Source organism: Miscanthus floridulus, chromosome 6, assembly GCF_019320115.1.
Source record: "Miscanthus floridulus cultivar M001 chromosome 6, ASM1932011v1, whole genome shotgun sequence".
Taxonomy (NCBI): Eukaryota; Viridiplantae; Streptophyta; class Magnoliopsida; order Poales; family Poaceae; genus Miscanthus; species Miscanthus floridulus.
Window position 1 is genome coordinate 117,299,256 of NC_089585.1, and position 72,089 is coordinate 117,371,344.

At 44.5% G+C, this 72,089-nt stretch overlaps 1 protein-coding gene, 1 long non-coding RNA gene and 1 pseudogene across 2 annotated transcripts; 1 reads left to right on the forward strand and 2 right to left on the reverse strand.

The window, feature by feature from the left end:
• The first annotated feature begins 7,896 nt into the window (after positions 1 to 7,896).
• Positions 7,897 to 28,621, forward strand: LOC136461082 (uncharacterized; annotated as a pseudogene).
• A 1,220-nt stretch (positions 28,622 to 29,841) lies between these two features.
• Positions 29,842 to 30,216, reverse strand: LOC136460112 (uncharacterized). Its single transcript, XR_010760329.1, has 3 exons — positions 30,093 to 30,216; positions 29,911 to 29,997; positions 29,842 to 29,875 (listed from the first exon to the last, which is right to left on the reverse strand). It is a non-coding gene; the product is annotated as an uncharacterized lncRNA (long non-coding RNA).
• A 31,945-nt stretch (positions 30,217 to 62,161) lies between these two features.
• LOC136459243 (WAT1-related protein At5g07050-like) lies at positions 62,162 to 64,510 on the reverse strand. The gene is made up of 5 exons (XM_066459120.1): positions 64,193 to 64,510; positions 64,042 to 64,104; positions 63,577 to 63,693; positions 63,043 to 63,457; positions 62,162 to 62,933 (listed from the first exon to the last, which is right to left on the reverse strand). The coding sequence occupies exons 1-5, from the start codon at positions 64,384 to 64,386 to the stop codon at positions 62,523 to 62,525; spliced, it is 1,200 nt and encodes a 399-aa protein (XP_066315217.1). The 5' UTR covers positions 64,387 to 64,510; the 3' UTR covers positions 62,162 to 62,522.
• Positions 64,511 to 72,089: the final 7,579 nt, after the last annotated feature.

A 72,089-nucleotide genomic window follows, 5' to 3' on the forward strand; every position in this document is an offset into this window, starting at 1 on the left:
GACAGGTAGGAAGCGAAGGGACGCCTCATATAGGCCATGCCGACTCCAAACCCCGTCACTCAAGTCATCAAGGTAAACACTACCAACCCCTCTATTTCTTTATAATCATTTTCACACATCCATACGCGCATTCATTCCATACACCTGTGCCTCTCGGACAATTCGAGCCCTGAACCGCCCGGGGGCTAGAGAACTAAGCATTGCACGTGCAGCGAAATGCATCACAATGCTTCGTGTTGCATCACGAAGCGGTGGTTGCCTCATTCGATATGAGCAACAACAGAGCTAGGGGAGAAAACACAGATGAGCCCCGTGCGGCCCTCGCCTAGTCTGGCAGACAGGGTCATCTCAACCTTCTCGTTTGATCCTAAACCTCTTCCCAAGCCCACAGAATCTCCATCGAGGGGAGGCTGTTAGGCCACCCAGGTCGGTCTCTGGAACGACCTAGGCATCTACCAGGTTACAGGTAAAGGAGCAGTGGAATGTCATAAGAGGGTTACGCCGACCCCGTCATGAACGATGGACTCGAATTCCACTCGATCATACCCGTTAGGGAACTCACCGAGCGCATCACTCGAGCCTGAGCAATCGGGACAAGCAACAAAACTCAGCCCCTCCGGTTGTGAGGAACTAAGGACAGGGTAACGCACACAACTCACACCAACCTTACTAAGGCCCAATAGGGCTCGAGGGCTCAAGACACAAAACGCCTGGGTCTGTGACCCCGAACTCGCCGCATCCATCTATGCTCCGACTGTGGTCCAAAACTACCTGGGTCTACGACCCCAAACTCGACCCATCCTGCTACGCTCCGACTACGCTCCAAAACTACTCGGGTCTATGACCCTGAACTCACCCAATCCAGCCACGCTCTGACTACGCTCCAAAACTACCTGGGTCTATGACCCCAAACTCGCCCCATCAGGCTACGCTCTTACTGCGCTCCAAAAGACCCAGGTCTATGACCCTGAACTCGCCCCATCAGGATCTACGAGCTTCGGCTCGCCCGATCCCAAAACTAACTAAACTAACTGCCTCAGTTGCACGGACCGCACCGAGGCCAGGATCCATGACTCCGACTCGCCCGATCCCACGACGCGCACCGACGCTAGGATCCGCAAGCTCTGTCTTGTCCGATCCCTAAAAAACTAACTGCCTCACCCGATCCCACGACGTGCATCGACGCCAGGATCCGCGAGTTCCGTCTCACCCGATCCATAAAAACAACTAACCACCTCGGCTGCACAACGATGCCTTGGTTAAACAACTCCATCTTGACTGAAAAACACACGCACACGCCCGCTAACAAACACCGCCAGACGGTTTTGCCCAAACCACCCGGGGGCTCGGGGGCTACACCCGTGGGTGCGCTCGAGCGCACCTGCCGACAAAACAAAAACCTCCCCCGCTGACAACACAGAAAACCCTCCAGACGGTTCTACCCGAACCGCCCGGGGGCTCGGAGGCTACACCCGCGGGTGCGCTCGCGCGCACCCACCATCGAGACAAAAATGCCCCGAACGATTCTGCCCGAAATGCCCGGGGGCTCGGGGGCTCCTGTTGGGTGCATAAACCTAGGGTCCCTTGCAGACCGGCTTCCCCACAAAGGTTTGGCCCAAGCAGACAGCGCGCAACTCATGGGCTAGCCCAAGAGTCTAAAACAATAGGCCAGAAGGGCGGTCGAGTCACCGACCGGAAGGTTTGGCAGAGGAGGAACAATGCCCGCTTGTTGACTCTGGCCCACCTCTCTGACCGGAGCACTCACTTTGGTCTCTAGTCGCCTCTGGATGGTCTCTCTGGTCGGAAGGCCAAGCAAAGCACTATCTCCGACTTCGACCCCATGTCTCCGACCAGGGTATGCAAAGACCCTGCTCACTGTTCTTCTCTGACTGGTGCAACCAGAGCCGACTAGGACCAACCGATCGGGGACGCCCGCCCGAAAAGGACTAGAGAATGAACAGAGAAAGCAAGGTAAGGCGCTCAAGTCAAACCATGATACCAGGGACCGTACCCTATCACCTGCATGAACAGTACTATACAACCGCCCTGACACAAACAGTATAGTATGCGCCGACATTTTCCTCTATAGTATTGTGGGCGCCGTTAACTCCCATACGGTAAGGCCCTCCACGTGCCTCTGGGCATCGATAGTGTTGTGGGCGCCGGGATTTACCGTACCGAGTGAATATGGTGAAACTCCTCACATATCTCTGGGCATCAACAATATATACAGGTGCCGACATCTGCCATACCCAAAATAAGACGACGTAACCTCCCACATACAACCAACATCCAACAGTGTTGTGGATGCCTACCATCCTCCTGTACCCGCTGGCATAGGCAACAAGACTTAGAAGCACACGAACTCTCTCTCTCTCACTTGTAAGGCCATGCCCTTCATCTATGAAAGGGGATGTGCTCTCTCCCAACATTCAAGTTGATTCAAGTTCATATAGATCAATCAAGTTCACTAGCTCACAACCACAGAACCGCCAGGTTCGGACCTCAAGCACACGCTTAAACACTTAGCTCATAGAGGAGCTCTTGTCGCTCTCGACCCTTCCGACCGGAGCCAACCGGACCTCTCGTGCACCCCATCTTTCCCCTTCTCGTTTGTAACCCCACTATAAACTTTAAGCACCTAGGCTTAGGAATAAAGTCACTGATTGACTCAAACTGGACGTAGGGCACATTGCCTAAACCAGTATAAACCCTGTGTCATTGAGTGCTAGGTCACCTCCGATCACAATGTACGGCAAAACTATAAATATTTACTTGTTGGTCACTTTCTGCACCGACAGATAGTATCTAGGAACAGAGACGTCGAGCATGACACATTATTACTTGTATATATAAAAAATCAAGGTACAATCAGAATATATTTATTTGGGTGTGCCAGCGCCTAGACGTCTATGTAGCCCGCTCCGTCTGCCTTCGCCCCGCACCCACGAGTGCACTCCACCGCTGTCTCTGTGCCCGTCGGTCCCATACCCTGAGCCTCCTCTCTCTATCGACTCTCCGCGCGTGCAACACTCAGGTGCCGGGATGAGCAACTAAGGACGAGCATGCCCCCAGCGCGCCTCGACCCGCAACACCACCATTCACCGCCCCAGTGCTCTCGTCCGTCGGCCCTCAGCTCGTCTTCGGTTGAACAACATAAAACACTTGCAACATGAAAGCAACGTAAGACTGAAAACACATAAAACATTAGGAACATGCACTTGCAACATGGGTGTGAAACACATGAAACATCCCAATAAAATAGTTCCAACTTGCAACATGAAACCACTTACTCCAACATAGACTGAAACAAATGAAATATTTGGAACATACTGTTGCAACATATATGTGAAACATCTAGATAAAAAACGATTGCAACATACGTCTAGAACAGATGAAATATTTTGAACAAACGCTTGCAACATGCCTCTGAACCACTTGTAACATATGCAACACGTGCAACATCCTCCCGATCTACTTTTGCAACATCAAGATGAAACAATCGCAACATACTTCTGAAAAGTCTGAAACACTTGAAACATACATATGCAACATATGGGAGGGGAAGGCCGGGCCGGTTGATTCCGGCCGCCAGGGTGGGAGTCGGCAGCGAGCCGCAGCACGCAAGCACCACCAGCACCGGTCGTGCTCGTGGGTGCCCTTGGCTTGGCTTCTCATGATGGCAAACAACAGGATCTTCCTAAAGCTCGGCTCGGCTCACGTTGAAATCACCAACAAGTTCAGCCTGCAGCCCCTGCACCAGTACACACCGGTATGTTCTCTAAGCTGCAATAGATTGATTCTTCATTTGAAAAAAATTCAGGTACCTAATTGTACAATCCAAAACTATTTCAAATATCTACGAATTTATCTCTTTTTTTAATCTTTTGGGCACTACAGTGCAATAATCCTAATTTATTGCTACATGATTTTCATTGCTCTACAGCTCCTTGGCAATTGGTTGGAATGCATCGCGTTGACTATACCACCTAGATTAGGACTCTGCTGTCAAGCCTTCTTGCTAACAAATAACAAAAAGGAATAGCATTATTTGAAAGAGCAGCAAGGCCAGTGCTTTTTATGTCTTTTTTTCATGTGTGATTTGTGGCGCCTATTAGTTAGTGCACATATTTTTATCTCTATCTGGACTGATGGACTACATTTTCTTTGTTACCAATCCATGGTGACCTTCCTCAGGACATATTTACTTGAGCATAGCAGTTCCATATGTTTAGGTGCTTACATATCCCCACGTGGTACTTTAGCAGCTTTATAGGCACATGTGGAAGGAACTAATGTAGCTATTTGTGTTTGATGCCTGCGACATCAGGTTGTGCTTAGGGATGAAATATACCTTGCAGATAGTGTTTGAGAATGGACTGATGTAGCTATTTGTTGGCGACTACTGTTCTGATTTTGGTTTTATTTTTCAGCGCCCCAACAAGCTACGACGAAGCATAACCCCTCCATCATCGTACATTTTCATCCTACTCTTCTTTTTTAGTTATACATTTATTATACCTGCTCAGTTTTGGTGTAATGATTTTCCCTCTTGCTTCCCTGCAGTGACTGCATTATATTTAGTTCTTATTTGGCCACCAGTTGTGGTCCATAACTGATTTTCTACCCTATTGTCTGGGTAAGGTCTTTGCTCCCTTCTTTTTTTAGCTCTCATTTTTTATTGTGTATTCCTCTTATGTTTGATACTGTCACCTCATAATGAATGGTTATGTTTTTGGGCTGCTTTTTATATATTTATTATGTCTATTTTCTTTACTGCAACCTAAATTCATTTCTAAATTCTTATGCAGTGTCTAGGTACTATCTTGTGGAGATTTCGTGCCCCACATATCTCCTCCTTCCCTTGCCTCTTCAGCTCGGCTCATGCTGCTTATGTTTTAGATTCTCCTGCAGTCACTGGGTCCTGTTTTTGGCTGATTTAGAAGCACGTTTCAGGTCAGCAGAGCCTGCTTATCTTGCACATTCTCCTACAGTCACCAGGTCCTATTTTCTGCATTTTTAGAAACTAGCACCAGCTGTTGCTACATCTGTCCATTGAGTACTGAAGTTAGGATCTCTTTTCCCTCATTTTCCTTTTCGTTCCTATTATTATTATAGTTGATCAGTTAATTGCCTATTTTTATGGTTCCTACATTCTGGCTGTATTTATATTCATATACTGTTTCTGCAGTCCTTGGGTGATACTTTATGCTGGTTTTCGAACCATCATCGATTCTTCAGCTATCTGCTTAGTTGTTGTCCAGGTTCTAATCCTTTTTCCCTATTTTTACTTTTTCCGCTCATTCTTGTACCGTATAAAAACCAACTTTTATTTGGTCATTCAGGACTTTGTGTAATTTTTCAATAGGCTGTATAGTATGGCATGCCAAGAAATATAACATTCAGTACAAGAATTGATGGCAGTTTTGTAAGTTAGCCTTCCTAACTCATAATGTCAGGACAGTGATCAGGTTATTGGGAAGTACCTTATGCTCTATAGCAACATGAAAAAGGTTAGCGCTAGGATTATTTTGGTAGATGATATCATTACGTATATGTTATATAAGTGCCTCCAAAAGGAAACAAATTTGATTCTTACTGATGGTTCTATTTCTATGGCACTGACAAGCATTTTTAATCAGGTTAATTTCTTTGCGTTAAAAAAATAGGCTGATTTGTGCAGATAGCCTCATGGTTGTCTGCTGCTTTTGTTTACTGTACATTGACATCCTTAGTATCAGTTCCTATGTTTTCATTTCACATACAATTATTTCTCACCCCATAAAAATCAAATAAGCAAGTGTCATGATCTTAACACATGTATAAAATACATAGTAGTTATCAGCTATAGAATATTTAGCTACTGATAGACTGTAGTTTGAGACAATAAAAGTACCAAAAATAGATCCTTCAAATATTTTGGAGCTTACAAAACAAACTTCAATTTTAGGTGATTATCTAGACATCTGCAATGCAACACTGCGACCATAACTCACTATCCTTAAAAATGACACTTAATTCGTGCTTTAGGTGTCAAGCCATCATATTCAGAACTTTGATATAGTGTGTTGTCTTAACTGTACCAATTTGGTGATAGAACTGAGATTTTGTTATTTCAGGAACACTTGATACAACCTAGAGCGCAGGAACCAACAATGGTCCAGTGGTCTAACTAAAATTTATCCAACAGAGAATACATAGAATATTGCACACTCTCTTTTATTTGTCCAAGTCTGAAACTTTATCTGTAATGCTCACTCTAGATTTCTACTCAGTTTATAGGTTTGTTGGCGAACATTTATTAATCATGCCACTTTGTTTCATGCTTCTATCGTAAAATAAAATAAAATGGTTCATATCCTTATTCATGTGACTGTTGCTGAGCCTAGTGACTGTGATGCATAAATATAGCATCAATTTCATTGATTCGAACACAGTAAACATACCTCTTGCCGCAGTTATGTTTATGTACCTTCCTATTCTAAAAATCTTTGACAGATTTATTTTTTTAGTTCCTAAACTGGTGCTCCAATTTATGTGCACATTTTCTACAGGTTTCAGTATGCCATGAGGGTTTTAGCTTAGCTTTGTAACATTGAAATGATTTCAGGTATCACTACACCATGATCCACTTTTCCCTACAATCATGTGTTGGTAAATCAAGGGTTTTTCCAACGAGTAATGTGTTAGCAATTCTTTACCTTTTTAGCGTCACTTAAAGTGTCGGCAATAGTAATATAAGGCTACAGCTTATATGTCGGCGTTTCTCCTTCCAACACATAAAGTGTCGGCGAAAGTTTTTAGACCAAAAAAGTGTCGTCCTAGCCTACCTAAACAACTGTCGAAGTGTCGGCGAAGGGGTACGTGCTGTGGGCGGGAGACCGCGCGCCAAAACAGTACTGTGCGCGGGAGCTAAAAGGCTAAACATTTTTTTTGATCGAGAAAACGCTTCGTACGTCTCTTGCTCCCTTCCCCTTTCCACTCACGCAGGCACCGCACGCCACCACAGCTCCGCCACCGGGCGCCGCCAGTAGGGCTTCGCTGCCGGGCGCCGCCAGGAGCCGCTGCCTCCCAATCCCGCCTCCCAACCCCTGACGCCCAAATCACCGCCTCCCAATCCCGCCGGCGCCACCTCCCAATCCCGCCACCCAAATCGCTGCCTCCCAATCTCGCCAGCGCCGAAGTCATCCCTGGCCGGAGCCCTGTAACCTACAACAGTAGGCCCCCGCCGCTGAATCCAACGGACGGTGCCGCCCCAGCCCCCCGTCGCCCCAGCCCACCGTCACCCTAGCCCACCGCCAGCCAGCAAGAGCGGTGCCGCCGCTGCATCCCCATTCCCCTCCACATCCAAGTGCGTCATCTCCACATCCCCTTCCTCTCATCCCCATTCCCCTGCGTGCTAGGGTTTCGGCATAGCTTACTTTTTTGTATTTTTTCTTGGTTGCAGAATGGAGTAGACAAAAGTGAGAAAGGCTACAAAGATTCAAGGTTTGGGTTGCTTCTCTTGCCCGCCATCTCTTCCCCTCTTTGGAGAATCAATTTAGATGTGATGTTTACTGCCTTAGTTGATTTTGCAGAGGAACCAGTAGGATTCAAGATCTTGTACACAACACAATCAAGATCTTCTACTATCATTGCTTGATCGGTATGCTTTTCTTTTCTTATGAACTTTGTCTCTGCATTTGGCTTAGAATTGCAGGTTGTGTGTGATCTGTGATGTGATGCTTGTGGTGAGATAATTTTTTAGCATCAAGTGTGGTGAAATTGATTTAATTTGGACAATTGTTTGGCATGATCTTTATTTTTTTGTTGAACAACCCAATCTGAACTAAATGATTTTTTATTTTGGGAGTAATATTTCACTCTTTTGACACTGCATTTTGTAAAAGGTACATCATGGATAAAACATGGATGGATCAACCTAGGTACATAATAAACCTGTGACCATATACTAGAATCTGCATGCATAGGGTGTTTGGTCTGATATCTTGATCATCATTTGTAGGCAAACCCTTGTGTATAGAGAAGGAGTGGATATGTTTTTAGAGTTTGCCTTTAGTAATTCAGCAAAAGGAAATCATATTTTGTGTCCCTGCAAGGCATGCAAGAACACTTGTTGGAGGGTCCATAGTATTGTACTTGAGCACTTGATATGTGAGGGATTTACAGATGGGTATATAACATGGGTGAATCATGGTGAACCTAGTTCCAGTTTTTTCACAAATAGCAACCAACATGAAAGGGTAGAAGTAGGGGACCCAAATGAAGAGGATGACATTTCTGGTTTACTTCAAGACATAGCTGGGGGTTTAGATGTCCAGGGGGACTTAGAAGTAGACAACACGAAGCAGCACGATGAGGATGTGGAAGCTTTTTACAAAATGGTAGAAGATGCTGGCAAGGAGCTATATCCAGGTTGCAAGTACTCGAAGCTATGTTTCATTGTAAGATTACTGCATATCAAATTCGTTGGGCGATGGAGTTACAAAAGCTTCGACATGCTATTAGAGTTACTTAAGGATGTCTTACCTGAAGAGTCATCACTTCCTAAAAACTTTAATGCTGCTAACAAAATGGCAAAAGGTGTAGGACTTGGTTACGTGAAAATTCATGCATGTGAGAATGATTGCATACTGTTTTGGAAGGAGCATGTGAAGAAAGATGTTTGTCCAAAATGTGATACTTCAAGATGGAAATCAGAAAATAGTAGTCCTAGTGGAAAACATGTGCATAGGGTTCCTAGGAAAGTTCTGCGTTACTTCCCTATAAAGAAAAGGCTGCAATGGTATTTTATGTGCTCAAAAACAGCAAGTGACACAAGGTGGCATGATGAAGGACGCACACAAGATGGTTTGTTGAGGCATCCTGCTGATGCTCCTTTCTAGAAAGATTTTGACTCTAAGCATCTAGTATTTTCATCAGAGAGTCGAAATCTTAGACTAGCTGTAGCTAGCGATGGCTTTAATCCTTTTAGGACCATGAAATCAACTTATAGCATTTGGCCTGTTATTTTGATCCCATACAACCTTCCACCTTGGAAGTGTATGAAGCAATCAAATTTCATCCTATCCTTGTTGATCCCTGGACCTAAGGCACCTTGTGGTGATATGGATGTCTTTCTTGAGCCGCTGGTTGATGATATGGTAGAAATGTTTGTTCATGGTGTAAGAACATATGATGCTTCTAAGCGTGAACCCTTCCAACTGCGTGCTGCCATAGTTTGCACCATATCTGATTTTCCAGGTCTAGGTTATTTGGTGGCATGTGTCATTTCTGGCAAAGTTGCATGTCCTGAATGCCACTTAGATACATGTTCTTTCCAACTAAAAAGGGAGGCAAGTGTGTCTACATGGGCCATCGTAGATTCTTAGATGCCGAACACAAGTTTCGGTTTGATGCAGATTCATTTGATGGTACCACAGAACTTAGGCCAGCACCTAGACCTCTTAGTGGAGAGGAAATATTGGAGCTGACAGCCAATATATGCACAACCTTTGGAAAGGACCTAGTAACCAAGAAGCCAACCAAGCGTCAGTGCAATCCAACTACAGAGGAGCCATCCAAGCAAAAACGCAAGAAAGTTAATGAGCCACCAACTGTTTGGAAAAGAAAATCCATTTGGTTTAAGATGCCATATTGGAAAGACCTACTTCTACGTCATAATTTTGATGTTATGCACATAGAAAAGAATGTGTGTCAGAATATTATTGACACACTTTTGGACACCGATGGAAAATCCAAGGATAACTTAAATGCTTGCTTGGACATCCAGAAACTTGGCATTAGAAGTGATCTTCATCCTGTTAGTGTAGAAGATAACTTTTATTTACCTCCAGCACAGTTTACAATGAGTCCTGATGATAGGGAAGCATTTTGCCAAGTATTGAAGGATGTGAAGTTCCCAGACGGTTATGCATCTGATATGCATCGTAATGTGCAAGTTAAGGAGAAGAAGATAATTGGATTAAAGAGACATGACAACCACATATTGTTGCAGCACTTACTTCCCATTTGTTGATGCGGGACCCACAGGATACCCTGCAAGGGAGAGAGAAGATCTAGTCTAACTAGGATTCTTCCCATGTAATCTTAGTAGTAGTACTATTCAGTAATCCTACTAGGAACTCTCATTGTAAACCGACTAGGACTCTGGCCTCCTGACTATATAAAGGAGGGCAGGGCTCCTAGAGAGGACAACAATGGTACGATTTCTACAACACAATTAATCCAACGTAGAGGCAAACGCCGACTGGACGTAGGGCTGTTACTCGATCAACGATCGAGGGTCCAAACTAGGATAAATCGACTATCTCTTGCATTCACCGTCGAGTTCTGCATACGCTGAAGCCCAAACATACTGCCTCGGGGACCCCCGTGGCAGGCTATCGGTGGTCAAACATCGACAGCTGGCGCGCCAGGTAGGGGCTTTTGGTGACTTTGCATCCGAGAGCTCGATGGACCTCGATAACATGATCTTCCCGACGGGATCAACTTTCATCTTCGGCTCATGGATCTGCGAGGTGGACAACTACGGCAAGCTTCAAGGCCATCTCCTCAAAGATCCGGATCATCATGGAGAATTTCCTATTTCAACAACTACGACGGATCAGCTCACCAGAAGATTCGCGCAGCTCATAATATCCGATTCAAATCAGATTTCACGGCTACGCGCATCCGACTCGAATTCAAGTTCCGTGTCCAAGGTGAAGTTTTATCCGAGTTCTTTCAAGAAACTGAGTTCTTTTTCGGCAGGATTCCAGAGCACAACCCAAAACAACTCGGATTACATTCAGAGTTCTTTCAAGAAGTCGAATTCTTTTCCGTTTGGGCTCGACAACATGGCAAAATCCTATCAGGGATAGTTCAAAAGATCCTTCAATCCAATGCTTGGGATACCACTGACAGGAGCCCAGGAGGGTCTCGTGCTAACGATAACATCGCAAGACTGTATCATCCACTGGCCAGGTTCCGTTCCTGAAGATAGCGGAACCCAACTAGTCGGCACAACAACAACAGCTACTCTACCTTACCAAGAAGGAGACTCGATCTGCGACATCGAGGCATCTACTGAAGTCATCCGCAACTCCGACAGTATGAAAACTAACACCAATAACAGAACGGCTCACGCACGGGAAGTACTCATGGTTCGACATCCTCGGTCACCATTAAATCCCCCAGAAGCACCCGATGTCAGGTCATCAGATGAATCAGAATCCAACATATCACCCTTTGCCCAGGGTTACGATGGAGAAACCGAGAGTCAGAAACAAGCTAGAGAAAGAAAAAACAAGTTGAAGCAAGGGCGCCAACACCGTGCTAAGCAGCGCAGGGAAGCCTAGATCAGATATGAGTCAGAGTTGGCTGAATACAACAGAAGAAAATCACAACGAGAAGTCGAAGGAAGACGCATGGCAAATACGCCTTACGATAAGATTCGAGAAGCATTAGAAGAACTCAAGGCAACTTCATATCCCGGTGAGAAGTATGAACAGCTCCAAGACTTGCTCCGGTCGATGATCCCGAGAACGCATGAAGAAAGAGCCCAATCAAGACTACCCGCTAGATCAACAACCCACAGGCAAGAAGATCAAAATCAAAGGAAGTCCGCTTTCGAAAGACTTGGGCCAGGTGGAAGCCATAACGGAGAAAGTAGGAAGGAACATAATCAAGGCCACCAATTTGAACAACCAAGAAAGACCAGGAGTAGGGTGCCTACCCAGACAGCTTCGTAGAATTATTCCCATCAAAACAACAGTTGGCCAGAAGGAGGAGCCGAATCCGAATTCAAAGAAGCCGGAACACACGACAGATTCCCCTGTTTCGCGAACAGGCTTGCATTGGTACGATTACCCCACAAGTTCAAACCGTCTAACCATTCTAAGTATGATGGCAAAACCGAACCAAGGCAATGGCTCAGAATATATTCACAATCAATTGAACTAGCCAGAGGAGACGACGATATCAAGACCCTGTTCTTTCACAGGTATCATCACACACCTGATCACTCATGCAGAACTGAAAGGACTCAAGCAAAAGGGAGGCGAAAGTCTCAGAAATTACTATCGATGATTCGGCGAACTGCGGGCTCAAGTGCATGACATCACCGAACGAGAAGTAATTGAAGCTTTCTCTCACGGAATCATGGCTAGGTGGCAATTTCAAGACTTCTGCAAAGAAAATCCGAGAAACAATGAAGAATTCAGATGAATAGTGGAAAAGATGATTACTGCAGAAGAAAAAACACGAGAGAGGTTCCTGGATAGAAGCAACCAGGACAACCCGGACAAGCAAAATCATCGAAATAGCAGACATCAAGAAAGAAAACGTAGACCAGACAATACCGTGGCAATGGCCGACAAATCAAAGAAGTTTTCCAAACCCGGAAGATATGATGACATTGAAAACATACATTGCCCATTGCACCCTAATGGAAGGCACACCATCGGAAATTGCTACACTTTCAATGATCGATACACGAGAAGAGATAGTAAGGAGAACACCAAAGAGGACAATCAGAAAAAAGATGAAGACAACCACGAGGACAAAGGATTCCAAAAACCTAGGGGAACGGTAGCAGTGATCTTCTCAGGGGCTCCAGATTGCAGAAGCAAACATCAAGAAAAACTAGCACTACGGACTATCATGACAGCAGAACCGGCTACACAAAGATATCTCAATTGGTCACAGTATCCTATCCAATTTACTAGAGAAGACCAATGGACTAGCATGGGAAACACAGGCCATTATCCACTGGTTCTAGATCCAACTATTGCTGGTATGATTGTCACCAAAGTACTAATCGACAGGGGAGCCAGACTCAACATCATCTTTTCAGAAACACTAAGGAAGATGGGACTACAACTCGCTGGGATGATTACACCAACAAGTACACCTTTTTACGGCATAGTACCAGGCAAGGCAGCCATGCCACTCGGACAAATTACTTTACCCATTACTTTTGGAACTCCTTCGAACTACCGAACAGAGTTTATCAAATTTGAGGTCGCAGACTTTGATTCGTCATATCATGCAATCCTCGGACGCCCAGCACTGGCAAAATTCATGGCAATACCACATTATCCGTACTTACTGCTTAAGATGCCAAGACCCAACGGTATCCTTTCTCTTCGAAGTGATTTGAAGCGTGCTTTTGACTGCGACGTTCAGGCAATCCAAATTGCAGCCAAAGCACAAGCCGACAATGGAAGAAAAGAAATAGCCACAATTGCTGCAGAGACGAGCCAAGAAGAATTACAAATACCGGCTAAAAAGCCCAGCATCATCGCACCACCAAAAGAAGCCGACGTCAAGCAAATCGACTTGGGCACTGGCGATACCTCCAAGACAGCAACCATCAGTGCTCACCTCTCGGCAAAATAGGAACTCGCGCTCACCAACTTTCTTCGGGACAACAAAGATATCTTCTCTTGGAAGCCGGCCGACATGCCAGGTGTCCCAAGAGAGTTGGCTGAGCATAGAATTGATGTTAATGAAAGCTCCAAGCCTGTAAAACAACGGCTACGACGATTCTCACCCGACAAAAAGGCAGTGATTAAAAAGGAAATCACAAAACTGATGGCAGCCAGATTCATCAGAGAAATCCTTCATCCAGACTGGCTAGCAAACCCGGTCCTTGTGCAGAAGAAGAACACGGACGAGTGGCGCATGTGCGTCGACTACACAGATCTTAACAAACATTGCCCAAAAGATCCGTTCGGGCTACCACGCATTGACCAGATAGTTGACTCAACAGCAGGGTCTGCACTATTATCCTTTCATGATTGCTATTCAGGGTATCACCAGATCACATTAAAAGAACAAGACCAGAGCAAGACATCTTTCATTACTCCGTTCGGTGCTTACTGTTACAAAACCGTGTCATTTGGACTAAAGAACGCTGGCGCCACATATCAAAGAGCTATCCAAACTTGCCTTGGGGACCAAATCAGCGAAAATGTGGAGGCATACGTGGATGATGTAGTAGTGAAAACAAAGAACCCATACACTCTGATTGAAGATTTAAAGCAAACCTTCAAAAACTTGAAGAGATGGAGATGGAAGTTGAACCCAAATAAATGTGTATTCGGAGTTCCCTCAGGACAACTACTCGGATTTTTGGTCAGTCAGCGCGGGATTGAAGCCAGCACCAAGCAAATTCGAGCTATAACAGAAATGAGCCCACCTAGAAGTATCAAAGATGTGCAGAAACTAACAGGATGCATGGTGGCCCTCAACCATTTCATATCAAGACTCGGCGAAAAAGGGTTACCTTTCTTTAAACTACTAAAGAAGACAGACAAGTTCGAGTGGACAAAAGAGGCCGATGAAGCTTTCAAAAAACTTAAAGAATACCTCACCTCGTCGCCTGTCCTGACACCTCCAAAGAAAGACGAAGATATGATGCTATATATTACGGCGACTTGTACCGTGATCAGCACGGCGATAGTCATAGAAAGAGAAGAACAAGGGCGCGTGTATAAAGTGCAACGCCCCGTATACTACATCAGCGAAGTACTATCAGAATCCAAAATCCGATACCCGCATGTACAAAAACTACTCTACGCTCTACTTATCACCTCACGCAAGCTTCGCCACTATTTCAAAAGCCACAAGATTACCGTGGTGATAGATTTTCCACTCAGAGACATCCTATACAATAAAGATGCCACAGGGCGCATATCTAAGTGGGCAGTCGAGCTTGGTGCTCTCAATATCGATTTTACCCCACGCAAGGCAATCAAATCTCAAGCCCTTGCTGATTTTGTTGCCGAGTGGACAGAGATCCAACAACCTATATCAAATACCATCCTTGACCACTGGAAGATGTACTTTGATGGGTCACTCAAACTAGGCAGAGCCAGTGCAGGCGTTCTCCTCATTTCTCTAGAAGGAAAACAACTCAAGTACGTCCTTCAGATATTATGGCAAGCTACAAATAACGAAGCAGAATATGAAGCCCTCATCCATGGGCTACGAGTGGCAATTACCCTCGGAATAAAGAGATTACTCGTATACGGCGATTCAGCAGTAGTCATCAACCAAGTCAACAAAGATTGGGATTGCACCAAAGAAAACATGGATGCTTACTGTGCCGAAATACGGAAACTTGAAAAACATTTCCAAGGATTAGAAATTCTACACGTCCTGCGCGATTCCAACATTGCAGCAGATGTCCTCGCCAAGCTCGGATCAGACAGAGCGAAGGTTCCACCCGGCGTATTCATAGAAGAGCTATCAGTTCCCTCTATGAAACAACCCGGTGAAACGACCCATGAAATTCAGGCTAAAGGCATTCAGATCTTGGTAATCAACACTTCATGGAGCCAAGTTTTCATCGACTATATCAAAGAAAATAAATTGCCAGCAGATAAAGCAGAAGCCACCCAAGTTGTTCGCAGAAGCAAAAACTACGTTCTAGTAGGAGATAGACTTTACAGAAGAGCAGCATCATCAGGAGTACTCCTAAAATGTGTCTCATTTGAAGAAGGCAAAGAGATCCTAGACAAAATACACTCAGGTTGCTGTGGAAGTCATGCCGCTTCAAGAACACTGGTCGGCAAAGCATTTCGCACCGGATTCTACTGGCCAACCGCTTTGAAAGACGCAGAAGAACTTGTCAGAAAATGCAAAGGTTGCCAAATGTTTGCAAGACAAGCCCATGTGCCAGCTCACAGTCTTATCTGCATCCCACCCGCTTGGCCTTTTTCCTGCTAGGGGCTGGATCAAGTAGGACCTCTAAAGAAAGCAAAAGGCGGCTTCGAATACATCTTTGTAGCAATCGACAAGTTCACCAAGTGGATTGAATACAAACAACTCATGAAATACAGCGTAGCCAAAGCAGTCGAGTTCATCCAAGACATTATGCACCGCTTCGGCATGCCCAATCGAATCATCACAGATCTAGGCTCCCCCTTCATAGCTATAGAATTCAAAAGCTGGGCACAAGACAGTGGTTTTAGTATAGACTACGCATCTGTTGCACATCCAGAAAGCCAATGGACAAGTAGAAAGGGCTAATGGACTCATACTAGCCGGATTAAAACCAACGTTATACGAAGAACTAGTGGACTATGGGTCCAAATGGATTGAAGAATTACCTAAAGTAGTATGGGGGCTATGAACTCAAATAAGCAGAGCAACAGGCTACTCACCATTCTTCCTAGTTTACGGGTCAGAAGCCGTACTGCCTGCCGACTTGATATGGACATCACCAAAGATAGAACAATACGATGAAGGAGAAGCAGAACACACAAGAAGATTAGAACTCGACAGCTCAGAAGAAGTCAGAGTAAACGCTACCCTCCAATCAGCCAGATACCTACAAGGTTTAAGACGACACTACAACAAGAGTACCCATCCTCGATCATTACAAGTCGGAGACTTAGTGCTAAGAAGGATACAAAAAACTGACGGACGACATAAGCTACTCAGTCCATGGGAAGGTCCGTTCATTGTCACAAAAGTCACCGGACCAGGCACATACAAGTTAATAACCGAAGATGGAAGAGAAGTCAACAATACATGGCACATCAGCCAGCTGAGAAGATTCTACGTGTAAAAACAACTCAAGAAAAAACAGATATACGGGCCACAAGGGACCAACGTTCACAATCAACAAAGGACAATATTCCTCGACAACATATGTATCAGTTTATATTCATGATCAATAAAGATGATATTCATCCACAGCATGTCTTGTCATGACTTTCAACGAGTTGTTTTCACGAAACAAAAAGCAAAATGGCTAAAAACATGCCTGAGCATCCCGGCCGAGAGCAAAATAGCTGAAAAGACGCTTGAGCCCGCCGATGAGGGTAGCTAAAAGCTAATACCCGAAACAAAAAGCAAAATGGCTAAAAACATGCCTGAGCATCCCGGCCGAGAGCAAAATAGCTGAAAAGACGCTTGAGCCCGCCGATGAGGGTAGCTAAAAGCTAACACCCAAAACAAAAAGCAAAATGGCTGAAAACATGCCTGAGCATCCCGGCCGAGAGCAAAATAGCTGAAAAGACGCTTGAGCCCGCCGATGAGGGTAGCTAAAAGCTAACACCCGAAACAAAAAGCAAAATGGCTGAAAACATGCCTGAGCATCCCGGCCGAGAGCAAAATAGCTGAAAAGACGCTTGAGCCCGCCGATGAGGGTAGCTAAAAGCTAACACCCAAAACAAAAAGCAAAATGGCTGAAAACATGCCTGAGCATCCCGGCCAAGAGCAAAATAGCTAAAAAGACGCTTGAGCCCGCCGATGAGGGTAGCTAAAAGCTAACACCTAAAACTAGTCGACCGAAATTAAGCTTAAAAAGACCCTCCAGCTCTTCGTTCCGAAAAGCAAGAGGCTCGGGGGCTACATCCAGATAGGAATACTTTTTCCTCAAAAAAGCACAAGCGCCAAGCACAAGCGCCACTCAAGAAAGCACTCGGATGCCGAAGTTTGTCAAGGCAACATTCTATGCCGAGTCATTTTACATAGCGCAGGCGAAAGGTTGTCAACACAAAGATCTACATCTAACAAGTCATAGCGCGGACAAAGCACTCGACGGATCACAAAAGAGGAAGAAAAGAAAAGTACTCGACAAATCGAGGGATTTCGTCAGGATAACGCACGGAGTTGTTTACAGGGCAGAGACGAAAACGGGACAAAGTACTCAGCAAGTCAAGTAACTCCAACCACACCCGGGCAAAGAATACATCAACGAAAATAAAGAATCTTCATTTGAAGAGGAGTGTAATATTATAAGAGGCTGGTCAATTGGATCAGGCATTGTCATCAGGAAGGGAAATATCAATATTAAGACTGTCTACAACCCTACTGGCTAAACCTTTGACCTCAGGCTCCATCCTCTCAACGGCATCAAGGTATTCTTGGCTATCAGCTTCCTCTGCTATCTTGGACAGAGGCGCCTCTGGAGCAAGGACCCGGACCTGGGCCAGCACATTCTTGGTACATACTTGAGCGCACTTCTTCGCGAACTCTTGGAAACGAGTCGGAATCTGAGGAATGAACTGAGCCCAAGATTGCCCGTCATCCGCTGGAGTCCGGAGAACATCAGCTACTAAATGAAAGGATTTCCACAAAATGTTCCAATTTTCAGTAGCCGTCGCCAGCTTCCCAGACAAGTCTTCAATAGTTTTTTGGGCCTGCACAAGATCTTTATCAGCTCCATGCCTGATCAACTTAGCAAGTGCAAGTTCTTCTTCAGCATGAGTAATTACCTCCTCAGCCTTGTTATGACTTGTACGGACAAGAGTCTTCATTTCATCAATGCCCTCCGAGAGCTTTTTTCCTTCAACTCGGAGAGCTGGACAAGACACCAAACAACAAGTCAGCAGGAGGGAAAGGTTTGAATACTGAAAGAAACAAAGAGAACCCAGAATACCTTTACATTCTTTCTTCACGGCTTCCAAGCTCTTCATGGCCTCTGAGTTCTTTGAAGCCTCTGGGATAGCAGCATCTTTCTGTTTCTCCAACTCCTGGGCAACAGTGTCTCTCTATTTCTCTACCTCTACCACCCGGGCACAGAGAGCCTTTTCCTCTTTTTGATGCGACTTACGCTCAGTCTCCAACTCGGCCCGGAGGACGTCAAGGTCAGTCTTCAGAGAACTTACCTCAGAGGACAACTTCTTCTCGATTTCAGACGAAAAGAAGAAGCCGGTATGGTCACGAGAGAAAGTCTAAACAATTAAAGAAAAAGAAAAATAAGGCGTAAGGACGAAGGCAAAACAAATGGCCAAAGAAAGAATCTTAGAAAAACTTACGTAAAGCTTCTCCCCGAAAGAAGTCATAGAGGACGCCAAGCTCCCCCAGGCTGCGGTCAGCTCCGATAGCCGATGGGTGGCATCGAACTGTTGCACCACGTCACCGGTAAAAGAGGGACCGCCGGAAGCAAGAGAAGGGGAAGGAGAGGCCGGCTGGGGCGAAGAAGGAACGACCAAAGCAACCTCCCGGGAAGCCAAAGCCAATCCCTCAGAAGGACCCGACGCGATGGCCACAGTCACCTCTAGGGCAGCCAAGTCCGCAACTTCGCCAGGTAGCTCCGAAGCCCCCGCAGCAACTTCACCAATAGTATGTTGTGAGTCCTGAGGCTTGGAACTCAATGGCACGGCGGAAGGTTGAGAAGAAGTCGATGAAGAAACGAGAGAAGACGAAAGACTGAAAATTGATAAAAGAAAGCACCAATGAGAACCAGAAGAAGGAAGACAAAAGCAAAAGGATGAAGCCAGAATCTACTCACCCAGCCACTTTCTTCTTCGTGAAGCCAAAAGAAGGCCTCGCAGGGGGGATCACGATGGCGAAAACGTCCCCGCCACCCGACGACGGGAGCGGGATAGCAGATACCGGAGCCACGGAAGAAGCCGGGGCTGGAACCATGAAAGAACTCTGCACTGGAGGAGCGGTAGAGCTCGGTACCGGGGCTACCAAAGAACTCGACATCGGAGCTTCAGAAGAAGTCGGCACGGGAGCCTCAGAAGAACTCGTACCCGACGTCTGGTTACTTCAAAAAGTTTAAGACTAAAAGTCAAGACAAAGAAGAAAAATTCAATGCAACAGGAATATGAAAACAACTCATCGCCACATGATGAGGGGTACTTCATCATCCTCCTCTCCCTCAGCCAAGGAAACCTTAGCACCTGCTGAAAAAAGAATAAAAAGTACTCGATTCAAGAGAAAAATAGGAAAACAAAGGAACAAAGAGTATTAAATGTGCTCACCTAAGAGCATGCTAGCAACAACTGGAGTACCTGAGAGAGTACTTGGTTTGTGAGGCTTCTTGGAGACAGGCAGGCCAGATGAAGACCCATCTGTTCGCCCCCTCTTCGGGACACTATGAGGACCGCGAGGGACTAGACGAGGAACATATTCTTCATATACATCAACAAATCCAGAAGAAACTCCAAGAAGCACTATGGAGGATGGGGACTTACTAGTTGCAGAAGTTCCAGCAAGTTTATCCCCAGTCTCCGCCACGGCAGGAAGAACATCAAGAGGGATTGGGTCAACAAAGTTCCACCCAAGCTCCTACGAAAAAGGATAAAATAGCAAGACAAGGAAAAGCTAAGCAAAAATGGATGCAGCAAGAAGTACCCAAACAAAGAGATAAACAACTCACAGCTGGGGGCAGGTTGTTGGCAGAGAACTCGGAGACAGCAGGAGGAATAATGCTCACTCCTTTCAACATCTTCTGGAGATGCTCGAGTACTTCCTCATCGGTCAGCTCAAGAGCTAGGACCATGCGTGAAGGATCCTCGGCTCCAGAATACTCGAAGCCAAGGTGCTCCCGCTCTTTCAAAGGCTGAACTCGGCGACGAAAAAAACTCGAAACAATACCAAAACCAGTTAAACCCTGCTGTTTCAGCATGCTAATCCTATCAAGGAGTGGCTGGATCACTTGAATCTCAGCAGGTGACTCAAGTTTCTTGTCCCATCGATCATTCACCACAGGACCAGATCCAGAGTGGACGACAAGGGAAGGGATCAAATTGGCAGCGTAAAACCAGTCGGCACGCCAATCTTTTACAGAATCAACCAGGTCATAGTCAAAGAACTTGCTCTTAAGACCCTGGCGAAACTGAATCCCGCAACCGCCAAGAACGCTGGTTTCTTCGCGGCGGGGTTGAGGTTTCAGACGAAAGAAGTAGCGAAAAAGAGATAGAGAAGGAGAGATTCCAAGGAAAGCTTCACAGAGATGAACGAAAACGGAAAGATGGAGAACGGCATTAGGGGTTAGATGGTTCAGACTAACCCCGAAATAACCAAGAAAGTGATGAAGGAAGGCAGAAGCAGGAAGGCAAAGTCCGGCGCGGACAAAGGAAATGAAGAGGACAATCTCACCAGGACCCAGAGCAGGAACCCGATGCTCGCCCGGAACTCTCCATTCAGCGATGACTTTGCTTTGGATCAAGCCATCGCTGACGAGCTCGCGCAGCTGATCTTCGCTTGTTGTTGGAGCCGGCCAAACCTTCTGAGCAGCCCTCATGGCCACGAACTCTTGGTTCTCGATCAAAGAAAGGGATCACTCCTCGTCCACGAAGGTCGCCTAGGAGTTGCTCGCGGTTTTCTTCTTACCCATGAACTAGCAGAAGCAAAAAGGTACTGGGGAAGATGAAGCTAGATGGCGCCGCTAAGGATGGCGGCGGCAATGGCGACGACGGATGATTAAGAGCTAGGGTTTGAAGGCAAAAGAAAGGCAGTAAAGAAAAAGAGGACGAAGGGTCTATAAATAAATTTTACAGCATTAGAAATGGCCCACCAGGCCCGTTAAAACACCGTGTGAGAACGCAACGGTCCATTTACCGACGCAGCTAAAACGACGGAGGGCACAAATCCACACAACGGTACAATCCAATGGGCAGATTTCAGACTTATCCGTCCAGCACCACGGCAGGGTTATCAGATCACTACAAGAACAACCCGTCAACCAAGAAGAAACAAAGGGCTACCTCGCAAGGAACAAAAGAACCCGGTTATTTAAGAAAGAACTTGGTAATCTCATGAACGACAGGGATCACAGCAGAGAAGTTAAGGACAACTCAGAAGACAAGATTCATTCCATTACAAGCGACTTCAAAAATAGAAGATTACAAATCTTACAAGATCCAACGAACTCGGTACCACGAAAAGCAAAGTAGCAAAGAGGAACACGGACACGGCTAGGCTTTGGAATGACTACGTGTCCCAAATTGCTACTCGGTAGGACAAACCGCCATCAGCTACACTGTTTTCTTCAAAGGACGGATGCAGTGCATCCAAGGCGGAAATCAGCAGCACGACAGGACAACATGGAGCAGAGAAGGCCGGCGGGCATCTGTCTACCTAAGACCGATGTGATGCTGGATATGGTGTTGATCTACACCGGACAGTCTCAGAATAGGCAACGAAGATTAACCCAGAACTGCCAGATGAAGGAACGAAGCCCACATCACAAGACTTCCTCCAACTACCGCCATGTACATCCTGGTACAATGCTGTCGCGGGATTAGCCTACATCTAATCCCTATCACAAGACTTCCTCCAGCTACGACAAGACACACAGGAACTACAAAATATGCCCGGGGGCTGCTCTACTTCACAAACTACCATGTTCATGACCACGAAGGTTTCAACAGAATGTCCAATGGATAAAAACAAGCACTCCGGGATAGTATTTATAGATCAAAGGAGCGGCGCACATGGACTAGGAGTACCAATGAAATAAGCCTAACAAAGGACACAGTGAAAAGACAGGACTCAATAATGGAAGACTCAGGCGAGAGGGAACAGTACTTGAAGACGAGCATATTCGGAAGGATATACCAGCACAGTACAACCCGTGAACAAAAGACATTTACAATCAACCACCACCATACAACTACATCTGACAACAGCAGACTATCAAAGAATACGCCAAGACCTCGCATCTGAGTTCTTCCTGAACAAAACAACATGGATATACGCTCGGAGGCTGCATGCTGTGAAACTACTCGGATGATGGTTTAATCCAAGACTAAAGGGCTATTTTGAAAAGATGCCGCAAAACTACTCAGATGATGACATAATCCAAGTCTCGGGGACTACTTCAGAACACAAATTTACAAACAACATAAAGATTCAAGACCCTCCAACTTTTTGTTCCAAATAGCAAGAGGCTCGGGGGCTACACTCAGTGAGTGCACTTTTTCTTCGAAAAAGCGCACGTCACCAAAAGACTTCCTCAACGCAGACCACTTCAAGACATTACGACAAAAAGAACCCGGAACGAGCCATATTCTGCACTTTTTCTTCGAAAAAGCGCACGTCACCAAAAGACTTCCTCAACGCAGACCACTTCAAGACATTACGACAAAAAGAACCCGGAACGAGCCATATTCGAGTTCTTTTTGATAAAACTTCAATGAACAATCAAAGCAACTTCAAGACAAGATCCTCCAGCTCCTTGTTTCAAATAGCAAGAGGCTCGGGGGCTACAACCAGATGGATGTACTTTTTCTTCAAAAAAAAAAGCACGCACCACTCGAAGGTCCCAAGAAGCGCTACAAGGTTTCACTCCAGAAAGCACTCGAATGACGTTTGTTCCTACTCAACAAGACTTGAAGGAGCAAAACAAGACTTTCAGAGCTCAACCATGAAGTGCTCGAGGGCTTGTCGATACGGGACCCACAGGATACCCCGCAAGGGAGAGAGAAGATCTAGTCCAACTAGGATTCTTCCCATGTAATCTTAGTAGTAGTACTATTCAGTAATCCTACAAGGAACTCTCATTATAAACCAACTAGGACTCTGACCTCCTGACTATATAAAGGAGGGCTAGGCTCCTGGGGAAAGAGACAATAATTGTACGACACTTCATAATCAATCCAATGTAGAGGCTAACGCCGGCTGGACGTAGGGCTGTTACTCGATCAACGGTCGAGGGTTCGAACCAGGATAAGTCGTTTGTCTCTTGCGTTCACCATCGAGTTCTGCATACGCTGAAGCCCGAACAATACTGCCCTGGGGACCCCCGTGGCAGGCTATCGGTGGTAAAACATCGACACACGTCATCGGTAAAAGAGGGACCGCTGGAAGCGAGAGAAGGGGAAGGAGAGGCTGGCTGGAGCAAAGAAGGAACGACCAAAGCAACCTCCCGGGAAGTCGAAGCCAATTCCTCAGAAGGACCCGACGCGACGGCCACAGTCACCTCCGGGGCAGCCAAGTCCACAACTTCGCCAGATAGCTCCGAAGCCCCCGCAGCAACTTCACCAACAGTATGTTGCGAGTCCTGAGGCTCGGAACTCAATGGCACGACGGAAGGCTGAGAAGAAGTCGATGAAGAAACGAGAGAAGACGAAAGACTGAAATTTGATAAAAGAAATCACCAATGAGAACCAGAAGAAGGAAGACAGAAGTAAAAGGATGAAACCAGAATCTACTCACCCAGCCACTTTCTTCTTCGCGAAACCAAAAGAAGGCCTCGCAGGGGGGACCACGACGGCAAAAACGTCCCCGCCACCTGACGACGGGAGCGGGATAGTAGATACCAGAGCCACGAAAGAAGCCAGGGCTGGAGCTGTGGAAGAACTCTGCACTGGAGGAGCAGTAGAGCTCGGTACTGAGGCTACCAAAGAACTCGACACCGGAGCTTCAGAAGAAGTCGGCGTGGGAGTCTCAAAAGAACTCGTACCCGACGTCCGGTTACTTCAAAAAGTTCAAGACTAAAAGTCAAGACAAAGAAGAGAAATTCAATGCAACAGGAATATGAAAACAACTCACCGCTGCATGATGAGGGGTACTTCGTCATCCTCCTCTCCCTTAGCCAAGGAAACCAGAGCACCTGCTGAAAAAAGAACAAAAAGTACTTGGTTCAAGAGAGAAACAGGAAAACAAAGGAACAAAGAGTATTAAATATGCTCACCTAAGAGCATGCTAGCAACAACTGGAGTACCTGAGAGAGTACTTGGTTTACGAGACTTCTTGGAGACAGGCAGGCCGGATGAAGACCCATCCGTTCGCCCCCTCTTTGGGACACTATGAGGACCGCGAGGGACTAGATGAGGAACATATTCTTCATATACGTCAACAAATCCGGAAGAAACTCTAGGAAGCGCTGTGGAGGTTGGGGACTTACTAGTTGCAGAAGTTCCAGCAGGCTTATCCCCAGTCTCCGCCATAGTAGGGAGAACATCAAGAGGGATCGGGTCAACAAAGTTCCGCCCAAGCTCCTACGAAAAAGGATAAAATAGCAAGACAAGGAAAAGCTAAGCAAAAATGGATGCAGCAAGAAGTACCCAAACAAAGAGATAAACAACTCACAGCTGGGGGCGGGTTGTTGGTAGAGAACTCGGAGACAGCAGGAGGAATAACGCTCACTCCTTTTAGCATCTTCTGGAGACGCTCGAGTACCTCCTCATCGGTCAGCTCAAGAGCTAGGACCATGCGTGAAGGATCCTCGGCCCCAGAATACTCGAAGCCAAGGTGCTCCCGCTCTTTCAAAGGCTAAACTCGGCGACGAAGAAAACTCGAAACAATGCTGAAACTAGTTAAACCCTGCTGTTTCAGCATGCTAATCCTATCAAGGAGTGGCTGGATCACTTGAATCTCAGCAGGTGACTCAAGTTTCTTGTCCCACCGGTCATTCACCACAGGACCAGATCCAGAGTGGACGACAAGGGAAGGGATCAAATTGGCAGCATAAAACTAGTCGGCACGCCAATCTTTTACAGAATCAACTAGGTCATAGTCAAAGAACTTGCTCTTAAGACCTTGGCGAAACTGAATCCCGCAACCACCAAGAACGCTGGTTTCTTCACGGCGGGGTTGAGGTTTTAGACGAAAGAAGTAGCGAAAAAGAGATAGAGAAGGAGGGATTCCAAGGAAAGCTTCACAGAGATGAACGAAAATGGAAAGATAGAGAACGGCATTAGGGGTTAGATGGTTCGGACTAACCCCGAAATAACCAAGAAACTGATGAAGGAAGGCGAAAGCAGGAAGGCAAAGTCCGGCGCGGACAAAGGAAACGAAGAGGACAATCTCACCAGGACTCAGAGCAGGAACCCGATGCTCGCCCGGAATTCTCCATTCAGCGATGACTTTGCTTTGGATCAAGCCATCGCTGACGAGCTCATGCAGCTAATCTTCGCTTGTTGTTGGAGCCGGCCAAACCTTCTGAGCAGCCCTCATGGCCACGAACTCTTGGTTCTCGATCAAAGAAAGGGATGACTCCTCATCCATGAAGGTCACCTGTGACTTGCTTGTGGTTTTCTTCTTACCCATGAACTAGCGGAAGCAAAAAGGTACTGGGGAAGATGAAGCTAGATGGCGACGCTAAGGATGGCGGCGGCAATGGCGACGACGGATGATTAAGAGCTAGGGTTTGAAGGCAAAAGAAAGGCAGTAAAGAAAAAGAGGACGAAGGGTCTATAAATAAATTTTACAGCGTTAGAAACGGCCCACCAGGCCCGTTAAAACACCGTGTGAGAACGCAACGGTCCATTTACCGACGCAGCTAAAATGACAGAGGGCACAAATCCACACAACGGTACAATCCAATGGGCAGATTTCAGACTTATCCATCCAACACTACTGCGGAGCTATCAGATAACTGCAAAGAACAACCCATCCTCAAAGAAGAAAGGGAGGGTAACTTCTGAAGGAACAAAAGAACCCGGTTCTTGATAAAAAGAACTCGGAAGTTCCATAAGCAACACAGCAGGAGAAAGCATGGCAACGAAGAAGGCAAGAATCTTTTTTATTACAAATGAAATCAAGAAGTACAAGATTACACATCTTACAAGACCCGACGAACTCGGTACTACAACAAGCAAGGTAGCAAAGAGGAACCCGGACACAGCTAGGCTCTGGAACGACTACGTGTTCCAATTTGCTGCCAGGTAGAACAAACCGCCCTTGGCTACACTGTTTTGACGAACACAGTGCATCCAAGACGGAAATCAGCAGCACAGCAGGAAAGCATGGACCAAAGGAGGCTGGCAGGCATCTGTCTACCCAAACCCGATGTGATGCAGGATTAGGTGTTGATCTGCACCGGACAGCCGTAGGGCAGACAAAGAGCGCCAGCCAAGAACTATCGGATGAAGGAACGAAGCCCACATCACAAGACTTCCTCCAGCTACGACAAGACACACAGGAACTACAAAATATGCCCGGGGGCTGCTCAACTTCACAAACTACCATATCCATGACTACAAAGACTTCAGGCCACACAACAGAATGCTCAATGATTCAAAAACAAGCACCACAGGAGGGTATTTATAGACCAAAAGAGCGATGCACATGAACCGGGAGCACCAAAGGTAAAGACCTGACAAAGGAAACAGTGAAAAAATAGGACTCAATAATGGAAGACTCAGGCGAGAGGGAACAGTACTCGAAGACGAGCATATTCGGAAGAATATACCAGCACAGTACAACCCGTGAACAAAAGGCATTTACACTCAACCACCACCATACAACTACATCTGACAACAGCAGACTATCAAAGAATACACCAAGACCTCGCATCTGAGTTCTTCCTGAATAAAACAACACGGATATACGCTCGGAGGCTGCATGCTGCAAAACTACTCGGATGATGGTATAATCCAAAACTAAAGGGCCGCTTCGGAAAGATGCCGCAAAATTACTCGGATGATGACATAATCCAAGTCTCGGGGACTACTTCAGAACACAAATTTTCAAAAAACATAAAGGTTCAAGACCCTCCAACTTTTTGTTCCAAATAGCAAGAGGCTCAGGGGCTACACTCAGTGAGTGCACTTTTTCTTCGAAAAAGCGCACGTCACCAAAAGACTTCCTCAACGCAGACCACTTCAAGACATTACGACAAAAAGAACCCGGAACGAGCCATATTCGAGTTCTTTTTGATAAAACTTCGATGAACAATCAGAGCAACTTCAAGACAAGATCCTCTAGCTCCTTGTTCCAAATAGCAAGAGGCTCGGGGGCTACAACCAGATGGATGTACTTTTTCTTCAAAAAGCACTCACCACTCGAAGATCCCAACAAGCGCTACAAGGTTTCACTCCAGAAAGCACTCGGATGACGTTTGTTCCTACTCAACAAGACCTGAAGGAGCAAAACGAGACTTTCAGAGCTCAACCATGAAGTGCTCGGGGGCTTGTCGATGCGGGACCCACAGGATACCCCACAAGGGAGAGAGAAGATCTAGTCTAACTAGGATTCTTTCTATGTAATCTTAGTAGTAGTACTATTCAGTAATCCTACTAGGAACTCTCATTGTAAACCGACTAGGACTCTGGCCTCCTAACTATATAAAGGAGGGTAGGGCTCCTGGAGAGGACAACAATGGTACGATTTCTACAACACAATTAATCCAATGCAGAGGCAAACGCCGACTGGACGTAGGGCTGTTACTCGATCAACGATCGAGGGTCCGAACTAGGATAAATCGATTGTCTCTTGCGTTCACCGTCGAGTTCTGCATACGCTGAAGCCCAAACATACTGCCTCGGGGACCCCCATGGCAGGCTATCGGTGGTCAAACATCGACACCATTGCTGTTCGGAATATACTGCCAGAAAGAGTAAGTGCAGCACTAATTCGTGTGAGCAATTTCTTCAAGAAGATCTACTCACCCACTATTCGTATCAGTGATACGCAAAAACTAGAGGCTGAAATAGCTGAGACACTAAGTGTCCTTGAGACTATATTTCTGCCATCTTTTTTTGATATCATGGTTCATTTGATGGTGCATCTGCCTGCTCAAGCAAGACTTGCTGGTCCTATACACTATCGTAGCATGTGGGCAGTAGAGAGGTACCAAACTATTTTCAATTGCTATTGAACATATTTGTAGTTAGATTCCACGCTAAAACTATTACTTCATAGGTATTTGATGAAGTTGAAGGGCTCTGTTCGTACTAGAAGTCATCCAGAGGGATCAATTTGTGAGGCCTACAAATTTGATGAGAGTCTTACTTTCTGCTCCAAATTTTTGAAAGGCTATGAGACTGGACAAGTAGGAAATGGTGAAAGTATGGACTGTGAAATTTGTACTACACCATTCTTCCAAAGCACAGGGCAAGCTTTGAGTGGCAAGTGCACTGTATCCATAGAATACAAGACTTGGGTTCAAGCACATAGATATGTATTGTTCAACTATGATAAGATAGAACCATACTTGAAGTAAGCAATCCACACAACTTGGCACATTACATTTCTCGTGTTCTTATCTATAAATTTCTCAATGGGTACCACACCTTTGCAGCAAACATGTGGAGTACCTTTCCTCGATTGGTCGCCACAATCAGCGACAAATGACTCGTATCCATCATGAAACGTTTCATGATTGGTTTAGAAAGCATGTAAGTAAAGGCGTGATTAACATGTTCTATTTAGATCTAATACAGTTAAATTAACTAGACATAATGTGATATTTACAGGTGGAAGGGTTAGTTGAAAGTGGTGTAGAAGTACCAGAAGAGATACATATTTTGGCAAATGAACCTTTCATGATTGCAACAACATACAATAGCTATGCAATTAATGGATTTAAATTCCATACGTTCTCCTATGATGAGGGTAGACTAGTTCAAGACAGTGGAGTAGCTTTGGTTTCCCAGACCTCTTGCTTTGAAAATGGAAACAATGTGGACCTAGTTATGAGAAACAAGATATACTATGGCATCATCAAAGAAATCATTGAGTTAAACTATCGCAACAAAGGAAACAATGTTTAAACTATCGCAACAAAGGAAACCTAGTCATTGAGTTAAACTATCGCAACAAAGAAATCATTGAGATGTGATACTATATAATGTAGTAAGGCCCTATGAAGTTGCTGTGGCAAAGGCTACCGTTCAAACAAAGAACCCAAGGGCTATTGTTGGGGGTACTGCTCTTGGCGTGCAGTTCTGTGAAGTGGTTGTTAACCATGTATTTATGAGGAACGTTGTACTGCCCCGTCCATACGAAGGTGTCACCACCATTCTAGAGGCTCGTGGGAGATGCATTGCTTGGCCACATGACAGAGTAATGGTCTAACCTCTTTATATTCTTGAAAAAACGATCATTATATTTTGCTGATTAGTAATATATTTGCAGATGAAGGATGACAAGAAGTCATTGCAGCAGTCAAAAGGTGGTGGCACAACTTGAAGGTATTTTACTTGAACATTTTGATGTATATATTTAGCTAGCAGAGGAAGCCATAACTATTTGTTAATTGCATTGGTTAATTGCAACTGTTCTTGGAAGCTAAACATGGTTCTAGTAATCTGTTTTGTGTTGTATGAACATGGAACACCTTGAGAAATGGCAACTCGTAGTCTCACTGTAGTCTGTTTCATAGTAGTCTCATGCCCTAGACACCTTGAGAAATGGCAACTCGTAGTTTCACTGTAGTCTGTTTCACAGTGTCTGCCTTCACTCCAGCGATCCCTACCTGTATGTTTTCAGAGAGCATGTCGATTGCCTTACCCTGGTATAGAAATCTGGAGGCGAAAACGCATCGAAATGAGTCTTGCTGAAATCCATGTGCCACCCATCTCCCATATATACTTTTACCTGCTAGGACATCACAACAGATTTGATTTAGGTATATGCTGGACTAGCTCGATTGAGAAAACTCAGTTGTCAAAGTCTGGGAAACATACACCTACCTTAAGAGTTTTCTTCACTGGAAAACTACCTTTGGGGTCGAATACTTCCCCGTTTGGACCTATCATTAGCAAGAAGTCAGGTTTTTTTAACATACCCACAACCCCCATTGGCTCTGAGAAATCCTTGCATCAACCGGAGCGCTTTATCATGCCCCTGAAAAATGAAAGCCCAACGTATTATGCTTTACTGCTCTCAGCAGTCACACATATTTATACTATGCGAGTATAAAAACATGAAGAAAGTGGAAATTACTGGCAATCTTATGATTGGTTAATGTTGATAGTGTTAGGGATAAATGATTTTGTATTTTCAACTAACAGATAGCATGTGTTGCCTATCTTTTGTACGGAGCTACGGAATTCATCCTTTTATTGAATTATCATGTGTGTCCTGTAACCTTGGCAACACTGTAGTTCCTTTTTCCCCCATTTTTCACATTAGATACTGTAAGACTACAATATAAACTTGCTGGATCACTATGGACTAAAAGAGAGGAATAGGATTCAATGGCATAAGCAAGACATTGAGATTATAAAACCCACAAAAGCGATCTTATAACAACTCAATACCAAATCTTCTAGTATTCTTGTGCACTGGAATGAATAGGGCCTTTTGGTTTGCCAGCTTGGATGGTGATCAGTTTCCTATACTCACAGGCATTGTCCTGCTGAAATTTGGGATCATCCTCGTCGGAATCTTCCTCATCTTGCTCATCCAGTTCATCCTGTTTATGGAAATAAGTTTATCTCATGGTTAAACAGGAAAAAAATATGTTCCAGTTCAAATTGCATCAGAAAAATAAAAACGGTATCAGTATTCAGTAATTTATTTATTATAAGACTTATCATGATATTACAAAATACGATCCAAAAGAAACAGAAAGGCAAATTGCATATTTTTTTATCGAATACGTATGAGAGCTGCATGTTATTTCACTAGAGAAGAAGAAAGGTTAAATCATACAGCACTTGCCCACATGCTAGGAATAGATTTTTTGAATGAAATGATGCACTAGAACATTGAACATCTGTAGGGAGAGAAAAGAAACAAATGGAAAGGACATAGATGGACCGGTACCTGTTCTGGAACTTCAAATATAAAATGTTCATTCCACTTAGCACAGTGGGGTCAGTAACCCAGTAGTTTCCATAGGTTTTACACATCTTGTCCTGGCACTCTGTGGGAACACTTTGTGCTGGTCAGAAGCATGGCTTCCAATAAGTAAACCTAAAGCACAGAAGTAGCTGTGACCATTGCCGTCATCTATGATAGGCAAGCCCTGACATGGAGAAAAAGAAAAGAAGCTGTAATATTCATACAGAAAAAAATATATGCATTTGCAGAATGAGACAAGTTCAAGTACAACCTTAGACTCAAAGATCTGTACAACAACATAATATCTTGATTCTGTTGAATTGGATAACACATTTAGTTTATCCGAAAATCTGGGAGGCGGCAGCAACAACGAAACTTTGCTCTCATGCTGCAAAAGCTCAATAATGTTTTCACTGTCTTCCAATTTTTTTCTTAAGATAAACATCACATCCTAATTTGTTCTCAAAAACCACTCTCTGGAAATCATCTTCATTCAATGCAGAGTATGAAGAATCATTAGCTTTTTTCATGTTTTCAATAGTGTCCTGTAACAGTGTCCTGCCATTTTGTTTATCCTTAACTTTGAGGAACTCCTTGTACTCTTGTGGGGGTTTAGTCGAGATGATTATCCTTAACCTTTGAGGAACAAAAGTTGATATTGTATTTTTGTAACTCCTTGTCATTTTTCTTAGATTATATACCATATTGCTTTGATGCTTCTGTTTGTGAGTACAAGTTTTAACTAAATCTGCTGTCAACTAGCTTTTTTTCCCAATGGCTTGTTTGATCATGCAATCCATAGCTGATAATACAATGCATATATCATGCCTTGCATGTGGTTATATGGCTCAATGCCAATTCAGCTTCCTTCATACTGGCATCATTAATCTGGAGTGTTTGCACGGTTATTTTATTTTTAAATCATAATGCCATTATTTGGGAATTGGGACAAGGAAACTATATGATAGACTCCAAAAAAAATAAGTTTTTCTATGCACACATAATTTTGGAATTTTGCATACTGTGCATTTCATATTAGGAGTTAATGTACATAGCACATTGCACTGACATTTCATATTTTTTTCATGTTAGGTACTATGTGGTGTTGCAAGTATTTTGGATTGGCAGGCTTTTGAGGTTCGATCAAAGAGCTGTTACATGTTCTGTAGAGTGGCAGCAACCATATGTGCACGAAGCTGGTGTTCAAGTATTTTGGAGTGGCAGCAACCATATGTGCACGAAGCTAGTGTTCAAGTATTTTGGAGTGGCAACAAGTGTCCGAGAATTGCTGCAGGACGACATGAATTACAGTCCTGGTCTATTGATCACCTAGCTTTAGTCATAACCAATTAATATAAGACTTGTACTATGTCTATACTGTCTATAACTTATCACTAATCTATATGGCTCTATGCACTATGATCATCACTTGACCTGCTCTCTCTCTCTCTCTCTCTCTATATATATATATATATATATATATATATATATATATATATCAAGTTGGTGTATGGACAGAAGATCTAATATATTATTTATACAAAAATCAAGTGAATTTGTTCAATGTGATGCCTTCTATATATGAGCAAAAGTGGATTTGTCAAATTATTTTAATTATAATTATATATATGCAGTTTTGCCGATAGTTTTTTTTGGCAGGGTATGGTTTGGAAAATACCTTGGAAATGGTTTGGCCAACATATAAACTGCCGCGTAGGTCTTAACTGTCGGCAAAGGGTGAACTGTCGGCAAAGGTTTCAAATGTCGGCGTAGGTAGACCATTTGCCTACACATAAAGTGTCGAGGATTCTATTAACTGTCGGCAAAAGTTTTGCCGACGGCTTCTAGCGCAACTGTTTGTAAACTGTCGGCAAAACTTTTCGCGGCAGGTTATCTGTCGGCAAAGGTGCTCTTTGCCTACAATAGAAAGTGTCGGTAAAAGTATGTTGTGTTATAGTGTATGTTACGGCTGTCAGGTTTTTAGTAGTGTGGAAGTTCTTAATCACCAATGTTAGCTTACAGTGCTTTGTGTGGCCTTGAGGTTTTAAGACACTGTTCTAAAATTTGCGTTGTAAATTCATGATTACCACGCATAGAAAATGCCATGATTTTAAAAGTATGCAGAGTAGATATGTCCTGCACCATATAAAAAAAGCTCCAATCTTTCAATTTTGTGCATGACATATTAAACTCCTAATATTATTTTCATGCAAAGATTAAACATGTTTTTACCTACGCCTTAGCCAGGTGATTTACCGGCGCGCGCGAGGACACACATAATGGACTAGTTAGTACTACTCGTCTGCAATAGAAATGCAGAGCACACATGTACGTAGCAGCTGTATTACTCCTACATAAACAATGTAGTAGGATATATATAAACGGTACCACTATAGGGTAAACATTTAAAATAACGCATCAGGATTACTAATGGCCACCAGAGAGTTTTTAAGACTGTCCACGAATGATGTTTTTATCTCCAAACGCGAGTGATGCTGGAGCTGGTCAAGCACGATGGTGATGGTGCGGCTTCCACGTAGTGTGAGGAACGAAGTTGTGCGATAATTTATAGATGAAACTTTGCCCAAAATGTAAAGTTTGGGGATTGAAATAATCTCCTTGGTTAGTTTAATAGTTCTAAGATGAATCTGAGCCTAAAAATAAACTGTGTTATGCTAATTTTGTGATCGTGAATCCTCTACTAATTCTGTGATTAGTTTGATTGTTTGCTTTTTTAGTAGGTCACACGTCGATGATTAGATATTGCAAGATTTCCGGATCGATGTCGAGGATGAATGAGGGGTATGGGTTGAGGACTGATGCACACCATGGTGACTAGTATGAGCGGCACCTGTGAGTCCCTGTTGTTTTCGCGTTTGCACTTGCATTGCGCCGCGCCGAGTCGCCGAGAGAGTTCGATCAGGTCCCCATCGGCTGACGCTATGTCCGTTTCAATGGCTGCCACGCAGCCCAAGTGTCAAGTGTGCTTTGTTGTGTACGTGAACGCGCCGCCATGTATTGAGCTTCTGGTACACTAGTGATATGTGGACTGGTATGTGGTATGTGACAAGGTCGCCGTATGTGGGCTCTGGGCATGGATGCTACCTGTTGATGTTGGGCTCTGGGCATGGATGGTGCCTCTCGTGCCTGATGCCTGTGCAGCTGTGCCGCTACCGTCTGCACAACACCGCACACATACAAGCATACAACAGCAAAGAGTAACGGGCAAAAAACTGGCTTAACAGTCATTTTGGTCCATCAACTATGGTTCCAAGTTTAGTTTCATCTCTAAACCTTGAAACGATAAATCCATGGATGAGAGTTGGAGTACTGAAATAGTCAGTTTGATAATTCTAGAATAAAACTAATAAGCGTGAAAATAAATTTAAAATTGAGGCTCAGCGGTGGTTGAGTGTGTGTGTGTGTATATTTATTTCTGCTTAGAAAACTCGATGGTTGTTGGAACCGCGCATGGAAAGCAGCCTTCGGTTGCGTTTGGCATCATATATAGTGTGGTGTATAATGGAGGCCCAGTTGTAAATAAATAAGAAACAGCCCGCGTAAGGCACACGAAAAAGGCCGTTTACTCCCGTAAGCCGGCTCAAGCAACAATGTGCAGCGCCTATTCTCCCAGAAACAAAAATGCAGCGATGGGCTTCGCATCTTCAGGTGTTAGGGGTCCGGTCTCACGAGTCTGTAACAGTTTCTTTTCTTCTTCTCTGATGGAAAAGGACGACTTGCCGCCTTGACAACGATGCCACCGATTGCCAATAATGCGTGGAAGTGGAGCCATTTGAGAAGAGTGGGTGGCAGATGATGGGCCGCGTCATTCTCACCCTGCATGCTGCATGCAGGAACTAGTAGACGTGTGCTGTTCCTGGGTCACACGAGCTAAGCTTACGTGTTCGTCACATAGCCGCATGTGGATCAGATCAGAACACCCAACACCCTACTGTGTTGGCTGGCTCCCTGAGAGAGAGAGAGACTGTGCGCTCCACTGCAGACGACGCTTCAGCAACACTGCAACGACAGCGTCCACCCGGCTGCCCCCACGGAGGCCGACCAATAATTCTCCAGGAGCAGCCCCCCACCACAGTTGCCCTTGCGCCTGGCCCTGGGGCAACGCCTGACGTCGCCGGGCTGGTTAGTCGGGCGCCGGTCCACCGCGCGTTCGACCGGGCTCGCAAATGTGTATACCACGAGAGGAGCACAGCCGCACGCGGGGGCCCGGCCAGGGGCCGACCGGCGGGCGAGCTCGATTGCGTTCGCGTCGGCCCGCGCATCCTGGGGCCGGGGTGCGCAGTTCCAGCCCGGCCGCGGGTGGCCGAGCGGCGCCCCGGATGCTTGGCTGTCCTACGACTACGGGTGCGAGACGCAATCATGCTGCAGCGCACTTTGGCTCGCCGGGTCGGGCTGCATGCCGTGATTGGACTGCGCCGCGTCGCATCGCAGCCGACGACGAGGGTTACTATGCATATATAGCGTATTCGTCCATTCCATACAGTGGAATATATAGTGGATGCACGATGGCTTCTGAGGGGAGCTTCATTAGTTCACCAGGATTAAGCTTTAACGCTATTATATGCAGTATGTAGTACTAGGTTCTGCGCTTGGAAGTTGGAAATGATCATATTCACATATCGTCATTGTAAAGCATACTCTGAAGTGTGATCCAATGATTGAATTCTTACAAGGAATTAAACAGAATGGCTCAGACATTCTCGTATCGGCAGCATATTGCCTCTGGGGTCATATGCCTTTTACTCTCATCATCATATGCAAAATCAGGGGCGGCAGTATACTTTAATCTTCCCTACTAGCCACCAGAGGCCCATATATAATTTTGGTAAGTACTACTATTTGCAAGTTCTTTATCAAAAAATAAAATATGAAAGAGAGCAGCAGACCCAACAACAATATAAATATTAAATAGTGCAACGCAAATCAAACGAATCCGCATGGCTTGCTTAGCCTGATCCCCAGATCTTTCCCTGTTGCATTCTCCATTTCCCTATCTGACGTATACCGACCCAACACCAGATTATTCTATGGACCAAGAAGGGGAGGACTAAATTAAAAAGACCTCCTTTTGATTTGCAGTTGCAGCCTCATTTGATCAGTCAGTGCTATCTGAGTAGGGAAACCTCAAGCAAACGTACACGCACTAGTAGCCATGGTGGATGTGGTGTCGGGGACGCTTCTTGTTCGGCAGCAACAGCAACAGCAAACATGCACAATAAACAGAAAGCGCCCTTTGCCTCCCCCTCCTGCTTTTCTGACGACTCCGTCCCCAACAATGTGGCCTCCATGATTTCCCTCCACGGCTCCACCGACGAGAGCGACGCCGGCCTGCGCCCGTCTGCACTACTACAGAATGGACCTGTTGTCCCGGACGGTAACAGCCTTTAGTCCTGGTTACCGTGCCGGGACAACGATCCCGGGACTAAAGGTGGAACCTTCAGTCCCGGGTCATCGAGCCGGGATTAAAGAGGGACCTTTAGTCCCGGTTGGTAACACCAACCGGGACTAAAGGCCCTCCAGCCGAGCGAACCTGGCGCACCCTTTAGTCCCGGTTGGGGTTACCAACCGGGACTAATGGTTCACCCTTTAGTCCCGGTTGGTAACCCCAACCGGGACTAAAGGTTCCTTTTCTTTTTCTTTTTTTTTTGTTTAATTTGTTTTCAGTTCAGTTACACATATTTGTTTAATATATAATATGTTTTTATGTACGTATTCTACGTTGCTAATATAAATACACGCATGCATATAATTACATCTAATTCTCATCTTGAGCATTATTATATTCGAATAAAGTATGAAACTATATATATTATAGATATATATATATGTATATATACAACACTTTCATAATCTTGTTCTCGAAAATAACGATATCAATAAACATTTAATTTACATCATTTATTCCTTAAGATCAAAGTAGAACTCGCCGTTGGGATTTAGCACTTTTTCCAGAAGATATCCTGCTATTGACTCTTGAACTGCTTTCAAATGGTCTTTTTGCATGACCCTTCGTTTCAACCATTCAGTCTTGCATTTGAAATAAAAGGAAAAGTATTAATACACATATATGTATATATATTCATTTAAAAATAAATAAAAATTGATATATACGTACTCTGAGGATATCTTCAGGAGTTCTTCTTATGTGCGCAGTGATAAATTCACAAACATAGTATCCACACAAGTTATTACCTGGTTCCTGCCGCAAACACCACTGTACGAGAAGAAGATTATTCTCATCATCTCACACGTAAATTGAAGTACGATATAGTAATTAAACACGTGGGGAAGTGTATATAGTACAACTTACTGGTATTTCAACTACATTAAGTGGTGCCTTGCAATCCTTGCGATGTTGCCGAATAAACTCTTTCCAAACCCTGTGCGACCAATAATGTACGATCGTTAATAAATTATGGCAAAGTCTATTCAATAATAGTTGTGCGCGAGAGATCGAAATTACCCCTGGATAATGTCTATCATATCTTGGTATAGTGCATGTTCTTTTCTCAACGAGTCAAAGATTAGTAACCGACTTGAGTTTAACTCAATGACAATGAGTATCCAGTGAAAACTGCATTGGTTTATACACACACGTACATGCATATAAGTTGTATTGATATTACATAAAATGTGTAGACTACATTATTATTAACACTTACTCAAAGTTGTACGGGAAAAGTATTGTTGTCTTGTCGTGCTGCTTCACGAAGAACTTCATGATATTCGTCTGTGCTTCAGATACCCAGTAGTCCTTGACAATAATATCGGTTTTGAATACGATATAAGGATCAATGAAGCCAACACTGGTGTCTTGTATTCTTTGGAGCTCTGACATCTGGAATCTATATATAAATATAAGTTACATGTGAGGATAATTATATACACGTACGCATGGAAGTGAGTTTATTAAATAAAAGTAAGAATCACTTACAAACAAAAGGAGCTCATGATTGATTTGTCCAGAGCGTCCAAGTGGAATAGTTGATGCAATTCTTCGAAACTAATATGTAAGATGTCATCGCCACGGAAGTAATGATGGTCTCTAAATCTGACAAAGATCCACTGCTCACCCCTGCCACACGCCTGCATGTACCACTTGTTGAGCAAGTACATTTGCGTACCCAATTCATTCAGAGCCGCAGGGTTGTACAGACTTTTGCCATATTTATAAGTCTTCCAGGTATCAACTTCCAGGTTCTGGATTGGAGCTTTGCCCGTCAATTGATCCAAGGTTAAACCAGTATCTTTAAAAAAAGCATTAAGGGCTTGAACCGACACTTCTCTAGAGTTGTCTGGTCGATAGACTTCTATGTTGGAACCATATTCATTAGCAACAACAAGATTTTGCATTGGTTGCTTCTGTTGTCCGAGCTGTGGGACATCCTTCCCTGATGCTCTTTTCCTTTTCTTATCTGCATCATGTGACTTCACGAGGGAGCGGTCATAGTCTGATAGTGGCGAAGGCTTACGAAGTTCAATCATCTTTTTCTTGTGAGCATCGACCTTCTGCCTCAGCACATCTCGTGGTATGTAAAAGTACGGCTTCTCCTTAAGCTTTGCTTGACTCTTGTTTTTTATATCTATAAAAAAATCTTTTACTTTTTTGTCTTCTTCAGCTGCTATTTGCTCATCAGTCTTTTCAGGAAGTATTTCTTGAGAAATAACTCTTTTTCTTGGGGTCTTCTTTGCCGCCGGGACCTTAGACGTCTTTGTAGTGCGTCGCTGTGGAGGGGGTGGGGGCGGTGTTGGAGATCGGCGTGGAGGCGATGAGGCCGGTGTTGGTGGAGACCGGCGTGGAGACGTTGGAGATCGTTGTGGAGGCGGTGGGGCCGGTGTAGGAGTTGGAGATCGTTGTGGAGGCGATGGGGCCGGTGTAGGAGTTGGCGATCGCCGTGGGGATGAAGTCGTCTCGCCCCCCGCGACGCTGTGATGAGATGGGGAATGAATGATTAGGCTAGGCTGGGGAGAGACCCTGCTATAAAAACAATTTGTGTGTCAATTATTTTTGAAGCCAATAGAAAATTAATGGAAAATAATACTTCATTCACTTTCATTCGTACCTAGGGTGAGGTAGGGGAAGCGGTGGCGCCCCAGGAATGATGATGAAGCATTTGCGCCATTGAATAAATGTCTTCTCTGTTTCTCCTAGTGTCTTCTCCCCATCACCGCCTTCAATGTCAAGAGGAACATTGCTGTAACCTTTGAGCACTCTATCGACCGAGACGCTAGCATATCCAGGTTGAATAACTGACCCATGGATTCTTGGTGTCTTCGTTCGGTCTATTGGAGATACAACCCCGACAGCTACCATGATTGATGCATTACCATCTGGAATGTGCAGCTCACATTTTGTTAGAGGCTCGGTAATGTCATCAACAGGGAAGCGCAACCCAGCGTCGTCTTGAATAACTGGCAGCTCCGTAGAAGCACAACTGCTTTTCATCTGACCAACGGGGCTAATGGTGACTCCCGGCGTTGATTGCGATTGCATTTGACTCATTGCTAGCTGCACTTGCCTCTTGATCTCCTCCTGCATTCTTGCCTCAAGAGATTTTTCTCGTTCACGTGATTCAAGCAATGCTTGTCGTGACTCATCAACAAATTGCTCCAATGCACGAATTCGTTCTGCCTCCTCATCCTTCTTTCTCTGGCGGCTTCTGTAGGTATCCTTGTCTGCTGGGAATGCGTGTAGCCACGGAACCGCCCCATAGCCTCTTGTTCGACCACCGTGTTCGGGATTCTCTAGGGCATATGTCAATTCATCCTTCTCTCTGTTGGGCTTGAAAACACCACTATCAGCTTCTTCCCTAGCACGAGCTAGTCTCTGTGTTGCTCTCTCAATTTTTTGGCCGAAAATTAGCTTGCCAGTGTCTGGGTCTAGGCTTCCCCCATGAGCGTAGAACCAATTCTTCGCGCGTTGAGGCCAGTTCTTTTCTATTGTTTCAGGTATGATTCCCTTGGCAGTAATCTCTGCTTCTAGGTTCTGCCACTTGGGAATAGCACTCCTATAACCACCTGATCCCATGCGATGATGGTATTGCTTCTGTCGGGCATTCTGCCGATTCCTCATCACACGTTCCTCACTGTCTTGAGATGTCTTGTATTCTACGAAGGCATCCCAATGGGACTCCAACTTGACAAACGCCTTAGCATTGAAATTCGGCGTAGCATTCTTCAAGATAAACTTTTTATACAATGTCTTCTTCCAACTCTGGAACAATGTTGCCATCTTCTTCATTGTCCAATCCCTCACTAGCTCCTTCAAAGCATCATCTGCTTGTAATGTGAAATGCTGAGTGATATCTCTCCAAGCTAGGTTCTTATCACGATCAGATACAAAACTAACATTAGGAGCGGATATCTTCTGCTTCCATTCATGAGCACTAACTGGGATCCTATCCCTTACAATGAACCCACATTGATTGACATATGTCTGAGCATGTGGTCCCAATGGTTTGCCGGTGTCGGTGTCGAATTCTGATATTATGAAACGGCCCTCTAATGGCTTTTTTGGCTCTCGGACTTTCCTACTTTTGTCGGTGGTTGATGTAGATCCAGAGACCGGCTACATGAGTAGAAACACAACGATTAACAACAAATATACGTACGCATGCATCTATAAGAGATGATAGATAATCGAATATACCTCGCCAGTATTTTCTTGCGCGACAATTTGTTGATCTTCAACCACCGGCATATTCAGGATATCCTCATAATCAGCAAAGTACTGACTCGTGTCATCTACATCCACATTGGTGCCGGCGTTGATAATATCCGCCATTATGTCATCACTCAAGTTATCATCCGGAGCAGCCATTTGTATCTTCAAGATAACACATAGATAAAATTATTATGGTACATAACATAAGTACATGTGATAACACATATAGAATTACTAAATCCAATTAAATATAATAACACATAATATTTCATAAGGATAAACAATAATAAGGTATAGGCTTTGGAATCGAATCAAAAACACTTTCGATCCAAAAACATGGAAATAAGTACATGTATATATATACACATAGAATGATACAATATATTTTCTCTCTCTCTCAACACATAGAAATAAGTGCATATGTCTATATCTCTAGATATGCATGTGATAACACATAGAATGTCTCTCTAGATACAATTTTCTCTCTCTCTCAACACATGAAAATAAGTACATGTATATATACATATAGAAATAATTAATTAAGTACCATATGTATACATATAGAATCTCTCTCTAGATATATATATAGAGAGATAGAATATATAATTACTAAATCCAATTAAATAAATCTAACATGAAATTAGATAAACTAGTAATAGATAATACATTTTAATCTAACATATATCAAAAACTATAATAAAAAACTATCTAAAAAAAACTATCTAAATAAGTACTAATTAAAATTTAATACATTTTAATCTAACATATATCAAATACTATAATAAAAAACTATCTAAAAAAACTATCTAAATAAAGTACTAATTAAATTTTAATACATTTAAATCTAACATATATCAAAAACTACTAATTAAATCTAACATTTTAATCTAATATTGGCCGGCCGAGAGCAAGCTAGCTCTAGCAGGCTGGGGATCGAGGCGGATGGCGCGGGCCGGCAGGGCGTGCTGGCCGGCCACGCGCGGGGCCGAGCTGAGCACCTCGATCGCGCGAGGACGACGTACGGCGGAGACGGCGGGGCTCGACGACGAGGCCGCCGGGCGCGCGGGAAGCTGTCGACGGAGGGGGCTCGGGTGCGGGCAGAGACGGGATGCGGCCGGGCGGATGGCGAGGCCGGGCGGGGGTAGAAGACGACGGCGGCGCGGCAGAGACGAGCTCGATGTACGGCCGGGCGGGGCTGGGGCGACGGAGGCGAGATCGAAGATGGCGGTGGCGGCGGCGATGATCGACGTGTAGATCGAAAGGTAGAAGATGAAACCGTTCGATATATATAGGCCGGGACCCTTTAGTCCCGGCTAGTAACACCAACCGGGACTAAAAACCCTTTAGTCCCGGCTGGTATTACCAGCCGGGACTAAAGGCCCAACCCTTTAGTCCCGGCTCGCCTTACAAGCCGGGACTAAAGGGTTTTTAGTCCCGGTTGGTGTTACTAGCCGGGACTAAAAGTATTTTGGGCGGGCACCGAAATTGCCACTCACCCTTTAGTCCCGGTTCTTGGTCTGGGCCGGGACTGAAGGCCTGAAAATTTTGGCAACCTGCCAGCGTAATTGGAAAGACCTGGGATTTTGATTTTGTTTAATACTAGGTTAATCAATTAATTCCATAGCAACTTCAATACTTTGCAATATTTATTTTAAAAAATTCTATTGATTAACTAATTATTTATTGTAAATAGGAAAATTTTGTAACCTATAGTTTTTAATTTCTTTTATGAATATAGAATATAAATGTTACTAATACTAAGTATTTTGTTAATGCAAAAATATATTTGTAACTTAAAATTAATAAAACTAATATTATTCGATAGGAAATTTATTATCACATTATTGTAACGTCAATGTTTCAATTTTTTCTCGGTTTTTGACCAAAATTGACAGGAAATTTTTGTTAAACCTATAAAAATAAACAAAAATATAGTATTTTTTGTTGTACAACTTTTTCAAATGAAAAAATGGCCTATATAAGGATTGTTGTTTTTTCAATTCGACCAAAATTAACAAACTTGGTATTCAAAACTTTTCAATTCGAAGTCATTTAGAGTCCATAATACTAGGGTCAAAGTGTTGTTTTTTCATTTGACCAAATTTGACTTGGTCAAACTTGCTCAAATGAGACACTAAATGACCTCAGATGAAAAAACTCTGAATACCAAGTTTGATCATCTCAGCAAGATCTACAATTGTTACATAGCTCATTTTCCCATTTGAGAAATTTTTATCAAACACTAGTCATAATTTTCCTTATCTCTTATAGACTTTCTAAAACTATGTCACACACTTGTGAAAATTGAACTACATTTTGTTCAAGCTTTCTCAAATGAAAAAATGGTCTATATAAGGATTGTAGATATTGATGATATGAACAAACTTGGTATTCAAAACTTTTCAATTTTAGACAATCTAGGGTTCCGAAAACTAGTTTGTAGGCGTCGAAATTTAAAAATCACAAATTTGAACCGTCCAAACTTTCTCAAATGGAAAGTTGACCAAAACAACAATTGTAGATATTTTTGAGTTTAACAAACTTGGTATTCAAAACTTTTCAATTCGAAGTCATTTAGAGTCCATAATACTAGGGTCAAAGTGTTGTTTTTTCATTTGACCAAATTTGACTTGGTCAAACTTGCTCAAATGAGACACTAAATGACCTCAGATGAAAAAACTCTGAATACCAAGTTTGATCATCTCAGCAAGATCTACAATTGTTACATAGCTCATTTTCCCATTTGAGAAATTTTTATCAAACACTAGTCACAATTTTCCTTATCTCTTATAGACTTTCTAAAACTATGTCACACACTTGTGAAAATTGAACTACATTTTGTTCAAGCTTTCTCAAATGAAAAAATGGTCTATATAAGGATTGTAGATATTGATGATATGAACAAACTTGGTATTCAAAACTTTTCAATTTTAGACAATCTAGGGTTCCGAAAACATATTACATAATATCCGTCTCTAAAACATAATATATTAAACATGCATCGTTGTATCATGCGGGCACAACAGTGAATTTCTTCTTGACGTATGACCCTTGGTTATGATCTTGTCGTAACCATGGAGTGTCTTCATCATTTAACATGATGCTTGGATCTTTCTTCACTATGAAGGGTGGAATTCGGACATTTCTTTCGTAATCTTCTGACATGTCTGACTTGTCTTCAATTCCTACTATATTTATTTTCCCAAAAAGAATTATGTGGCGCTTTGGCTCATTGATCATTGAGTTGATGTCTTCGTTTTTTCCTCTCTTTGATTTTGTAGACATGTCTTTCACATAGAACACCTGACTCACATTGGCAGCAAGGACGAATGGTTCCTCTTTGTATCCAATATTGTTGAGGTCCACTGTTGTCATTCCATACTCTTTGTCGACTGTTACCCCTCCTCCGGTCAGCTTCACCCATTGGCACCGGAACAAAGGGACTTTAAAATTAGGTGCGTAGTCTAGTTCCCATATCTCTTCTATGCGGCCATAATATGTTTGTATATTCCCATTTGGATCTGTGACATCTATGCGAACACCACTATTTTGATTGGTGCTCCTTTTATCTTGGGCAACTGTGTAAAATGTATTCCCATTTATCTCGTACCCTTGGTACGTGAGGATATGCCACGATGGCTGCCTAGCCAACAAATACAGTTGCTCATCAATATTGTCATCGCCTTGACATTCTTTTCGCAACCAACCATTGAAACTTTTCATGTGCTGACGCCTAATCCAAGCTTCAGTCTTCCCTGGAAACTTGGATCGTAAGAACTCCTTATGTATCTCGATGTATGGATGCACCAATGACGAGCTCTGAAGAACTGTGTAGTGTGCTTTATTGAAATAATCGTCTTCCATGCCAATATATGTTTTCTTCCCTAAAGTTCCTTTACCACTGAGTCTCCCCTCATGTCGTGATTCGGGAACGCCAATCGGAGCAATGTCAGGAATAAAGTCAACACAGAACTCAATGACCTCCTCTGTTCCATAGCCCTGGGCGATGCTTCCTTCAGGCTTAGAACGGACTTTCACATATTTCTTCAAGACTCCCATAAACCTCTCGAAGGGGAACATGTTATGTAAGAACACAGGTCCAAGAATACTAATCTCCTTCACCAAATGAACTAGGATGTGTGTCATGATATTAAAGAAGGATGGAGGGAACACCAACTCAAAGCTGACAAGACATTGAACCACATCGTTCTGTAGAGTAGCTAGTTCCACTGGATTGATTGCCTTCTGAGAAATTGCATTGAGAAATGCACATAGCTTCACGGTGGCTAGACGTACATGTGGAGGTAGAATTCCTCTTAAAGCAACTGGAAGCAATTGCGTCATAAGCACGTGGCAGTCGTGGGACTTTAAGTTTAGGAATTTTTTATCTGGCACATTTATTATACCCTTTATATTGGAGGAGAATCCCGATGGGACCTTGATGCTGCTTAGACATTCGAACATGTTGTCCCTCTCTTCTTTGCTAAGCGTGTAGCTAGCAGGACTTAAGTAATGACGTCCATCACCTGTCTTCTCTGGATAAAGGTTGTCTCGTTCTTTCATGCACTGCAAGTCCTGGCGTGCTTCAAGTGAATCCTTTGGCTTCCCGTACACACCCATGAATCCTAACAGGTTCACACAAAGATTCTTTGTCAGGTGCATCACGTCGATTACGTTGCGGACCTCTAGAACTTGCCAATAGGGTAGCTCCCAAAAGATGGACTTCTTCTTCCACATGGGTGCATGTCCATTAGCATCTTTGGGAATAGATTCACTGCCTTGTCCCTTTCCAAATACTACTTTCACATCCTTGACCATTGCGAGTACATCTTCCCCGGTTCGGTTATGAGGCTTCTTCCGGTGGTCTGGCTTACCTTTAAAATGCTTCCCTTTCTTTCTTACTTGGTGGTTCAAAGGAAGGAATCGACGATGGCCAAGGTACACGACCTTTCGACATCTTTTCAAATATATACTGTCAAGGTCATCAAAACAATGTGTGCATGCATTATATCCTTTGTTTGTCTGACCTGAAAGATTACTTAAAGCAGGCCAATCATTGATGGTTACGAACAACATTGCTCGTAGGTCAAAGTGTTCTTGTTTGTACTCATCCCAGACACGTACACCTGGTTTGTTCCATAAAACTAGAAGTTCTTCAACTAATGGCTTCAGATATACATCAATATCGTTGCCAGGTTGCCTCGGACCTTGGATGAGGATCGGCATCATAATGAACTTCCGCTTCATGCATAACCATGGAGGAAGGTTGTAGATACATAGAGTAACTGGCCAAGTGCTATGACTAGTGCTCTGCTGTCCAAAAGGATTCATACCATCTGTACTTAAGGCGAACCTTAAGTTTCTAACCTCATTTGCAAACTCTAAAAATTCTCTATCTATCGCTCTCCACTGGGACCCATCAGCTGGGTGTCTCAGCATATTGTCTACCTTACGGTCTTCTTTATACCACCGCAACAACTTTGCGTGGTCTTTATTTCTGAACAAACGTTTTAAGCGTGGTATTATAGGAGCATACCACATAACCTTGGCAGGGATTTTCTTTCTAGGACGTTGTTCACCCTCGACGTCACCAGGATCATCGCGCCTGATCTTATACCGCGATGCTTTACATACCGGGCATTCATCCAAATTCTCGTATTCATTGCCATGGTAGAGGATACAGTCATTAGGACATGCATGTATCTTCTGGATTTTTAATCCCAAAGGGCAGACAACCTTTTTTGCTTCGTACGTAATGGTGGGCAATTCATTTGGCTTCGGAAGCATCTTCTTTATGAGGTTTAATAAATTCCCAAATGCCTTATCGGATACACCATTCTTTGTCTTCCACTGTAGCAATTCCAGTGTTGTACCCAGCTTTTTTTGCCCCTCTTCGGCCGTCGGGTATAGCAACTTCCTATGATCCTCAAGCATGCGCTCCAACTTAACTTTCTCTTTTTCACTTTCCCATTCTTGTTGTGCATCACGAATGGCATCGCCAAGAGCATCACCGAGATCATCTTCTACCGCTACCTCTTCTTCATCTCCCCCCATTGTAGTATCATCAAAGGCACCATACTGAGCAATAATGTCATCAATGTCTAAATCTTCTCCTTCACCTTCTTCCATCATGACCCCGCTTTCTCCATGCTTAGTCCAACATATATAGTTTGACATGAAACCTGACTTAAGCAAATGTGAATGAAGACTCATTGAGCTTGAATATTCCTTTAAATTCTTACATAGGGCACATGGACAGCATATGAAACCATCCCGCTTATTTGCCTCGGCCACACCTAAGAAATAGTGCAAGCCCTCTATAAAGTCTTGGGAGCGGCGATCGGCATTGTACATCCAATGGCGTGACATAATCTGTATTACATGACAAATTATGAAAACCTTGAACATAATTAAGTATTTTATTACACAACATAAATGACACACACACGGTTGATTAATTAACTAAGCCTGGCTACAACGTAAGCAATCCCAACTATCACTAAACAAACTAAAACTACAATGCACTTCAGTAACATAATTATTTTGTGATCGTACGCAACTAAAACAGACAAATCATTCTTCTGTTGAATATCAATAAGCTTCTCCTGCTGGCTCACTGCCTCATCAGCAGCATCCGCTACCTCAAGCGCACCCAAATTCTGCACGTATGTAGCATAATCTTCCTCCCAGTACCAACCATCGCATCCATTGCCCTCCCACTGAAATTAAAGCCAAAAAATATTTAGTCAAAAATATTCAAGAAAAGCAGGTCAATTAGCCATAATTATAAAATGCGTAAGAAACTCACATCGCGATCCGGGCACTTGTAGAAAACACGACCCTTATTGGGTCCCTGTCTCTTGACTCGGTACTCCATCACAATCTTCTGCTTACACTTGCCGCAGATAATGAGAGGGAGTTCTGGCCTCAGTCGTTTCGCAACCGAACGAGAGGCCGAGGATCCAGTAACAGTTGTCATCTACTTTCTATACTTATTTTTGCAAACTAGTGTAAATTTCATATTTTCAAATATCCATCAAATTATAGCTCAAAAACATGTTTCAATAAATAACCATCCGTACTAGTTGACCTTGCTTACGTGATCATCTCGGCGAGCATTTCTCCACCGGACGGCACCGTACTTGGCCAAGGAAGAGCTCCGATTCTACGAGAAAGGGAACACGGTCTTCCACGACCGTTGCCGCTCTCCCTCGTAGAATCAAAGCTCCTCCTTGACGTCCGTTACCGCTCGGCAGAGAACATGCTCGCCGAGATGAACACGGTCCGCAAGTTCAACTAGTACGGATTTTCTACAATTTTCTAACAATTTTCTAAGTTTTTCATTTCATGGAAAAATTAATTCTAAGATCACGTAAGCCACCGGGGACGAGAATGACGCGTGCTCCAGCGAGGACGAGCGAGGCGTGATTTTAATGAACTAATTTAACTTTTGTTTATCCAAACATATATGCAAATCATCATGTGATTTTGAGCTAAAAATGACATATAAAATCATAATAAAGTCCAACATATAAAGTTACACATGCATCTACATTGCAAAATGAGATAAGCTACTGATAAAACATAAGAGGATTAAGTTTGTTACCTCCAAAATCGAAGAGCAACACCAATAGAGGGGGAGAGTGCAAGAACAACAGCAAGCTGAAGAACAGAGGCAGTGAGTTTGAATAATGGAATGGCTCGGGCTCGGGGAGGAAGAATTGAGCAGAATTATAGGCCGGGATAATTAGTCCCGGTTAGGGGTCCAAACCGGGACTAAATATTAATCTTTATTCCCGGGGAATAACCCAAACCGGGACTAAAAGCTTTAGTCCCGGCTGGTATTACCAACCGGGACTAAAGGTAAACCTTTAGTCCCGGTTGGTAATACCAGCCGGGACTAAAGATCCCTGCCCCGCGGACGACCGTTGGGCAGGGACCTTTAGTCCCGGTTGGTATTACCAACCGGGACTAAAGGGTCCTTTAGTCCCGGGGGCAAAAAATGCCGAGGCTAATGCTAAATTGGGACATCGTTCTAAAGTCTGTTCTCTAGTAGTGAGTTTAGGAGACGGGAAAAAGGATCAATTAATATTTGAAACCTATATATGGAGCAAGCCTTTAAAATTTGAGAAATTTTACACGAGATGTTTTAGTTAACCTTGGATAACTTTTTTGGAGCAAACTTTGGTTAAAAGATGACAATAAGAACAAAAAGTTAACACAAAACAGAAAATGTTAAAAAGGAAAACGGAAGGGTTCAGCCTTAGCGACAAGTATCGAAACAAATGTTCATATGGATCCATACCATCAATCAATCAGCTATAAGACGTTACGCACAAATGTCCTGTCAGTTCAGGCAATATTTTTTTTGTGGGGATTTGCCACCGATCGACCAAGCTAGGTGCTGTATTAGTGGAATCTGAATGCAAGTCCATGACCCCCCACTGATAGAATTTGGGTGACGCAATACGTGCTTTTACTCAATGCATTTCATAAGTACGGGTGCCCAATGATGCATGCATGCTGAAAAGGACACCGGAATACTAGTGTGTGCTTGCTTATATAAGCACCCAACTTTAAATAAATAATAATGTATGTGATATTTGAGGCCTGGATCCCATGATCTAAAGCTCAACTAATAAACTTTAATTTTTAAAACTCCAAATAGGTGGTCTAAACTATTTTCTAAAGCTTAGTCAACCTCATAAAAAGGCTATATTATTTCATTAGACCACACAATTGTGCTAAAATGATCTAAAATTTAGCAGCCAACTAAACATAGAACAATACATTGGTATATGTTTATATTTTCAAAGCAAGAGGCAATAACTGTGTAAATACAAACAATGTATGAGATTCTAAAGCCCTGCTTGGTAGAGCTTCGAACGGCTCTGGCTTTGGCTCCTCCGTGCATTGTAGTGAGCGAGGAGTCTTCTTTCACTTTTTTTTTCAAAATAAACTAGGAGTCAATGATTAAACTATTATTTTTGGCTTTACCAGCTTCAGCTCTACGTGTACTATAGCAAGAAGAAGCTAGAGCCATTTAGAACCATACCAAACAGGACCCAATTAAGGACCTCAACTGATTATGGCTTATTTAGGTATCCAAACAAGCTAGCACTAAAGTTTTCCATTCTTATCCGACAACATATAGAGTGACACTTTTTTTTTGAAAGATGAGTGAAACTTTTTTTTCTAAAATGAGGGGCTCGTATTTTTTAAATAATTTATTCACACTTGCCATGGAAAAAGGTCTCAGTCTTTTTTTTAAGGAACGGTAAGGGCTTTGCCGCAAAATATAGTCTCAATCTACACCGTTTAGTTTTCATGCTCGTATATCGTGCAATCCACACTCGCATAGCGCAATAGTTGAAACTGTTTCTTAATTCCTGATGCATGTGAAGGATCGAAAACGGCGACCAGAGGGGGGGGTGAATGGGAGCCTCAAATTTCTCGTGAAATATTTAGCCGTTGTCCCAACTTCACCGCCAAACGCACAGATAAATCACTGTGATGTCCACGACCCAAGTGAGTGGGTGGATGTTCCTTAGGAACACAGCGGGATACCACAAAGCCGACACAACAGACAAAAATCGAATCGGAGCTCAAACGACCAAACCGCGGAAGAAACTAGAACAGGCACGGGTCTGCTCGTGCACTGTACTGAAGCTGAAACAATGAGAACGAACCAACGAAATAGATTCTGTAGCTTACTGAAACATTCTCTAAACACTACTGAAACGGGCTGTAAATTTCTGAGATTAATCAACAGCTCAAACAAGCAGCACTGGATCCTCTCGACTGGATAAGGACCGAGCATATGCTCACTGGAGTCCCAGACCAAAAATCAAACTGAGCTCACGGCACATGACAGAGATATGACTGTAGAAAGGAACTTCACTTGTTAAGGACCACAAATTCATTTTCACATGATCTTAACAAAGCTAAAGAATTATGTGATCATTAATTTACTGTAGCTTGATAGTGACAACTCAAAGTTTAGACAACAAAAAAGAAACACGAACTGAACCTTGCTCCTGTAACTGTCGCTGGAACTGACTACTACTACTGAATCAGAGAACTGGACATGGAACTGTGGCTGAACAAACAGAGAGAGATTGATGGCATTAGATACCTGGCGAGTGCTCCCAGCGAAACTGGCCTCCTGCTGGTCCGTTGGTGGTGACTAATCACAAGGAGAGAGACAGATGGTGGAACTGCACACCACTGCTAGCAATAAAACAGGAAGACAGATAAAACGACGGAAGACGACGACGCTTGGTGCCGGAGGACAGCCACACACAGCAGGGACGAGCAGATTGGAGCACCAAGCTCCCTTGGATGAACTGCAGCTGCACTGGAACCTGGTGTACACTGCGCTGGAGCACCCCTGCTGCTGGTTGGTTCCCACACAAGCCCTCTTCAGACGAACACACAGAGACTGCTCGAACCGGAAGACGAGCGAGAGAAAAATCGATGAAATCTCGACAAACACTTCATGACTCGTTCCCAAATTTGGCACAGACAATCACAACGAGATAGATGAGATTACTTCAAAAGATCATCACCCAATTTCTACCCAATCTCTGGGAAACTTGGATCACGGCCATGAACGAAAAGGAGAACACAGACGAACGATAACACCAAAAATTCACAGAAAAAGATGACGAATCCCAGAGGGCACGAGGAGGATTTGGGCCTCCATTCCCACACCAAAAATCAAGCAAAAACCACCCACGAATTTCTCAGCTCTTGGACCTCTATCAAGAGCAAGAAACCCTAAGTCTAAAAGGAGAAAAAGAAAATGGGTGAGAGGTAAGGGAGATGGGGGCTCCCTCATCCTATTTAACAGGGCTATTACACATTCCCAGTTTTGCCCCTGGATACAAATGAGTTGAACCGCTAAGCCCAAGGGCGTTGTTGTTCAACCCGGTGTAATCTTGATCCGACGGCCACCGCACCTACTCACCGGTAGCTTCGCCTCGACGCGAACTCCCCGATGCCGCCACGTGCCGTCCGTCCCTCCTCGGAACCTCCGCCCGGGTTTTGAGGCCCAAACCCGTAAACCGTCCGCGGGTAGCGTACTCCATACGCGTCCCCCGCCATCCGACGCGTGTCACCGCCGTCCTCGACCGGCCGGCCCGCCAAGTCCTCCTGAGCCTCACTCGACTCGCGCGTCCGCCGTCTTGACCCGGTCAACACCGTCACTCCATGTCTTCTTGCACTTGTCGATGTCCAAGTGTCAGCCACCGCGGCTAGTCACCCGGCCTCTGGGTCCCTCGGTCCAAGCCTCACGTCCGTCCTTCACCACTCCCGGTCTGTCGGCACGGCACGTCCTCCTTGACCTTCACCTCGCCGTCGACCACCGCATCCGAGCTCCACACCTGCACAACACAAGCCAAAAGACATGTTGCACACATAGCTTTCGCCATGGTAGGGTTAGTCATCACTCAACCTACTTCATGGATCACATTGACAATCACTCATCACAAAACGAACACACAAGGGTACTTGTCAACCTTGTGTTCGCAATCTCCCCCTTGATGAGTGCATTGTCAACACCAATACACGAACAGCTTGAGCAAAAGAAAAAGAAGAAGAAGAGAAAAGAAAGAACTCACCCAAAAGACCAAAAGCCAAAGAAAAGCCAAGAACCGGGTCATTTGAAAATGAGCAAAACTTGGTCCCCAAAGACATGGGCAACGGCTCGACGCAACCAAGTAAAACAAAGCTAGCCCTCAAGAAGAAGCAACGGGCTCAACACCACTAGCAAAGCTCGAAAAACCGAAAAACTGCTAGACCCTCCAGAAGAGGCAAAGGCTCAACACATCTAGCAAAATACCTCAAATGCAACTCCCCCTGAACAAGTGCAATCTCTCTCAAATGAATGCATATCTCTCAACTTTAGGTGAAATTGGAAGTTTGAAATTGGAAGTTTCTTCCCCTTGTGAGTGTGGAAAACTTCTCCCCCTTGTTGACACATGCACTTATCAAGCTAGAGCCCAAAGATTGCATCTCCCCCTCAAATCATGCTATGAATGCAGAAATGCACGAATGCAGAAGCTTCAAGATTATAGTAAGTAGATTGAAAAGAGGCTCTAGTTGATGCTGTCATGTATATATAGCAACACATACAAGTGCTAGCAAATGCTCAAAGTGACCAAATGAGACGAAATATGGCATTTACGCAATTTTGATCAAGTTTGAGCAATTTTAAAAGAGGGTTCACCACCAAAGGAGCACATAGCAAAAATAGACAGGAGATCGACCTTGTGCTACACATGTATGCAAAGTGAACTACCCCAAACAAAGTTCACACATCATGTCATGAGACAAACTTGTGGTTTGATCAATTTTAGACACCAATTGAAATTTATCAGAGTTATGCAGCTTATTACCAAAGTTTGTCAGACAAGTGTGTGCGGGAGGTTATCTGTGCCATCAAAACCTGACTTAGTGACCATGTCAAGCCTATGCCAAAGGCAATCAGAAGCTTAAGACAATGATCTCGGTATCCATTACAGAGCTCAAGTTCACCAATAAGTGCAATTTGGAGCTGTCTCGATACTCTGACATAGGATAGTACAGACCCATCCCGATCTTTTCAAATCACTGAGTTTGATTTTCAAGTTTTAGCACAAATTCAAGTTTCTCAAGCAAGTGTGTAACTCAAAGTATGAGCCATAGCAACTAAGCATATACATGAAGCAAGAAAAAGATCTCAACACATTCTACACATGCTAGTGCCACAAGTAGTGATGAACACATTTCATGTTTCAACAAGTTTTAATCAAGTTCACAGTTTGGAAAACAAGCTTAGCTCATAACATGCATCAATTGATCAAGAGGAGCCTAAGCCAAAAGCACATCATGTATATCCATAACATCCCCAACAAGAGCATAGTGTCAATCTAGCTACTATAATGATGAAGCTCAGAATGCAATATGATACATGATGATATGATATGCAAGTATGATATAAAAACAAAAACAAAGGCTAAACTACAAATAAAAGCAAAACTAGAATACAATAACCAAAGTTTCCCTCCTCTAAAAAGGGAAACAAACTCCAAGCTCCCCTCGCAAGCGAGCAAACTGGGCTTGGTCAAGTGGTTTGGTGAAGATATCTGCGAGCTGGTTTTGGGTATCAATGTGGTGCAGATCGATATCACCTTTCTCATAGTGGTCACGCAAGAAGTGAAAGCGAACTTCTATGTGCTTTGTCTTTGAGTGAAGGACTGGGTTTTTGGCTACACTTATGGCACTGGTGCTGTCACAAAACAAAGGCACTCGCCTAAACTCTAACCCAAAGTCTCTCAGAGTAGCTATCATCCAAAGCAACTGGGAACAACAAGCAGCAGCAGCAACATACTCAGCTTCTGTGGTGGATTGGGCGACGCTAGACTGCTTGCGAGAAGACCAAGACACAAGAGAAGATCCAAGAAACTGACAAGTCCCCGAAGTGGACTTCCTCTCAACACGACAACCAGCATAATCCGCATCAGAATACCCACAAAGAGAAAGAGAGGAGGAGGCTGAAAACCAAAGACCAAACTCGGGTGTGAAACGAAGGTACCTGAGGATCCGCTTGATGGCTTAACGATGAGACGTGCGCGGAGAAGACTGAAAGCGTGCGCACAAGCAGACTGCGAGCTGGATGTCTGGTCTTGTCGCCGTTAGGTACAGCAGGGACCCGATCATGCTTCGGTATTCCTTCTGGTCCACGGCTTCTCCCTCCTTGTCCTCATCTAGGGCCGTCGTGGTTGACATGGGCGTCGAAAGAGGCTTGGCCTCGCCCATATCAAATTTCTTGAGCACGTCCTTGGTGTACTTGCCTTGGTGCACGAACGTCCCCTCACAAGTTTGCTTGATTTGCAGCCCGAGGAAGAAAGTCAATTCGCCCATCATGCTCATCTCAAATTCCCTGCTCATAGTATCTGAAAACTTGGCAACAAGAGCATGAGAAGAGCCACCAAAGATTATATCATCCACGTATATCTGAACCAAAAGGATGTCTGTGCCTTGCTTGAGGAGGAACAAAGTCTTATCTACGGAACCCATCCTAAAACCCTTATCAAGCAAGAAAGCTTTCAAACGCTCATACCAGGCTCTCGGGGCTTGTTTCAAACCATACAAGGCTTTGTGGAGTTTAAAAACATGGTTGGGGTACTTTGGATTTTCAAATCCAGGGGGTTGCCTCACATAAACCTCTTCCTCTATGTACCCATTCAAGAAGGCACTCTTTACATCCATCTGATACAGCTTGAACCCTTTCGAAGCTGCAAATGCTAAAAGAATCCTAATGGCTTCTAGACGGGCAACCGGAGCAAAGGTTTCTTCATAGTCTATTCCCTCTTTTTGGCAAAAACCCTGAGCCACTAATCTCGCCTTGTTTCTCACCACCACCCCATCCTCACTCTGCTTGTTCTTGTAAACCCACTTTGTACCTATGGGGTGACACTCTGGTGGAGGTGGAACTAAAACCCACACTTGGTTCCGCTCAAAGTTCTCTAACTCCTCGTGCATAGCATTAACCCAATCGGCATTAGATAGTGCGTGTCCAATATCTCGAGGCTCAAAAGAAGCTACGAAAGCAGAATGAGCGAAATGGGAAATATGATAAGACTTGGAACGCGTTACCCTTTCGTCGATGTCGCCAATCATGGTCTGAGGAGGATGGCGTCGCTGGATGTGTCGAGGTGCACCCAAAGACGAAGTCGCCTCCCCCTCATCCACAGCTGGGGCCTCCTCAGTCGATTGAGGAAGCGGCTCGCACGGACCCCATGAAGTAGAGGTGGAGGGCTCGGGGCCGTGAGCCGAGGTAGTTGAAGCTGGCTCAATCGGTGCAGCTGGTTGAGATGGCTTGGGATCATCCCAATCGACGTCGTCGTCGTCCTCAACGAAAATGCTGTCACCCATCTCTTCATCACCTGCACGCTCAAAGACAGAAACAGAAGAGGGCATGGTTTCGTCGAAAGTGACTTCACAAGTCTCCACGACACGGTTAGTCTCAAGATTAAGCACACGGTACGCATGTGAATGAGAAGCGTAACCGAGAAATATACCGTCCGAAGATCTAGATTCAAACTTGTCAAGATTACCTTGCTTAAGAATGAAACACCTGCAACCAAAGACTCGAAAATGACTCACCTTGGGTGGACGCCCAAACCGCAACTCGTAGGATGTCTTCTTCAAGAAAGCACGAAGAAAAATGCGGTTTGAAACATGGCAGGCGGTGTTGATGGCTTCGGCCTAGTAACGCCTAGGAGTCCTATGCTCATCGAGCATCGTCCTGGCCATTTCAACCAAAGTCCGATTTTTGCGCTCAACAACACCATTCTGCTGAGGGACATAGGGCGAAGAAAACTGATGTTCAAGACCCAAAGAAGCACAGAAGGTGTCAAACTGTGAGTTTTTGAACTCAGTGCCATTGTCACTGCGGATAGCTCGTATGGCATTCTTTGGTAACTCAGTTTGCAACCTCAAGATCAAGTCACGAGCATGAGAAAATGCTTCGTCCTTGCCCTCCATGAAAAACACCCAAGAATAGCGAGAAAAATCATCCACGATCACAAGAACATACCACTTCCCTCCCTCTGACCGAACCCGAGCCGGACCAACAGTGTCCATATGGAGTAGCTCACCGGGTCTCGTGGTCATGACCTGAGTCACTGGAGGATGGGAAGCAGCCACCATCTTCCCATGGCGACAGGGATGGCATACCAGATCCTTCTCAAACTTAAGTTTGGGCAATCCTCGGATCATGTCAAGAGAACTCAACCTCACTAGGAGATCGAAGCTCAAGTGACCAAGTCTCCTATGCCACTTCCACAAATCAGAAGAAGATCCAGCAACCAAACAGCGAGAAGAACCGAAACACTGAGAGAAATCAGCTCTGAAAACTCGGCCAAAAGGAACGATCTGACAAACTAGATGTCCCTGAGAATCGAGCACACGAGAAAGTCCAGTCTTAAAGCGCACCTCAAACCCAACTTGAAGGAGTTGCGAAACAGAGAGCAAATTGAAATGCAGACTTGAAACCAAAGCAACGTCCTTCAAGATAAAAGACTCATTGACCCGAATGGTCCCACGAGACAGCACCTTACCTTTGCTATTGTCCCCAAATGTGATGTACTCCTTGTATTGCATGGGGTCGAGGCTGGAGAACCATTGGGAACTTCCGGTCATGTGGCGCGAACAGCCGGAATCAACAAGCCACATGTTCTCCAGGCCTCCACTCTGCATCAATAGAAAGACAAGGGGTGAGCAAATGGCACAACACTGGGGTTAGTGAAATGAGGAGAATACCAGTGTTGAGTCATTTGCCCTGGAAAAGTGTTAGGAAAAACACCATACATGCCATGTCCCATTGGAGAGAAGCGATCACCACGTGGGGTAAAACATGGTCCGCTAGGAGTGTGGGACTGAAAGCCACCGTCGCGAGGTCCAGAGTCATATAGATCATGACTTGGGCCACGCCGGGCACGACCACCTCGTGGTCTCGCCACCTGAGGCCTAGCACCTTGAGGCATTGCACCTCTAGGCCTAACACTGTGCCTCTGAACAGGCGGTACATGTACGCCATGGGGAGGACGGTACATGTTCCGGTTGTTCAACTCGTACTCGCGCCGCTCATCTCTCTTCCTCCTAAAGCAAAACTCAGCCAAATGACCATCTCTATGGCAATAGTCACAGTGGTACCTCACCTCTCTCTTGGGTGGTGGTTGACTCACTCTTTTGTGGATGTGGTTCACTCTCTGAGGCTTTTTGGCTTTAGGAAGGGGTGCACTAGAGATGTTGGGTAGAGTATCAAGTGAGTTCCGAAAGTGGTTCGGTTTGGGAACCCAAACTTGCTTGGATGGTGGAGCTTTTGGTGGTTCTTCAAACACACCATCTTTGACCATAGGCTTGGTAGGCTCTGGTGGAGGGATCTTGATCAATTGGGGAGTGTTGGTGGGTTTCTCACTTGGGTTCAAACCACTATGTTCACCAACCTTGCCATAGACATGCTCACCCTTCCCTCCTATAGCAAAGCCTACTCCCGATGAGTCAGTTCCCCGCCTGAACTGGCTCACCATCATGCCCAACTGGGGCTCACTGCACGACACCCAGCTCAAGATGGACCGAAGTTGTGTGTTTTCTTCCTCGGTTCCCATCTTGTCGTGCCTGCAGGACTCAAGCTCCAACACCAAAGCTTCACATCGAACACATGTAGTGGTGGTGCTATCTGAGTTGGCCTTCTCAAGCTCAGCAAGTTTGGCAACCTTCTCTGCCAACTCAGATTGCAAGCCTGAGCAGGACTTGCACGCACCGAGCAACCCAGAACGAGACTTCAGCTCATCGCATTCATCAAGCAAAACAGCATACTTGGATTGCAAGTCAGAGAGGTTAGACATGTGTATAGCGCACTCATCGCACTCCTCCTCTGACACCACTACACCACTCTTGGCAAGCTCCAACTCCTTCAAAGCAACCTCTAGCTGGTCCTTAAACTCTTTTCTCTCGCGGGCAGCACGCTTAAGCAACTTATCTTGACTCATCAATGTATCATTCATAGTATCAAGCTCAAGCATAAGTGAGTCAAGTGTGGGCGGTACCTCGTTTTCATCGTCGTCGACGTCGACGTCCTTTTTGAGCTTTGCTCCACTGTCAATCGCCATAGTGCAAAACCCACCACAGTTTGCACCGGCGATAAAGCAGAGACCGTTGAGCTTGTCCTCGCGCTTCTTCTCGGACTCATCGTCGGTCGAGGGACAAGAAGAGTGATCATCGTCGGAGTCGTCGTCGAGGTCGCTGAGGGAGGCGAGGAAGGCGCGTTCTTGAGCTTTGGCCTTCCTGCGGTATGCCTTCTTGATCGCCTCCTTGTCGAAACCGCCCTTGGCTTTGTGCTTGCCAGAGGTGTAGTCGCGCTTATCCTTGCGCTTGCCGGAGTCGTACTTGTTGATGAAGGGCTTCTTCTTGGGACAGTGCGCGACGAAGTGATCCGGATCTCCACATCCATAGCATCCCTCCTTCGGGCCACCACTGCGTCGGCGATTCAAACGGTTGTTGTGAAACCGAGAGAACCGACTGATGACGAGTGCCAACTCATCATCCCCAAGAGGCTCCAGCTGCTCCTCTGTGACTGACATCAAGCACGACAAAGAGAAAGAAGCTTGTGAAGGGTTAGTCAATGAACTTGAACCACTACCTGAGACCAAAGCCATGGTTGGTGCAGAAGGATTCTTGAGCTTGGCTTGGGTTTGGTAGTCGATCTCTGTGGACTTGAGCTTGCTGAAAAGCTCGTCAACGGTGAGGGTGTCGTAGTTGGCGGACTCGATGATCGCCGACACCTTCACATCCCATACCTTTCGATCAAGGGCATAGAGAAGCTTGAGCGCCCTCTCATGATCACTATAAGGTAGGTTGGCCTTGTTCGCTTTCATTTTGTTGACGATAGTCTGAAAGCGGGAAAACATGGCATCGATGGACTCGCCATCAAGCTGAGAGAAGTTCTCGTACTCGCGCTTGTACGTCTCGTAGAGTCTGGTCTTGACCTGTGCGGTCCCCTCGTGATAGCTCTGAAGCCTCACCCAGATCTCTCGAGCTGTAGTACAATCGGAGACACGCTCGAACTCAGAAAGCGAAAGACTCGAGAAAAGCACACTGCGAGCTTTGCTATTTGCGTTGTGCCGATCCTTGTGATCCTGGGTGGTACGGGCCGCGGTAGGGAGCACAACGTAAGTAGCATCCTCGCAAATTTCCCAGACGAGCCAATCAATCCCCTGGAGATGCGCAGACATGCGGATCTTCCAATAAGGATAGTTTGACCCATCGAAGTGTGGTGGTTTGCCAGAACCACGCTCCATGTCGCCTTCGTGGATCACGGACCGATTAAGGTGGAATGATCCTTAACCGGCTCTGATACCAATTGAAGGATCGAAAACGGCGACCAGAGGGGGGGGGTGAATGGGAGCCTCAAATTTCTCGTGAAATATTTAGCCGTTGTCCCAACTTCACCGCCAAACGCACAGATAAATCACTGTGATGTCCACGACCCAAGTGAGTGGGTGGATGTTCCTTAGGAACACAGCGGGATACCACAAAGCCGACACAACAGACAAAAATCGAATCGGAGCTCAAACGACCAAACCGCGGAAGAAACTAGAACAGGCACGGGTCTGCTCGTGCACTGTACTGAAGCTGAAACAATGAGAACGAACCAACGAAATAGATTCTGTAGCTTACTGAAACATTCTCTAAACACTACTGAAACGGGTTGTAAATTTCTGAGATTAATCAACAGCTCAAACAAGCAGCACTGGATCCTCTCGACTGGATAAGGACCGAGCATATGCTCACTGGAGTCCCAGACCAAAAATCAAACTGAGCTCACGGCACATGACAGAGATATGACTGTAGAAAGGAACTTCACTTGTTAAGGACCACAAATTCATTTTCACATGATCTTAACAAAGCTAAAGAATTATGTGATCATTAATTTACTGTAGCTTGATAGTGACAACTCAAAGTTTAGACAACAAAAAAGAAACACGAACTGAACCTTGCTCCTGTAACTGTCGCTGGAACTGACTACTACTACTGAATCAGAGAACTGGACATGGAACTGTGGCTGAACAAACAGAGAGAGATTGATGGCATTAGATACCTGGCGAGTGCTCCCAGCGAAACTGGCCTCCTGCTGGTCCGTTGGTGGTGACTAATCACAAGGAGAGAGACAGATGGTGGAACTGCACACCACTGCTAGCAATAAAACAGGAAGACAGATAAAACGACGGAAGACGACGACGCTTGGTGCCGGAGGACAGCCACACACAGCAGGGACGAGCAGATTGGAGCACCAAGCTCCCTTGGATGAACTGCAGCTGCACTGGAACCTGGTGTACACTGCGCTGGAGCACCCCTGCTGCTGGTTGGTTCCCACACAAGCCCTCTTCAGACGAACACACAGAGACTGCTCGAACCGGAAGACGAGCGAGAGAAAAATCGATGAAATCTCGACAAACACTTCATGACTCGTTCCCAAATTTGGCACAGACAATCACAACGAGATAGATGAGATTACTTCAAAAGATCATCACCCAATTTCTACCCAATCTCTGGGAAACTTGGATCACGGCCATGAACGAAAAGGAGAACACAGACGAACGATAACACCAAAAATTCACAGAAAAAGATGACGAATCCCAGAGGGCACGAGGAGGATTTGGGCCTCCATTCCCACACCAAAAATCAAGCAAAAACCACCCACGAATTTCTCAGCTCTTGGACCTCTATCAAGAGCAAGAAACCCTAAGTCTAAAAGGAGAAAAAGAAAATGGGTGAGAGGTAAGGGAGATGGGGGCTCCCTCATCCTATTTAACAGGGCTATTACACATTCCCAGTTTTGCCCCTGGATACAAATGAGTTGAACCGCTAAGCCCAAGGGCGTTGTTGTTCAACCCGGTGTAATCTTGATCCGACGGCCACCGCACCTACTCACCGGTAGCTTCGCCTCGACGCGAACTTCCCGATGCCGCCACGTGCCGTCCGTCCCTCCTCGGAACCTCCGCCCGGGTTTTGAGGCCCAAACCCGTAAACCGTCCGCGGGTAGCGTACTCCATACGCGTCCCCCGCCATCCGACGCGTGTCACCGCCGTCCTCGACCGGCCGGCCCGCCAAGTCCTCCTGAGCCTCACTCGACTCGCGCGTCCGCCGTCTTGACCCGGTCAACACCGTCACTCCATGTCTTCTTGCACTTGTCGATGTCCAAGTGTCAGCCACCGCGGCTAGTCACCCGGCCTCTGGGTCCCTCGGTCCAAGCCTCACGTCCGTCCTTCACCACTCCCGGTCTGTCGGCACGGCACGTCCTCCTTGACCTTCACCTCGCCGTCGACCACCGCATCCGAGCTCCACACCTGCACAACATAAGCCAAAAGACATGTTGCACACATAGCTTTCGCCATGGTAGGGTTAGTCACCACTCAACCTACTTCGTGGATCACATTGACAATCACTCATCACAAAACGAACACACAAGGGTACTTGTCAACCTTGTGTTCGCAGCATGTAGATCCTTGATCATTATTTTAGCTACCACAAGTTGAGTATATTTGAATTTTGAGCAAGTACTGGCAAGGGCGTTGCCTTTTCATTCGGTAAGAAAAGCACTACATATAGTACTCCCCCCTTTCTAATTTTTAGGTCGTTCTAGCTTTTCTATATACATAACTTTTATTATATATTTTAGACCTATTGTATATATCTAGAAAAGCCAAAATGAGCTATAGTTTAGAAAAGAGGGTGGTATGTTGCGAGGGAAACGCTGCTATATATTATGATACATATGTCCTTGCCATAAGTCCCGGAACATCACTCTTTCTCCACAGAAACTAAAGCATAAGAAAATACAAGTTAAATATACTAGTAGATACATCATATTACAAAAAGGTAGCAAAAAAGGGGCACAGAACAAAATTATTCCAGTCCTTCCACTCTGCAACGCAGCTGCAGCCTCTCTCAATCATCCGACCCTAGCTAATGCATGCTACGTCAGTAGACACAAATCGTTTCAGGGGACACACATGACAAGACAGTTAGCACTTGGACACCGCCGCTTCCATCTTCCATCCAGCTGGTAGCTATGCGCTCATCAGCTTAGCGCTAGCCATCAAACTGCACCAGCAGCTCCGTGTCCATGGGAGGATGACTTCACCACCCCATTGGCCTTCCTGCACTCCGAGTCATCTCCAACACCAGCGGCGGCGATCTCCTTGATGAAGACGGCGTCGTCGTAGATCATTCCTCCGTTGGTTTTGGATGCCACGGGCAGCTCCATGGCCTCTTCCTCCTCCTTCTCCTGGGTCTCCTTATGCTTGCCCCAGAGCACCGAGTAGAGCCCGATGACGATCAGGACGGCGCCGAGGACGCCGCCGAGGAATATCTTCTCGGCGAGGATGAAGGAGCCCATGACGGCCACGATGATCATCATCAGGGGGCTGAACGCCGACGCGAACACCGGCCCGGTCTTCTGGATCACCAGGCCTTGCACGTAGTACGCTATGCTCGACGTCACAATGCCCTGAACGAAACACATGCATGCAACGACGACATTAGTACACAAGCACTTCATCGATCTGGCACCACAATTATATACAGGGCGGCCGATGGATCGGAGACGATCGACTTACGGCGTATGCGGCGGCGAGGAGGTTCATGTCGAAGCCGATGGTCCAGGCGGAGGGGCGGTGCTCCATGGCGAAGGTGACGACGATGGCCTGCAGGGTGCCGACGAAGCAGATGAGAGTGGTGAGGGAGAGCGGCGCCGCGTACTGCTTCAGGGTGTGCGCCTGGAGGATGAAGAGCGAGGCCCAGGCGAGGGTGGCGATGATGACGAAGAGCGAGCCCAGGAACCACTCCCTGCCGCTGGGGTCGATGGCGGCGGCGGCGACGGGCACCTCGGCGCCGTGGCCGTGGCCGCTGGTCCACGCCATCTTCATCAGCGGGCCCTTGTACAGCGTCATCATCATCGCGCCGGCCACGGTCACCAGCGTCCCGGCCACCTTCGCCTGGCACCTCACCTTCTTCAGGTCCACCTTCTCCATCCTGCAGTGCACACGGAACGTTGTTAGAGGTGTGCTCCCCAATAATTAAGCAGCTACATACTCTGTTTTGCATCCATCGCTCGATGGATCGATCGATCAGGTGATGTACCAATACCATACCTGAAAATCACGGCCATCACGAAGGTCATGGCAGGAAGGATGTTGCTCATGGCGCACGCGAAGGTCGGCCCGGTGAACTTGAGACCGGCATAGTAGAAGTTCTGGTCTATCACAGGCCTGTAATGTAATTAACAACATGAACAAGCATGTTAATTACGTAATTATTGCTATTAGTGCTCTAGAAAATCTGTCCGACAATTATTTCGTGAATTCTATTAGTGCTTCAGAAAAGCCTGGGATTAGTGCTTCTTCAGACAGTACAGTGCTAGAACACCTTTTGTTGGGAAAACAATAGAATCTCTGCAAATGGAGATTGGAGCCTCCATCCGCCTATCTATATCACCCCCCCCCCCCCCCCCCCCCACCACCACACACACACACACACACCCGCCCCCCTTTAATTAAAGAAATTAAGTTCGATACACAAGATGACACGAGGCACAAAGTTTCTTTGTGTGCACTAACCCGAGCAGTGCCAGTACGAAGATCTGGAGGAAGACCGACCACGTCATCTTGGGCCTCACCTTCCTGCATGCCACATTTCCAATCAAGAGAATTTTAGTATGCATGCGTGGTGGTGATTAACATTAACCATAGATAGCTACGACGTACGTACCTCTCAAGGATGAGAGCAAATGGTGCAATAGAGATGGTGGCGAATGCGTGGCGGTAGACGACGAGCACGTAGTGGCTCATGCCGTGGTTGAGGGACACCTTGGTGATGACGTTCATGCCGGCGTAGCCGAACTGCAGGGAGGTCATGGCGATGTAAGGCTTGGCCTTCTCGAAGAAATCACCGTAGCAGCCCATGGTGGTATACTGCTGGTATAGTCACTAGCTAGCTAGGGTAATATAACAAGCTTGCAAGCTTGGCGATCGATCGATCAGCTGCAGATCAGTAGCAAGTAAGGTGCTAGAGAACTCAAGGGGCAAGACAAGGCCTTGAGCTGAAGAAAATGTGCTGGGGGACTGCTCTATTTATATGCCCGTGGTAGGGGCATCTCGGTCATTTGGAGCTCAAAATCCTGGGAGAGTAAGAAGGCTGTACCCATCCATGCTGGAACCCGTTTGTGCGCAGACGTCGGCTATTCTCCGCGAGTGGGCAACTAGGGCATCGTGGGTAGCAGCAGGGCCAGGGCGGGCACCACCCGTCTCCCGTCTTGTTTTGATGAGTTCCAGCGCTGATCAGGTGAGAGGCTAGCTCTTTCTGAAGCAAACAATGACACGAGAAATCGACGTACGGCTTCTGTGGTTGGGATAGACTTTAGTATGCTAGCTGTAGCATCATATTTCAGCGAGCAAATTCAGTGGCAAACCATCAAAATTTCGTCATATTTGAGTGATTATTGTACACATGGTAGACAGGAGGAATCATCAACGGTCTTTGCCCTGTTCGCTTGGCTGATAAGCTATGGCCTGAAAGCACTGTTGGCTGATTTGTTGTGAGAGAAAAATACTGTTCGTTTGTTGAAAAAGTACGGCTTATAAGCCAAGCGAACAGGGATCTCCGAGAGATGCTACAGATCACAGTGAGACAGGAAACCAGCATCCATGATCAGATGTGCATGATAGGATATAGTACCTCTAAAACGTAGATCGGGGGATAATCTCGACTTAGATGGGGAAGCTTGGTGATGTACCTTGCCCTAGGACAGTTGCGGCCATGGCGCCGCAGCGACGTAGCCGTGGGTGTCGTAGTAGTGCAGGCGCAGTGCAGTGACGGCGACGCTGAGGTGCCGCGGTCCGGTGGTGGCACTTCCCGTCAGCTGGCAGCACCGCTCCCTCTAGATCGGGTTAGGTTTCTTTGTAGGTGGGTTGCGGCAGCTCAGGTTAAGCTCGCACCTTGTGCCCTGGCCCCCACCTCCCTTTTATGGTACTGTGCGACGAGGCCCACCAATCATGGAGCGGTTGGGCACCCCCGATCAGGGCGCGGATCCAAGGACCCAATTAACCGTTGGGCAATTGGTGGAGATCAAATTAACGGTGCAAAGTAGTAGCCGACATGCTTGTTTGCCTAGCTATTCTGTTTCGATTGTGGTTGCCAAATTCAGTAGCACTGATTGGCGATAAGATAGATAGATATAGCTACATGTCAGTATCTGCCGAAACATGCATGCACCACCATTCATGCTGTTTTTGAAGTTCTCAGCGCTCATGCAGGACTCGGTCGATCAATCGCGTCAGATTCAATCAAAATTCTTCAGCGGCTAATGCTTGATCGCAAATATCACTTAATTAGCCAGACATAGAAGTTTTGTCAATACTGAAAAACTAGTTTTTTTTTTCTGTCGATCGAAGTATTTTGAGTAAAGCTGCATCCCAATTTCCATGGAGTACGTGTCGTTGTCGAGCTTCTAAAGGAGAGAGCATTACAATATTCCAGGGCTAGCTCCCTATTATATGCTGAACATATGTATGCGTGGAGTTCACTGGTGTCGAGCACTACGACAAATGCTGTTTTTCTTTTTCTTTTTTGTATAAACGACGCAACCGTCACCACAACAATGAAATACTAATACAGTACAGGAGGATACACTGCAATGCGACGCGAGCGGCTGCGGAAAGCTACATCTCCGGCCATTCTGAAAGCACAACCGACCCACAAGGGCAGACCTGAGTGCGATCTATGATATGGACTGTTCTTTTTAGGACCGGATTTGATGGTGTTTATGTAGAGGTCTCCTCAGAGCTAAAAACACAAGCTTTCCCTTGATCTCTGTCCCTCTTCATTTTTCTTGGCATTCGAGTTGTCCATTAGAAAAAGAAAAGCTAAAAATACAAGCTTTTCATTTCCTTGCATAGTAAACTTGTTTTGACTAGTGTTACTGCAAGAATAAGTTTGGGGTGGTGTGCAACATCACAATAACAATTAATAACTGACATTGGAACGACTAACTCAGACGCTAACTACTACTAACACTAACATTAATCTTTACTGCATCAGTTGCTGCTTGTTTCTTTGCTAGGAGGAATCATGAAGAATGTCATAAAAAACCTCCACATCCGCTTCTTGTCCAACTCGGGGTCAAGCCGAGGCCAAAGTGCTCAAGCACCAAGCTCCAACCACGAGGCAATGGCCAAGGACTCTGAGCCTACACCAAGAAGAAGAAGAAGTCAAATCAGGAACCAGAATCCGAGTTCTGCTGGCCTATGATCAAGTCATTATTTGCAGTTGCCTAGAGCATGAAGCCTTCACCGCTGATACACCTTTTTTGAGGAAAACTGGAGGGGTTTGCACCCGTACAGCATATTTATTAACTAAAACAAAAGGTACAGAACATACAGACTGAGAGCCAGGAGGGAGGGAGAGTTAAGATACAAAAAAAAGACCGCTGATACACCTTCGAGCACACTTGTGCCTGTGACCCATGATTCCTCAATAGGATAGGTATGGTAGGTGAGTTCGACGCAGGTCTTTCGTGCAATTGGATGGGGAAACTTTTGGCAAACCAATGAGCAAGGTTTGTTTCCTCACTCTTGAATTCCTCTGCACCTTGCAAACTAGAATAATTGGAGTTGAGTTTAGATTATTTAATGAAGAATTCTCACTACTTGGAACCGAATGACTAAGCATACTTCTCGACCTCAACAAAAAATATTTGCTAGATGTGGATAGTACCTTGGATAAGTGTGATCATGAAACTTTTTGGTTTGAGATTTCTGGTAAAAGTCCTTGTAATGCTCTTAGGACCAACGATGCCCACAATCCTACCCTTTGGTTTATGCATCATTGGATTGCTATGACTTTGAATCCTAGAGCTGATGTTCATAACCCTATCCTTAGTTTTTTGCATCATTGGATCGCCAATAGACAACCTAGGCAGGGCAAGTGGGAAGATAGACCCAGGCAACGAGCTGATTGCAAGGATGGACACCAAACAACAAGCCCAAACACTAAGAGCCGCCATTGTCCATGGAAAACTCTGTGAGGGGGAGGGCAACGCCAAGCTCCAAGCTAGCAACCTGTTGAGGATCCATGGGATCCACCACAACAATCATCGTGCAGCATGAACAGTGGCGATGGCAGGGATCTAGCGAACTCTCTGCTCTTCCCGTCATGATGTAGATCAAGCCCCCCATCGTCCGAAAATCGACAGAGGAGAGAAGCATAGAGGAGGGCAGGTGAGCTCATCTAGGAGCTAGACGCGACCAAGGCTGCCGATCTGTCACCACCTAGCCACCACGGCACCACCGGTGGCCACAGAGGAACCATTGCTAGAGCTCCCAAGTCCCGGTGATAACAAGACTAGGATAAGATCATGGTGGCTTGGAATCCAATAGCTTCATAGGCTTCGTAAGCCTCTCATTGTAGCACCAAATTAAATTCAAGGGAAAAGAGAGAAAACATGTATCCTTATGCATTAATTGTTCTCAGGCGACCGGAGGGCAACTCACCTCTGCGCCACAAAAGCTGTCGTCCGCCACCTCCATTCGCCCTTTTGTTGTTTTTTTTTTTCATTTGATTGGACAATGGGCGCTATTCACTTCGCCATGTGTCTCACCTTTCCACAAAAAGTAAATCTTGCAACATGACAATACGAAAAATGTCACTACCTTTTTCCTTACGCTTAATCAGATTTTGTATTTTTCACTCATTATTGTTGTTATAAAACACGTTGTCAACGGTTAGGACATTTCTCTCTTTATCTCTCATGATCAATATAATAGATAAAAGTAGAACACATAGACATAAGAGATAAGAAGACTATTCTTTATTTCTCTGAATATTGATAATTACAACATAGAGCTCCTATGTATATATAGTCTTACCAAGGACTAAGAGTTTGGTAAAAGCCTACATACAAACGGACTAGGATTATGATTCCTCCTTCTCCTTTCCTTCTAGGATAGAGTCCGTATGTTTTACAACACTCCCCCTTGGGCGATTAGTACGATATGCACATGCCTCATTAATAACTTCATCTGAAAACCTAGTGGAAAAAAATGGTTCCTGGAGAAAAGAGTACATCACATCCGTTAATTGCATTGCACATATTGTCTCATTAAAAACCTTGTGTGAGAAACATTCAAGTAAAAACTCACATAGGGAAAAAGAGTACAACATTTAACCTTCTTGGTCATTCATTCTTTAGGATATTTTGTTCTTCATGAACAGATATTGATCTTCATGATCCTATGCATAAACTTTAATGTTTTAGCATATATGATCTACTTAATTTTTGTAATTCTAGTGGTTTTAATTACCTTCAAGGTAGATTCAATCAAATTGCTCCCCCTCATATAGCTATACTTTGAACTTCATTGTTCAAATCACACTTCTCATAACCGTGTGCTTAATTAATGGTATGCAGTACCATAATACTATATCTTTCAAAAATTGGGTCACAATTCTTCTGTGAATTTTAATATGAAGTATAAATAAAGCAATATGCTTCATACATAAATGACCACTTACTAGTTGTGCAAAGCAAATAAAATTTATCCTTCGGGATAATAAATCCTTTTAGAGGATTATGGGGTTAAATAGTTTATAATATTCAATATCTTCTAGATAGTGCATCAAACTTATACTAGAGTTTGAATACTTATAATTCTTCCTTTTAAATTATATGTTCTACAAATCTTCAGGATTTTTATTGTACCACTAAATAATAAATTCAGTCTTGCATTTGGCATTTATGAGATAATTCAATTGTCAAATTCACCATTATTCTTATACCTTCTATGGTATTTAGAGGATATCATCCACTTTAATGCTAGCTTTTCAATATGCACTTTTGAAGTGTTTATATAACACCTTCACGGTGTTTATGATTCCTCATTTGCTTTCTCTCGGGTCCACATTCACTTCAGGGATTACTGGTGTTTATTCAAGAATCGACTAGTAAATCCTTCATGGATTAATTCCTTTAAGGATGTTCTCATTTTTTGTTAATAACACTTCTCTTCTATAAGATATATTCTCTACTTCATGAGAGATTATTATGTATATATACAATGAGATAGTGTTATTCACTATAAGTCATTTGATGACTCTTCCTTCTAGGACATGCACTTCTTGAGACTTAAATACTTAAATATTCATACAAGGAATATATTCTACCTTAGACTTCTTAATACTTAGTATGGCCAAAGGGCACCTAGCTCAAATGGTTAGGTGACCCGACTGACACTCCTCAGGTCCTGAGTTCGACTCCCCGTGCGAGCGAATTTCAGGCTGGAGTTAAAAAATCCCCTTGCCCGTCCCCATAACCAAAGCACTGGGGGGCACCGGCCTAATTCTCACTTAGGCGACGAAAAGCCACTGTGTAAGGGTGGGGCGGGGTTCAGGGGTTTTCTCGGCCGGGTGAAAAGGTCCTTCTCTTATTTGTAATGCTGCGGGGTAGTCTTAACCCCCTGGTCGAGTTTTTTTAATACTTAGTATGAGATTTAATTTTCATATGTTGCGATTTATATTCTTTAAGAATTATATGGATTTTTCATAATCCACTTATTAACTGCATATTCCATAATTATTCAATTCATTTGCCAGAGATATAGCAGAACATTTAATTTCTTCTTAGTAGGAGATTCACCCTCAATTGCTTTCTTCATTGATCCGATATAATCGTTACAAGCGACTTTGCCATAGACTTTGTTATTCGAATCCGGGTTCTCATAAAAGAAACATTTACAATTGTAGAGGTAGCGTTGTCGACAACTATTATTTTCTCCTAATATTCTCATAATATGAGATTATTCTGTCTCTTTGTTATTTTCAAACAAGAGATAATTTATTGTTCTGCGTACCCAACACTATAATGATCCTCTTCATGAAGTGCTTAACCTTCTTCATGAGGTGTTCTTTTTATGAGAATAGAGGATTTTTATTTTATTTCTATTTAACAAGTATACACTAAACTAGAATCCACGGGCGTCCTCATAGATTTTAGCTTGATATTATACAACATTTAGTTTACTACTAGTAAACACAACTTCTGGTTTATAACTTCAAGTTACTCCTCTCATTTTCAAAAATACCTGGCATATGCTCCGCTTCATGCTTCACAAGAGCATTAGTCAAACTATTGTTTGATTTAGTACGTGATACTATTCCTGCTTCAAGCTTCAAGAAATATTTTTCTCTTAAAACTATTTTCCTTCTATGGAAATAATATTTGTCATTTAAAATAGGCTTTCTCTCTTCCTAATGCCAATATTATTAGATTTTTAATAGCATACTTCAAAAGATATCCCTTATCATGGGCTAAAAAATTAAATTCATGTATCTCCAACTACAAGTGGAGGCCCATCCATGTATGCTATGATAGAGATTTAGGAAAATATTAACACACATATTTAAATACGGGGGTTATTTTTCATTAATACAGCCAGCTAGAATACATAAAGTGTACGTTAAGAATGTTTAGCATTTCTACGAACTCATGGATGTTCTTCCCCTGATTTGCACATATCGTAGTTTAGAAAACTATTTTATTGTCTAGCTTCTTTATTGTTTAGCCAAAATAATTGGTCAAGTACTCATACATAAAAATGGACCATATACTTCAAATGTATAAAATACACAACATTCAAAATCACATGGAATTTCTTCTAAAAATTTCTAATTTCCATTAATACAAAATTTCCGAAATGCATTTTCTTCAAAAATCCCAAATCATCTCAGTGTGTTATCCACCATCTTAATTCCACAATTATTCATCCCATCAATTGGGTCACTTCTCTATTTAGCTAATTTCGGATTAACCGGCTCTCCCTGATCTTAGGCTACTTGGCCATAGACCGGTGTATTGCTTATGCATGCAACACATTGAAAGCAAAATACGTGTTATAAAACATGTTGCCAGCGGTTAGGACCTTTCCCTCTCCGTCTCTCACGATCAACATAGTAGATGAAAGTAGAACACATAGACACAAGAGATAGAGAGACTATTCTTTATTTCTCTGAATATTGATAATTATAACATAGAGCTCCTATGTATATATAGTTCCTGCAAAGAACTAAGAGTTTGGTAAAAGCCTACATACAAACGAACTATGATTAAGATTCTTAGAGTCTGTATGTTTTACAACAATTGCAACCAGAGAAAGTAGGAGAAGAAGAGAAATAAAACATGGGTGAAAGCCAAGAACAGATCGAGGTGCATGCATGTTTGGAGTTCCAGAATTACGTCAAGCTAGCCCGAGCGATTAGCTTTCGCTTTTGCTGCATGCTTGTGCGGTCTGTGCCCTTTTGCATGCACTTTTTGCTTTATTTGTAAATGGGAGAGGAGAAGATGGATTTGACTTGAAACTTGAATATATATGGTAGTCTAAGATCATGAAATTGACGGTGCTAGTTCTCCCCTTGCAAAGGGCGCTTAAATTCAGTAACTGATATTTAGATGACATGTTATACTTCTTCCGATCAAAAAATATTTTACACATTTGACTTTACGTAGTCCTTAGTGCGCATGTTTGACCAATAATTTTTCTAAAATATATTTAAAAATCTTTTAAACATAAAAGACTTCACAAGTATTTTGAATAGAAATCTATACATATAATATTTA

Excerpts from the sequence above, each read along its gene's own strand:
- LOC136459243 (XM_066459120.1), bottom strand. The coding sequence starts at position 64,386 with ATGGGCTGCTACGGTGATTTCTTCGAGAAGGCCAAGCCTTACATCGCC. Across the intron at positions 64,105-64,192 it reads TTTGCTCTCATCCTTGAGAG|GAAGGTGAGGCCCAAGATGA; the intron begins GTACGTACGTCG and ends TGTGGCATGCAG. Across the intron at positions 62,934-63,042 it reads TCCTCGCCGCCGCATACGCC|GGCATTGTGACGTCGAGCAT; the intron begins GTAAGTCGATCG and ends TGTTTCGTTCAG.